Below are 72,089 nucleotides of genomic sequence, written 5' to 3' on the forward strand. Positions count from 1 at the left end.
TTCTGTTACCATAATGAATTAGAGACATCCTTTTTTCTGCTTTATGTTAGCTGTATAGCCAGCCAGCAAGATGTATAAAAAGTCTTAGACTCTATAGGTGCTACTATTCCACTGCAGGGTTTCAAAGTTAAATAGTTTCTACATGCATTCATTAGGTGGTGGCATCTAAGCAACACCACCAGCTTATTTCAGCTGTTCCAGGAAACAGACTAGAATAGCAGGAGAGATCAGAATACACACGCAGCAGAATGACTCAACACAAGGGACATGCCTCCTCCTCTTGTAACGGAGTCTGTCTGTTTATTTGTGTAGCGCCGGCTCCTGAAGAGCACGCGCTCTGTTTTTGAAATTTAATGTTACACCTGAACTGCAGTTTGGTTTGGGTATAATTATTCTAAATTCTGACCTCAGCATCAGTCTGACTGGACTACAGGGTGTTCGGCCTGGCCATAGGGGGCGCTGTCTCTTCTGGCAGGCATGGAAACACAGTCTGGTTGGGTGCTTTAAGGTTACTTTCTCTCGGAGCTAGCCCAGTGGGAGTGTCACTCTTGCTGTGCTTTCTGGGAGAGGGTACTTAAGATGCGGATGTCACGTGGTTTGGGGTTCTGGTCCAGAAGTATGCTCTGACTCCATGGTCCTGGTCCTCCTGCGGATCCACCCGACTTTACGTCTCAGGGCAGGCTAACCCGAGGCGAGGAAACTAAGGAAGGGATTCGGAAATGGTCCTGTGCCATTTCAAGTTGTGGAGAGGCCCAGCAACTTCGTAGTTATCAAGGGGAGGACTCTTCAGAAGAAGGCTACACAAGGGTTGGCTTCTTAGCAAGAGCCTGGTAGGGCTGAAGGACCTAAGTGAATCCAATGGATTTATTCAAAGTAATAAAGTTCTTTATTACTGACTTTGACACTAAAGCCGCGTACACACGGGCGGACTGTATGGCCAACTTAGTCCGTCAGACAATCCGACGGACAGTCCGTCCTACTTTCGAATGAACGGACTTGACCACACACGGATGAACAACAGTCCGTCGAAAGCTTGCACGATGACGTGTACAGCACGTACAACGGGACTAGAAATGGAAGTCCAATACACAGCAATGCAACCTTTCGCCGTGTAAATCCTTTCTGAGCATGCGCCATACTTAGTCCGTCGAACTAGCCTACTCACGAGCGGATTGTCCGCTGAAACCAAAGTTGGACAGACAATATTACGGAAATTACAAAATACTTAGTCCGCCAGACTGCACGCTGAAAAAGTCAGCTGAAGCCCACACACGAGCGGACTGTCCGCTGAAATGTGTTTCGACGGACTAAGTTGGCCAGACAGTCCGCCCGTGTGTACGCGGCTTTAGAGTACCTGGACTTTTCACCTAACCCTCTGATTCTATACTGAGAGACTGTTGTTAACTAAGTTTTTGCAAATAATAATCCCTTTAAGCGGATCTGTCATCATTCTCTAAAGTTTCTGGGCCATCTACCACAGGAAACCCCTAGACATGAGGAGCGAGCGAGAGAAGGTAACGGTAAGCCCATCAAAACCAGCCGCTCCTTCGGGAGTTAGTGCTACATTTATATGTAGCACTGACCCCCGAAGGAGCTGCTAGTATTTGATTGGGCCTGCACTTTGCTATTACACCCCTAATAACTTGGCTCATTCCCCTTGACACAGCTGTGGTGCAGTGCTGGTGAGAAGCTAATAATAGAGGATGACCCCACAATGTACAATACAACAACAGTGTACCTTTACCTGTACCTGGGTATCCGTTGATCCACCTGTAGGAAAAAGAACAACACTGCACACCAATTGTAATTAACCAGAAAGTATTTTTACTGAAATTGGTATAGAACAGTAATTACAATATGTACGTGTAGCGGCCATAACCCTTTGTAGGGCGGCCTTGACTTATTGGGCTTACCGGTTACCTCCGCTTGGATTGTTTTTCCACGTCTAGAGGTTCCCAGGGTTGATAAACAACAACTTGGATGCTGACACCAATAAAGTCCTTTTGAAAGGTTTTATTTTTCAGGGGTAACATCCAACAAGTCTCATATAGGAACAGAGGGCAAGGGTGAAGAACGCAGGCACCTTGAACTGCAGACATAACAAAGTCTCTAATACCACCCAGAGAGTAGCCACTCGCAGATGGGCACTTCAAGGCTGAACAGATCTCTAGTCAGAGATCATGGCAATCAGCACGTTGATTCAGAACTTGTAAAATCTCTGAACGTGGACAAGTTGTAACTGAAAGTGAACAGGAACCTTTTTCCTCAGTACCTGGAACGTTCTCTGTCTCCTTGATAGTACTGGAAAAAGCGTGAATTCGTCAGGGTCCTTCCCAACTCAGTAACCAGGCACTTCTCAGGATGCCACTTGTCGGCCCTCCTCCGAAGAGTCCTCCCCCGGTCACTTTCACGAGCTGTGGTGTCCCTCCAAGCCGAAAGCGCATCCGGACACCTTGAATCCTCCTACAGTTACTGCGCCTCGGACCAGCTGGTTTCCGAGACTCGGGAACAGACGGATCCCTACCCCAGACCAGGCGGGTCTATTGGGGGTAAACGACAGAAGCATGTTGTGGGATGTCGAACACCCCGTGACCGGGACCCCTCACGGGGCTACCCCGGTCCTGGAAACAAGAACAGACCACACAGGCCTCACGAACTCCTCCTGAACACGTGACCTCAACATCTTAAGTACCCCTTCCCAGACTCCTCAGCGGGGCCCGGCACACCCACTGATTGGTTCCGAGAAGGCTGATACCCAAAACGTCCAACCAGGCCTGGTTGTGGCCTGTCATGTGCATCTCACTGTCCACATGACCAGGCAGAACTTCTAACGCAGCCCAGCCAAACTGACGTCAAAGTTAACCTACATAATTAACCCTCAGAACCCCACTACTGTTCTGAGGCAAAAACTAAATTTACACATGAATGACACTTTGTCCAAAATGTCATCTGCTACATACACTGTCACACAAACGTAATGCAACAGTGCAGTAGACGTTCACCACAATTTTAACATATAAGGAATTATTGGGTAACCCTTGCACGCGTGTCTCCAAGTGGGACCAATGCTCAGAGTGACAATGCCTTAGCTCTGGGCACCTTCCCACTTCCAGCACGCTGTGATAAACACAGAAATGCAAAGCTATCAACACTATGCAATACAACTACTAGGGAGCTCCCCGTGCTCTACAATGCAGTCCTTTCCTATAGTAATTGAATGCAAGGCCTTGCAATAAAAATTTAGTCTTTTTTCTTCTGTCAACTATTGTATAGATGTAATTGTAATCCACAGGGTTTAACAAACAGGAATAGTGTAGAATGAATATTGAAACTGTTCTTGTGATGTAGCAAACTTAAAACTACCTCCGGTGTAGTTGTCTCCAAATCACACAGTATCAGTTCTCAGTGCAGTGTAGGCTTGAGGCCTGCTTTAACTATGGTTTGAAACCTCCTCTGTGGGACTACAGGTCCCAGCACCTATGGCCTAAGTCTAAGTGTGTAAAAGTGCGTTAAGGATTATAGGCGGCAGCCCTCTCACTAGGGTTGCCACCTTTTCGTCAAGCCAAACCCGAACACTTTAGCGGCGCACGGCAATTTGTTTTGCAGTACACACTATAGGATTGTAGGAGACTTGGGACACCTTTGAGTGACCCTAGAAGAGTAGTAAGAGGCGCGCATAGCGCGCTCCAGTGAACAGTGGCTGTGGCCAAATTGTGTTAACAGTGGAGAGGGGGCTGGACTTAAAGGGGTATGGTTAAATAAAACAAAAGCATTTGTGTGACCATAAAATATGATTAGATTAATAAAATAAATGTGACAGTTGAAAGATGAACCTAGCCTACCTTAAAAGTGGACACTGTCAGTCAGTAGGACAGTGGACGGTGTCAGTGGGGCAGAGTGTGGTGTCAGTGGGGCAGCGTGCGGTGTCAGTGGACAGTGTCAGTGGGGCAGAGTGCGGTGTCAGTGGGGCAGCGTGCGGTGTCAGTGGGGCAGCGTGCGGTGTCAGTGGGGCAGCGTGCGGTGTCAGTGGGGCAGCGTGCGGTGTCAGTGGGGCAGCGTGCGGTGTCAGTGGGGCAGCGTGCGGTGTCAGTGGACAGTGTCAATGGGGCAGCGTGCGGTGTCAGTGGACAGTGTCAGTGGGGCAGCGTGCGGTGTCAGTGGACAGTGTCAGTGGGGCAGCGTGCGGTGTCAGTGGGGCAGAGTGCGGTGTCAGTGGGGCAGAGTGCGGTGTCAGTGGGGCAGAGTGCGGTGTCAGTGGGGCAGCGTGCGGTGTCAGTGGGGCAGCGTGCGGTGTCAGTGGGGCAGCGTGCGGTGTCAGTGGGGCAGCGTGCGGTGTCAGTGGGGCAGCGTGCGGTGTCAGTGGGGCAGCGTGCGGTGTCAGTGGGGCAGCGTGCGGTGTCAGTGGGGCAGAGTGCGGTGTCAGTGGGGCAGAGAGCAGTGTCAGTGGGGGGGGGGGGGCAGAGTGCGGTGTCAGTGGAGCAAAGTGCGGTGTCAGTGGGGCAGAGTGCGGTGTCAGTGGGGCAGAGTGCGGTGTCAGTGGGGCAGAGTGCGGTGTCAGTGGGGCAGAGTGCGGTGTCAGTGGGGCAGAGTGCGGTGTCAGTGGGGCAGAGTGCGGTGTCAGTGGGGCAGAGTGCGGTGTCAGTGGGGCAGAGTGCGGTGTCAGTGGGGCAGAGAGCGGTGTCAGTGGGGCAGAGTGCGGTGTCAGTGGGGCAGAGTGCGGTGTCAGTGGGGCAGAGTGCGGTGTCAGTGGGGCAGAGTGAGGTGGCAGAGAGCAGTGTCAGTGGGGCAGAGTGAGGTGGCAGAGAGCGGTGTCAGTGGGGCAGAGTGAGGTGGCAGAGAGCGGTGGCAGTGGGGCAGAGTGAGGTGTCAGTGGGGCAGAGTGAGGTGGCAGAGAGCGGTGTCAGTGGGGGGGGGGGCAGAGTGCGGTGTCAGTGGAGCAGAGTGCGGTGTCAGTGGGGCAGAGTGCGGTGTCAGTGGGGCAGAGTGCGGTGTCAGTGGGGCAGAGTGCGGTGTCAGTGGGGCAGAGTGCGGTGTCAGTGGGGCAGAGTGCGGTGTCAGTGGGGCAGAGTGCGGTGTCAGTGGGGCAGAGTGCGGTGTCAGTGGGGCAGAGTGCGGTGTCAGTGGGGCAGAGAGCGGTGTCAGTGGGGCAGAGAGCGGTGTCAGTGGGGCAGAGTGCGGTGTCAGTGGGGCAGAGTGCGGTGTCAGTGGGGCAGAGAGCGGTGTCAGTGGGGCAGAGTGCGGTGTCAGTGGAGCAGAGTGCGGTGTCAGTGGAGCAGAGTGCGGTGTCAGTGGGGCAGAGTGCGGTGTCAGTGGGGCAGAGTGCGGTGTCAGTGGGGCAGAGTGCGGTGTCAGTGGGGCAGAGTGCGGTGTCAGTGGGGCAGAGTGCGGTGTCAGTGGGGCAGAGAGCGGTGTCAGTGGGGCAGAGAGCGGTGTCAGTGGGGCAGAGTGCGGTGTCAGTGGGGCAGAGTGAGGTGGCAGAGAGCAGTGTCAGTGGGGCAGAGTGAGGTGGCAGAGAGCGGTGTCAGTGGGGCAGAGTGAGGTGGCAGAGAGCGGTGGCAGTGGGGCAGAGTGAGGTGTCAGTGGGGCAGAGTGAGGTGGCAGAGAGCGGTGTCAGTGGGGCAGAGTGAGGTGGCAGAGACCGGTGTCAGTGGGGCAGAGTGAGGTGTCAGTGGGGCAGTGGACTTTTAATTACCAAAAAAAGCACTGCACAGTAATGCACATTGAAGTAATTATGCCAGACTGGTACTGCAGGGAGAACTAGACTGCAATCTTCAATCAGCAGCCATGTCCCTGGAAGACCAGCATGCCGAGTCCCACATTGGAGAGCTTGTGGACTGAACTTCAGGGAAGTAAAGGCTCTCAGCTCTGCACTCACCCAGCGGTCTGTCACTCTCCATAGCTCGCTCAGCAGGCTCTCTGTTCCTCTCGCTTTCCGGACAGGTCACATGATCGACTTGCAGAGGGGAAGAGCTGAAGCTGTGTGTCTGCATGGAGTAGGCACTGGCATGTCTCTCCCCCCTCACAGCCGCCCTGCAATGTGTCACAAATGAAGTTAGACAGTGCCAAAGACTCGGCCAGAGCGCCAGGCAGTGCAGGCAGGGAAGGAGACACCTGCACGGGGAACACGGATACAGAGAATGAGAGACTCCTCAGCACTGTGTCCGGGGCTCAGGCAGACTGATCCCCGGACACAGGAGTCAAAACCCGTACTGTCCGGGTGAATCCCGGACGGGTGGCAACCCTACCTCTCACCCAACCAGGCCTTGAAGAATAGAAAACCTCCACTCTGGTTGTCTCAGTCTATTTGCTGCAGCCACGCCGTCGTGCTCTCCGTTCACAAGGTCACCAGGAGCTCTCAATTACCTCCGACAGGGTGCCTCTGGATCCTTCCCGATCCGACCACACTGCTGCTCCAGCATGCTGTGGTGTGAAGTCCTCCTCTGGCTTCAGATGTTGCTCCGCACCGAGCAGGCCGCAGTGCTGTGGGATACACACACCCACAGTTCCTTGCAGGCAGGCCACGCGTCCAGAAGAGAAAGAAAATGGCCACGTGTCCTTTTATAACCTACCCAGCATGCATTTCAGTACTGAGTGTTCATGGGTAGGTCACTTGGCATTGTGGGTAGGTAGGTCATTGTATAATGTAAACAAACTGTCACTTCCTGTAACATTTCTCCATGTTCTTGAAAAGGAAAATAAATGAAGTCCATTTCACGTTTAGGCCACTAGATGGTGCCAAATACCAATTTATAACACTGCCTATAGATTAACATTACATAGCATTAACAGGTAAAAATACCAGCTATACATATACATAGGTTGTCAAAAAGCATGCAGGTGGTTCCTGAGTTTCTTTCTGAAAACTGTTATATAGATGTACCTGTATTAAAAGTTTATGTGTAAAATAATAATAGGTTGGGATATAAACATCTGTTCCATTTCTTATTTATAATATCCCTTAAAGCAGAACTCTGGAAATTTTTTTTATTTTTTTTTACCATGCAGTGGGCTGTTCCCACAATCCATCGGTTATCTGCTCGTTTTGGTCTTGGGCAGTGATGGCGAACCTTGGCACCCCAGATGTTTTGGAACTACATTTCCCATGATGCTCATGCACTCTGTGGTGTAGTGGAGCATCATGGGAAATGTAATTCCAAAACAAAACTTCTGGGGAACCTAGGTTCGCCATCACTCGTCTATGGGTTCGGAAAGCTTAGCTATATTCACCTAATCCTCCACCAATCTTACCAGTACAAGATCAGTCCCTTTGGCTCCTGCCCCCCCTCCCCCCACTGCATGTGTAAAGCATGGGCTTTAAAGTGGGAGTAAGGGTTACGTGCGCCGTTTTACTGTACATGCAGCTCGTGACATAACCAGGGCATGCACTCTAAAGGAACAGACACCTGAGCCGTTCCTTCAGAGTCCTGTGCCATAAATGGTGGCTCCTGCGCACAATCCAGTCACACAGCTGGAGTCCGCGAACCTGGAAAGGAATACTGGGTAAAGACGGGAGCTCCTGCAGCAGTGACAGCACGGTGCTGGAAGACTTTGTTTTCAGGTAAGTTTAACATAATGTGCTAGTATGTGATACATACTAGCACATTATGGCATTACCTTTCAGGTAAAAAAATAAAAAAGAAACACCCAGAGACTACCGCTTTAATAATTTGTATTCTGCTTGCATCACATGAAATTTCTTACAAGTGTTACATAAACTTTAGAAATCAACCACAAAACAATAATAATAACACTAATAAAGCTAACGATAATGAAAATAATATTAATAATTAGGGCTGCGGAAATTAACAATGAATTCCTCAATTAATCGTTAATTTTTTTGATCAATCAAAATTCTTTTGCTCGGTAGGCTGCCTGCCCTGGGGCCACTTTGGGTAAAGCTGTGGCTGCAGTGCAGCGCTCCGCTCCCTCCTCCTCCTCCTCCACTATATGTCATACAGAGTCTGCGGGCATCTCCCGCTGTGTGTCTCCGAGCTGAGTGTGAAAACTTTGGCCGCGCTGTGAGAAAAGTCCCGCCCTCCTCCTAGATCAGCTTGTGTGATACACTTAGTGTTCTGTCTATCACACGAGCTGATCTAGGAGGAGGGCGGGACTTTTCTCACAGCGCGGCCAAAGTTTTCACACTCAGCTCGGAGACACACAGCGGGAGATGCCCGCAGACTGTGTAATCCAGGCACAGGCACTGACTACAGTGAGGCTGCGATTATGGGCACGGTGAGACTGCATTATGGGCACGGCAAGGCTGCGATCATGGAAATGGTGAGAGAGCATTATGGGCACGATGAGACAGCATTATGGGCATGATGAGACAGCATTATGGGCACGGTGAGACTGCATTATGGGCACAGGGAGGCTGCGATTATAGGCACAGCAGGGCTGCGATTATGGGAATGGTGAGGCAGCATTATGGGCATGGTGAGGCTGCAATTATGGACACAGTGAGATCACACTATGGGAATGGTGAGGCTGTCATTATGGGCACAGTAAGTCTGAGATTATGGGCACGGTGAGACTGCATTATGGGCACGGTGAGGCTGCAATTATGGGCACGGTGAGGCTGCGATTATGGGCACGGTGAGGCTGCGATTATGGGCACGGTAAGGCTGAGATTATGGGCGCGGTGAGGCTATGAGTTTATGACGTATGACATCCTAGCCATGCCCTGCTATGTCTGGCTTCAGCCGTTGCCATAACAACGGTGCTAAATCAGCTAAAAGTAGTTGGATCTGTATGTGCGTTATAATTAATCAAAATTAGTTGATTCATTGATTTAAAAAAAAAGATTAATCGAACACGAAAATTTTAATCAGTAACAGTCCTATTAATAATATAATAGTTATAATGATAATAATAATACTGAAAGCTGAATTGCTTTGCCTGATTATCTTGATCTCTCTGGCTCCATTCACACCTGGGGGATTTGAATCACGGGCAGAATGGCAAAATGCAGGAAACGTTTGCGATGCCATTATTTCTCAATGGCACCCTATACGTGTGCGATTTTGTCGCACAACAAATCGCGGCAAAATCGCTCAAACAAAATTGTGGGGGCACATGTCGCCCAAAAGAAGTTTCTAAACTTTTTTTGGGCAACACATGTCCCGTGATTTTGTTTGCACGATTTTGTTGGGATCTGTCGTGTGACAATCGTGGCAAAATCGCACTGCGTTTGGGGTGTCATCGAGAAATAATGACATTGCAAATGCGTCCCATGTTTTGCTGTTATTCTGGAATTGTGGGCAGAATCGTGGCAATTGCGCCCGTGATTCAAATTGCCCAGGTGTGAATGAAGCCTAATAGGAGAAGCGGCACAGCAATTGGCTCACCTATCTGTCACTCTGCTTTCTCATCCAATCAGCATGCTTCTTGTTAGCACAGATACAGATTGACTTTTTGTGTTGCTTCTTCCTCTCACACTCCAGCCCTGCTGTACAGGGACTACAAGAAGCCGATACTAGGTTACGTCAAGGTACTTGTACTGTGTGTATTCAAAAATAATTACAGAGCTGCAATAATTTGTGTATTTAATATCTGCTGCTTTAACACACATTTCAGAAGTGGGTGACGTGTGAAATCACATTGACATTTGGCCGTGTCTGAGATTTCCATACTTGTGGAATCACAGATAGACATTGGCCAGAAAGACGCAGATGGAAACACATGATGGAGACAGTGTAAGCAATTAAACAGCAACAGACTGATTCTTGTGACTTCTGGTGTGACTCTGAGATCAGTTCCTTCTCAGGTCTCGGCTGTACAAGAAGAAGACCGATGAAGATGCTTTATAAAATTTTCCCTCTACTAACTACATTGTTATCCCTTTCACCACCTCTGTCCGCTGACCCTTTCCATGCACAATGCAGGCTGGAGTGGTATGTATGGCTTAAGAGTTTGATACTATTTTTTTGTTTTACATAGATATTTCTAAGAGATTTTTATTGTAACTTTTATTTATGCAAGCTTAGAGGAAATAACTTGCTGCAACCAATCAGATTTTAGTAAAGTTTGATAGCTGAAAGATTGATATGGATTATTTAATTTGTTCATTGCTCAATGCCTCACTGGGGGAGCAAATTAACCTTGTGTGAAAGTGGCCGAAGCTTCCTTCCTTCTCATTCTTACTTTTTCTTCTATTCTCTTCCTTACTTCATTCTGTGCTTCCTTCCTCCTCTTTCCTTCCATCCCACTTTGTTTTTCTCATTCTTCTTTCATCTCTTTCTTCTGCACTTCTTTCCTCTTCTTTCATTCTTTCCACCTCCTTCCTTGCATCCTACCTTTCTCCTTATTCTTCTTTTCTTCCTCATATTCTCTTCCTTACTTAGTTCCTCCTACCCTCCCTTACTTCTCATACTTTCTTCCTTCCTCTTGTTTACTTCCTTCTGTCCCTCCTTCCTTCTAACCTTTCTCATCCATCCATTCTTCTTTCCTTCCTTCCTTCCTTCCCATTCTTCTTTCCTTCCTACTATTTTCTTCCTTCCTTTCTTCCTGCTTGTTCCTTCTATCCTACCTTTCTTCTCATTCTTCCTTCCTGCTTTTTCTACTTCTAATTTTCTCACTTCCTTCATTCTGTCCCTCCTTTTCTTTTCGCTTCCTTTTCTTTCATTTTTTTTTCAACCTTTCTTCCTTACTTCCTTCTGTCCTTCCTTCTCCCCCCCCCCCCCTTACTTCTCATAGTCCCTTCATCCCTGTCTCTTCCATCTGTCCTTCCTTGCATCTTTTGCTCCTTCTGTCCTTCCTTCCTTCCATATTTCGTTCCTTCTGTCCTTCCTTCCTTCCACCTGTCCTTCCTTCCTTCCATCTGTCCTTCCTTCATTCCTTCCATCTGTCCTTCCTTCCTTCCATCTGTCCTTCCTTCCTTTCATCTGTCCTTCCTTCATTCCTTCCATCTTTCCTTCCTTCCATCTTTCCTTCCTTCCATCTGTCCTTCCTTCCATCTGTCCTTCCTTCCTTCCTTCCATCTTTCCTTCCTTCTATCTGTCCTTCCTTCTGTCTGTCCTTCCTTCCTTCCATCTGTCCTTCCTTCCATCCATCTGTCCTTCCTTCCTTCCGTCCTTCCTTCCTTCCGTCCTTCCTTCCTTTCTTCTCATTCTTCTTTCCTTTGTTATGTCCTCTTCCTAACTTTCTTTTTTCCTTCTTTCCTTCTTGCCTTCCTTCCTTTCCTACTTCTTTTCTCACTTCCTTCACTCTTTCCCCCTTTTCTTATTGGCTTCTTTTCCTTTCCTATTTTTTTTACCTTTCTTCCTTATTTCTTTCCTTCCATGTTAAGTACATTGTAAAAAATATCTAGAAGCTCAGTGCTTTCAGCACTGCCTGTCTAGGTTCATAGATGTCTGCCAAACAAGCATAATTCATGCTGTAGGGCAGCCTTTCTCAATCAGGGTTCTTTTTTTTTCAAATTTCTTTTTATTAACGTTTTGCATTGTACAAAAGAAAACGTAAACAACCTGGCCACGCAGGGGGCGGCAATCATGGAAAAGACCCAAATATCCCCCCTCAATCCAGGTGCACCATCCTGTGGACAAATCCACCCACTCGGATGCAAATCCCCTAAAACAAAAGGGGTAGGTATTCCAACATCATAACATTGGCGTTAATATAACGACTTCACATTTCTTATAATAGTAAGGCCAGCAATCATCTCCATATACATCTATCAAAGCAGCAGGCAATCCCTGAATAGCCCAATGGTAGTGCAAGAATGAGAGAGCCTTATAGGTCCATATCTATGACCATGCAGAAAACCTCCTCCTGCACAATGGAATCTATATAGCTGTTAGGCCAGGGGTCTCAAATTGGTGGCCCTCCAGCTGTTGCAGAACTACAAGTCCCATGAGGCATTGCAAGGCTGACAGTTACAAGCATGAGTGCCACAGGCAGAGGCATGATGGGACTTTTAGTTTTGCAACAGCTGGAGGGCCGTCAGTTTGAGACCCCTGCATTAGGCAATCGAAAGATCACTGTCTAACCAAATCTTCCAGACTTTGTCAAATTTCTTAGGACACCTTCTGCTCGGGCACTGTATGGTGCTTTATATAACAGAATACTCTATTAAGCCCCTTCCAGTATGATAATGAGGGTGTCAGGGGGTTTCCTCCAGTAGAGAATCAGTGCCTTGCGCGCATAAAGCAACAATAAGCTAAGCGAGGCACGCTGGGCCCTAGTAGGTGCCAAGCCCTCCACCAAGCCAAGTAAGCATGTTGCCACCGTCAAGGGTACAGGTATAGATGTAATTTCTGTTATGTAGCAACCAGAAGTCCTTGACCACCTGGCAATGCCAAAACACATGACCAAAGTTGGCTGGAGACTGTGAGCAATGCCAGCTTTCAGCTGACACACCTGGGTAGATTTTAGATAACTTTACAGGGGTGTAGTAGATCCTGTGCAGGAATTAGGCGATCTTTAGCAGATACTAAGGCTGGATTCACACCTACGCATTTTTTGTGCTTTTTGCATTTTGCAGATTTGCACTACAGTCCATTTACCATGGTTTCCTATGGAACACGTCCTGTAGTGCAAATCTGCAAAATGCAAAAAGCACTAAAAATGCTCAGGTGTGAATCCAGCCTAAGTGAGTGAAGAAAACACTCCACATATCGTCCCACCCCCTTCCACACAAATCTGAGACTTCCTCCACCCACTGCTCCCTACATTTGGCCACCGAAGGAGGCGATATAGGAAACAGCTACTTTATATAATTCAGATATTGTTTTTTTCATGCATTTATCCAATAGAATATTTTCCAGAGCTGAAGACCTAAGATCCAGCTTAGAAATGTGGAATATGGCTGCAATGGATGAGTGTCATCATCCCTAATAAATGGAGAAATGGTGTGGCACTATAGCAGCAGTGGTAGATTGAAGTCAAAGAGGTAGTAAGAATTGTAAAAATATCAAATTTTATTACAAACAGTACATATACAAAACATCACGTGCAAATTGTGTATGACAATCAGGGATGAGCCGAACACCCCCCGGTTCGGTTCGCACCAGAACTTGCGAACGACCCCCGCGTTCGGCACGAACGTTAGAACCCCATTGAAGTCTATGGGACTCGAACGTTCGAATTGGAAAGTGCTAATTTTAACGGCTAATATGCAAGATAGTGTGCTAAAAAGGGTTTGGCGATCTGCCTCCTGCCTCAGGGGACATGGGTCACTGCAAAAAAAAGTTTTAAAGACTACCGTTTTGGCGGGAGCACTGATTTTAATGACGATTAAAGTGAAAAAAAAAAAGTGAAATATTCCTTTAAATATGGTGCCTGGGGGGTGTCTATAGTATGCCTGTGAAGTGCCACGTGTTTCCCGTGTTTAGAACAGTCCCTGCACAAAATGACATTAAACGGAAATAACACCATTTAAAACTGCTTGCGGTTTTAATGTTATATCTGGTTCCTGTAATATGGTTGAAAATCATTCAGAAAAATGGCATGGGTAGCCCTCCCTGCCCATTACCAGCCTATTTGGGTCTTGTACGCATATTAAGGGGAACCCCGTACCCATATTAAAAAAAGGAAATGCGTGTGGCCCCCAGGCCCTATATACTCAGAACAGCAGTATACAGGCGGTGCAAACAAGACAGGGACTGTGTAGGTTTGTTGTGTTAAGTTGAATCTGTTTGTCATTTTCAAGCGGTACATTTTTAAAGTGTAGCTCCAGTCAAAAAAAATATCTTTAAGCTTTTTGGAAAACATAGGGAAGGGTTATCACCCCTGTATAATTTGTTTTGTCGTCCATCTTTTTTCATCTCACTTGCTGTTGTCTCCTTCCGTTTGCAAGTAGGAGATGTTTGTAAATTGGATGTTTGAAAGTAGGGGCCTGCCCTATATGCTCTGCAGAAATGGCGGAACAAGGTGTTGGTTTTGCAACAACATTGTAAGCCCTCAAAGTGACTCTTGGTGGCCGCTGGAGCGCCCTGCTGTGAACGATTATATCAAGAATTGTAATTACATGCCATTGTTGAACAGTGGTAGAAAAATTGACCTTTGGTGGTTGTGGTGCTGGTGCCACAACACTATAAGTCCTCACAGTTACTCTGGGTGGGCACAGGAAGGGGCCCTCCTGTGAAATATTATATCAAGAATTGTAATTACATGTCCCTGTTAAACAGGGGCAGAAAAATTGGGCCTTAGGCACTGGTGCCATCACACTGCAACCTCTGCCATACACTCTAGTTTTATTGCAGGAATTAGCCCTGCTGCAAAGCATTGCATCAAAAATTGTACTTAAACGCCCCTGTTAAACAGGGGCAGAAAAATTGGGCCTTAGGCACTGGTGCCATCACACTGCAACCTCTGCCATACACTCTAGTTTTATTGCAGGAATTAGCCCTGCTGCAAAGCATTGCATCAAAAATTGTACTTAAACGCCCCTGTTAAACAGGGGCAGAAAAATTGGGCCTTAGGCACTGGTGCCATCACACTGCAACCTCTGCCATACACTCTAGTTTTATTGCAGGAATTAGCCCTGCTGCAAAGCATTGCATCAAAAATTGTACTTAAACGCCCCTGTTAAACAGGGGCAGAAAAATTGGGCCTTAGGCACTGGTGCCATCACACTGCAACCTCTGCCATACACTCTAGTTTTTTTGCAGGAATTAGCCCTGCTGCAAAGCATTGCATCAAAAATTGTACTTAAACGCCCCTGTTAAACAGGGGCAGAAAAATTGGGCCTTAGGCACTGGTGCCATCACACTGCAACCTCTGCCATACACTCTAGTTTTATTGCAGGAATTAGCCCTGCTGCAAAGCATTGCATCAAAAATTGTACTTAAACGCCCCTGTTAAACAGGGGCAGAAAAATTGGGCCTTAGGCACTGGTGCCATCACACTGCAACCTCTGCCATACACTCTAGTTTTTTTGCAGGAATTAGCCCTGCTGCAAAGCATTGCATCAAAAATTGTACTTAAACGCCCCTGTTAAACAGGGGCAGAAAAATTGGGCCTTAGGCACTGGTGCCATCACACTGCAACCTCTGCCATACACTCTAGTTTTTTTGCAGGAATTAGCCCTGCTGCAAAGCATTGCATCAAAAATTGTACTTAAACACCCCTGTTAAACAGGGGCAGAAAAATTGGGCTGCTGGCATCACCCAGAACCAAAAATGTTCTTCCAACATATCAGCGGAGGAGGAAGAGGATAGACAATCAACATAACAGGACAGTCACTCAGCATCAGCATAGGCAGTCTTGAAGGGATGTGGTATTTCAAAAAAAATTATTCGGTTACATCAGCTTCAGGTGCTTGGTAGCTGTGGGTAATCCAAGACTGATTCATCTTGATGAAGGTCAGTCGATCAACTGATTCGGTGGACAGGCGCACCCTGTGATCGGTAACGAAGCCACCAGCAGCACTGAAGGTGCGTTCCGAAAGAACGCTGGATGCAGGACAGGCCAGGAGCTCAATTGCATACTGTGCAAGCTCTGGCCAGTGATCCATCCTCAAGACCCAGTAAGCCAGAGGATTTTCAGTGGGAAAGGTGTCCAAGTCTGACCTTGCCCCTAGGTATTCCTGCACCATGTAAATTAGACGCTGGCGATGGGTGCTGGAACCAATCATACCTTGGGGCTGCGGACTAAAAAATTGTCTGAACGCATCAGTCAGACGGCCACCTTCTCCACCGCTCCTTCTGACTGATGCCTCAGCAACACGTTGTCCAGGACCAGGAGTTTGTGACCTCCCAGTCTCTGGGAACGCGTTGCACAGAGCTTTCTGCAAGGCCTCCCGGAGATGTCTCATCCTCTGCTCCCTCTGCGATGGCAAGATAAGGTCGGCAACCTTACCCTTGTACCGTGGATCAAGGAGAGTGGCCAGCCAGTAATGGTCCCTCTCCTTGATCCGAAGAATACGAGGATCCTTCCGCAGGCTTTGCAGGATCAGGGAGGCCATGCAGCGTAGGTTAGCTGAGGCATTCGGTCCGGAGTCCTCTGGGTCACTAAGGACAACATGATCCGCAGCTACCTCCTCCCAGCCACGTACAAGTCCACGTGTTTCTTGGGACTGTAAATCATCCCTATAAGACTGCTGCTGCTGATGCTGAGTGCCAGCCTCCACCTCCATGCTGACACAATCATCCTCCTCCTCCTCTTCCTCCTCCTCACCCTCTTCCTGTGTGATGGGTGGCACAGCAGGAACACTGTCTGGATAAAGGGGGCCTTGAGAGGCAAGGAAGTCCTCCTCTTCCTGCCTCTGTTCTGCCTCAAGTGCCCTGTCCATTATTCCACGCAGCGTATGCTCCAAGAGGTGGACAAGAGGTATAGTGTCACTGATGCATGCACTGTCACTGCTCACCATCCTTGTGGCCTCCTCAAACGGTGACAGGACAGTGCATGCATCCCTGATCATGCCCCACTGGCGTGGTGAGAAAAAACCAAGCTCTCCTGACCCTGTCCTGGTGCCGTAGTCGCACAGGTACTCATTGATGGCCCTCTGCTGCGTGTGCAGCCGCTGCAGCATGGCCAATGTTGAGTTCCATCTGGTGGGCATGTCACATATAAGGCGGTTCTTGGGCAGGTTCAACTCCTTTTGGAGCTCAGCCAGCCGAGCACAGGCATTAAATGATCGGCGGAAATGCACACAGACTCTCCTGGCCTGTTTCAGGACATCCTGTAAGCCGGGGTACCTGCCCAAGAACCGCTGCACCACCAGGTTAAGGACGTGAGCTACACAGGGCACATGGGTCAGTTGTCCCTGTCGGAGGGCGGAGAGGAGGTTGGTGCCATTGTCGCAAACCACCATTCCTGGCTTAAGCTGGCGTGGCGTCAACCACCTCTCGGCCTGCCCCTGCAGAGCTGACAAAACATCCGCCCCAGTGTGGCTCCTGTCCCCCAAACAAACCAGCGCAAGCACGGCATGGCATCGTTTTGCCTGCGTACTTGCGTAGCCCCTGCAACGCCTACGGAGCACCGCTGGTTCTGAGGACAGAGCACTGGAAGAGGCCGTGGAGGAAGAAGAAGAGGAGGGGGTGGAGGAGAGAGGTGTGTCACAACCAATAGTAGCATTTTGGAGGCGTGGTGGCGGAACAACCTCCAATACTACTGCACCTTGTCCTGCATCCTTCCCAGCAGCCAGAAGAGTGACCCAATGGGCCGTGAAAGACAGGTAACGTCCCTGTCCATGCCTGCTGGACCATGAGTCAGCGGTAATATGCACCTTACCGCTGACCGCCCTGTCCAGCGAGGCAAGGACATTGCCTTCCACATGCCGGTAGAGAGCCGGAATTGCCTTCCGTGAGAAAAAGTGGCGTTTGGGGACCTGCCACTGAGGAACCGCACATTGTACAAACTCACGGAAGGGGGCCGAATCTACCAACTGAAAAGGCAGCAGTTGAAGTGCTAGCAATTTAGCCAAGCTAGCATTCAACCGCTGGGCATGTGGATGGCTGGGAGTAAATTTCTTCCGCCGGTCCAGCAGCTGGGGCAGGGACATTTGTCTGCTATAATCGGACGTGGATGTACCACTAGCAGAGTTCCCGGAAGCACTTGGCTGTGACACACCTAATTCTACACCTTCATTCCTCTCAGAGCAGGTTTCAGAGAGGACTGAAGGTCTAGTGGGGTTGGAGATGCCAGCTGATGAGGAGCAAGGAGAGGTCCGCTTTGTTCTTTGGTGTGGGTCTTTGAGGTATGCTTGCCAACGAGCTGCATGGCAGGTCAACATATGTCTGGTCAAGCATGTGGTGCCCAAGCGGCTGATGTTTTGGCCACGTGAGATACGCTTGAGACATATGTTGCAAAAAGCAGCGGTGCGATCTGATGCACTCGTCTCAAAAAAGGCCCACACCAAAGAACTTTTAGAATAACGCGCAGAGGAAGCGCTCTGCGCAGAGGAAGCGCTCTGCGCAGAGGAAGCGCTCTGCGCAGGCGGAGCTCTGCGGTGTGATTCAGTCGGTGTGCTGCCCCTAAGCTGGCCCCCGGAGGGCATCCTGCCTCGTTGGACATGTGCCTCCTCCTCCTCCTCCTCCTCCTCCTCCCTCCTTCCAGGCACCCACGTGGAGTCAGTGCCCTCATCATCCCCTCCCTCTTCATCGCTGTAGCAAACCTGGCAGTATGCTGCAGCTTGTGGAACATTACTGCCAGATTGCTGTCCTTCTTGAGCATCCCCTCTCTCTGTGCTCACGCTACTGCCTTCCTCTAGCTGAGTGTCATCATCAGAGCCCACCAAACACTGGGCATCCTCCTGGAGCATGTACCCAACACTGTGCTCAAAGAGTTCAGGAGACTCCTCAGGAGGACGTGGTGGGTCTAGGGAAGGAGTCACTGATGATGACATTGAGAGGAGGGACGACGATGTGTTGGCAGCTGCTTTTCTACTACCCTGAGACTGGGTGAGAGAGGATGAGGAGGATGAAGAGGGCTTGGTCATCCACTCTACCAAGTCGTTGGCATGTTGCGGTTCAACATGTCCAGCTGCAGAAAAGAAGGACAAGCATGTCCCATGGCCACGTGCTGATGACAATGCACCGCGTCCCCGACCAGCACTGTTGTCTCTAGACACAGAGCCTGCTTGCCCTCTTTTATCGGCTCGCGCCTGTCTGCCTCTCCTTGCTGGCCTTCCAGACATGGTAATGGCCTGAAGGGAGTTGGGTAAAACAGTAGTTGGGTAGTTTATATTGTGCTGGAGGCACACAACACCCACTAACTCCTGCAGATGCCTTTTTTATAGAACAGCAGAGTTAAAGGGGTATATACAGATGTATACTGTGCTGTGCTGGAAGCACACACAACTTCCAATAACTCCAGCAGATGCCAATCGGGCCCAAATACAGAACAGCTATGTAGGTGGATAATAGCGGTATGTACTGGGTACAGAGCAGGCACACAGCACGCACTATCTCCTGAGTGACACTGCTGACTGCAAGCTCTATTGTTAAAGATGGACCACTAGCTATATAGGTGAGGTGAATATCACGGTGTATACTGCGGTCAGGGCACGCAGACAATAACAAGAAAACAGCAGAGTTAAAGGGGTATATACAGCTGTATACTGTGCTGTGCTGGAGGCACACACAACTTCCAATAACTCCAGCAGATGTCAATCGGGCCCAAATAGAGAACAGCTATGTAGGTGGATAATAGCGGTATGTACTGGGTACAGAGCAGGCACACAGCACGCACTATCTCCTGAGTGACACTGCTGACTGCAAGCTCTATTGTTAAAGATGGACCACTAGCTATATAGGTGAGGTGAATATCACGGTGTATACTGCGGTCAGGGCACGCAGACAATAACAAGAAAACAGCAGAGTTAAAGGGGTATATACAGCTGTATACTGTGCTGTGCTGGAGGCACACACAACTTCCAATAACTCCAGCAGATGTCAATCGGGCCCAAATAGAGAACAGCTATGTAGGTGGATAATAGCGGTATGTACTGGGTACAGAGCAGGCACACAGCACGCACTATCTCCTGAGTGACACTGCTGACTGCAAGCTCTATTGTTAAAGATGGACCACTAGCTATATAGGTGAGGTGAATATCACGGTGTATACTGCGGTCAGGGCACGCAGACAATAACAAGAAAACAGCAGAGTTAAAGGGGTATATACAGCTGTATACTGTGCTGTGCTGGAGGCACACACAACTTCCAATAACTCCAGCAGATGTCAATCGGGCCCAAATAGAGAACAGCTATGTAGGTGGATAATAGCGGTATGTACTGGGTACAGAGCAGGCACACAGCACGCACTATCTCCTGAGTGACACTGCTGACTGCAAGCTCTATTGTTAAAGATGGACCACTAGCTATATAGGTGAGGTGAATATCACGGTGTATACTGCGGTCAGGGCACGCAGACAATAACAAGAAAACATCAGAGTTAAAGGGGCATATACAGCTGTATACTGTGCTGTGCTGGAGGCACACACAACTTCCAATAACTCCAGCAAATGACAATCGGGCTCAAATAGAGAACAGCTATGTAGGTGTATATAGTGGTATGTACTGGGTACAGAGCACGCAGACAGCACGCACTAACACTACTGACTGCAAGCTCTATTATTAAAGCTAGATCACTAGCTATATAGGTGAGGTGAATATAGTGGTGTATACTGCGGTCAGGGCACAGACAGTAACCACTACACAAGAGCAAAATAGTAAATCAGCCAAAAACGATTGGTGTGTAACTGTGTTGAAGGTACACAGAACACCCACTGCTTCAGATGCTAACAAACACTACACGAGGCCGCCTGAAAGGCAGCTTTATATAGTGTGGGGCGTGCACTACACTGTCTGAGCTATGATTGGCCACAGGCAGGATGCCTGTGACCAACCATTGCTCTTCCCGCTACTGGCGCTGCGATTGGCCAAGCATGCGGGGTCACAGTGCATGCTTGGCCAATCGTGAGACAGCAATGCATTGCGCCATCGCAGTGCATTGTGGGCCACACGAATTTTGCCGCGAACGGCCCAAACGTTCGGAATTCGGCGAACGCACGAACGACCGATGTTCGAGTCGAACATGCGTTCGACTCGAACACGAAGCTCATCCCTAATGACAATCATACATGAATATTGGAAACATTATATACACACACCTAAGATCCAGCTTAGTGGAGCCACATTGGGACACGAAAGCATGGCGAAATTGGAGGTAATGAAAAAGATAGGGATTTGGAAACTCAAATTTCTGTTTTAGATCTGAAAGCTGTAACAGCTCGCCTCCCCTGGTGACATCACCCAACGTTTTAATCCCTCTTAACATCCAGACTCAATCAGGGTTCTATGTAATCCTAGGGTTCCTCCAGAGGTTGTTAGGGGTTCCTTGAGCAGCGGGCAGTGTCAGCTTGATCTCCTGCCTAACAATCAACATAAAGAAGTGCTTTGCTGAACACTAGTGTAAGGGGGACCTTCTCCTACTAACAAGTAATGTAAGGGGCTCTTCTCCCACTGACCCCCAATGTAAGGGGACACTACACTGACAACCAATGAATGGGGCCCTTTTCTGATGACAACCAATGTAAGGGACCCTTCTCCATTTATCAGTAGTGGAAGGGAGACCACTATTGTAAGGGTTGTTTTTGTATGATTTGTTTATCAACAATTAAATTGATCTTGGACTCTTCAATCCAGTTTTGGTCTGGTGCTCTATTCTGTATTTCTGTGGTTTGAGCCACTATTGCAAGGGGCCACTTCTTCACTTCTTCAACAAACCAGCAATATAAGTGGTCACGTCTTCACTGACCACCAATGTAAAAGTTGACTACAGCTGTTAATATCTTTGTTTATTTTCTGACAATAATTAATAATTTTATTTGATGAATTTTGCTGAAAAATATATGTTGTAAAGTTATAGTTATTAAAAAAATGCTTGGGTGTCACATTCATTAACCACTTGAGATCCGCGCTATAGTCAATTGACGGCTACAGCGCGGATCTCCTTTTCCGGGACTACGTCTATTGACGTCGTCCATGAGACTCGCCTAATCACCGATCCGTGCAAGGGGTCGATCCCGACCCCTTATCACGTGATCAGCTGTCAGCCAATGACAGCTGATCATATGATATAACGGAGCCGGTAATCGGCTATTATTCCTCCTCGCGCTGACAGCGCGAGGAGAAAAAAAAAAGCCGATCACCGGCGGCCGTGATCGGGACATCAGTCCCGATCACGGCCAGCCCTGCTAGCGACCACCTGCCCCCTGACAGTGCCCACCTGCCCCCTGCAGCGCCCCGCTTAATAAAAGTAAGTGCCCCCCGTCAGTGCCACCCAGCAGTGCCCATAGTGCCACCCAGCAGTGCCCACAGTGCCACCCAGCAGTGCCCACAGTGCCACCCACAGTGCCACCCACAGTGCCACCCAGCAGTGCCCACAATCTGCCTCAAAGGTGCTGCACCCCAGTGCCGCCCATCAGTGCCCAGCAGTGCCGCCCATCAGTGCCCAGCAGTGCTGCCCATCAGTGCCCAGCAGTGCCACCTATCAGTGCCCATCAGTACTATCTATCAGTGGTACCTATCAGTGCCCATCCGTGCCACCCATCCGTGCCACCCATCCGTGCCATCTTATCTGTGCCCATCTTTGCCCATCAGTGCCGCCTTATCTGTGCCTATCGGTGCCGCCTTATCTGTGCCTATTAGTGCCGCCTTAACTATGCCTATCAGTGCCCACCAGTGCAGCCTATCAGTGCCCACCAGTGCAGCCTATCAGTGCCCACCAATGCAGCCCATCAGTGCCCACCAGTGCAGCCTATCAGTGCCGCCTAATCAGCGCACTTTAATGAAGGAGAAAAATGACCCGTTTGCAAAATTTTATAACAAACTATTAAAACATGATTTTTTTTTTTTTTGCATCTTTTTTTGTTTGTTTAGCAAAAAATAAAACTCCGAGCTGTAACTAAATACCACCAAAAGAAAGCTCTATTTGTGGGAAAAAAATGATAAAAATTTCATTTGGGTACAGTGTTGTATGCCCGCGCAATTGTCATTCAAAGTGCATCAGCGCTGAAAGCTGAAAATTGGTCTGGGACTGAGGGGGGTTTAAGTGCCCAGTAAGCAAGTGGTTAAATAAATACTACTCTATTCTTTATTATTTAACTTATTTTTATATCTACACCTTACTAGTCACTCCTATATAAATACAATAAGATATAATCAATTTTAATGGGGTTCCCTGAGACTAGAAAATGATTTTAGGGGCTACATAAAAATGCTGGACAAAGGTGCTGGTAAATGATGGTAAAATGGTGACAAAGGTGCTATAGAGGTTACACCTCACATAATGGGACTGGAGTGGTAACATTGTTACTACTGAAAAATAAAATATTGGATACTGTTATTTGAGCCTTGTGATCAATGCTGGGGCAAGGTCATCCTGTGCACGGGGCGAAGATAACAAATCGTACCCCCCTCCTGCCACTGCACTCCCCCCCCCCCAGGGATTGGCTGAAACCGCATAAATAATCAGACCAAGGGTGTGCCACTTCATTCTAAAATCCACTTGAAAGCAGGGAGAAGTAGTTGAGCCTGCAGCCAGTGAATTCCAGAACAGCCAAAACTAATCACACCGATCCAATGTTTATAGAGGAGTAAAAAACACTAAATTTACCTGAGCCTCTAAAAAGCAACCTTTGTGTGTTCCTTCTCCTCCTGTTACACTATTAGACATGTGTGGTTCTTTAAGTTACGAATCAAAATTTGGACACATTTTTAGTATTCGTAAATTCGGATGTATTCAAATTTCCAAATGACAATAGTAACGAATTTAACCAAATCCGAAATAACAAAACAACATTTCGGACGAAATTCGATTTTGAATAGTTTTTTTTTGCAGAATTTGAATAATTTTCGAATCAAATTTGTATTTTTGAAGACAATAAAATACAACAGAAAATAAAGGGATAGAATAGAAAAGAATAGAATAGAATAGAAAAGAATATAATAGAAAATAAAAGAATAGGATATAATAGAGTAAAACTGACCAGAATACAAAATAAAAGAATAGATTATAATAGAATAGAAATTAAAGGGATAGAATGGAAAAAAGGAATAAAATAGAAAATAAAAGAATATAATAGAGTAAAACAGAACAAAATAGAACAGAAAATAAAAGAACAGAATAAAAAATACTAGAAAATAAAGGAAAAGAATATAATAAAAAAGAATAGCAATGAATGAAAAAGAAAGAACATAATTATCTGCCGAAGTTCAAATTTCAAGTAGAATAAATTAGAATTTGAATAGAATAGAAAATAAAATAGGATAAAATAGAAAGACTATAACCTTCTTCTGAAATTCAAATTTCAAATATACATTTGAATTTGAATAGAATAGAAAAGAATAGAATAGTATGGTAAAGAATAGAATAGAAAATAAATAATAGAATAGAAAAGAATAGAAAAAACAATATAAAAGAATATAATATGATAGAATATAATAGAATAAATATAACCATTTCCCCAAACTTGAACAGAAAGGAATATATTAGAATAGAATAGAAAATAAAAGAATAGAAAAGAATAGAATAGAAAAAAATAGAATAAAATAACATAGAATATAACCATCTTCTGAAATTCGAGTAGAATAGAAAAAAATTGAAAAAAAACAATAGAATAGAAAGAATATAACATCTTCCGAAATTTGAATTTCGCATAGAATAGATCTGAATTTGAATAGAACATAATAGAAAATAATAAAATAGAAAAACAAGGAATATAAAAGAAAAAAATAGAATAGAAATATATCTTCCAAAATGTAAAGTACGAATAAAATAAATTCAATTACGAATGGAATTTGAATTCAAATCAATTCGATTTGAATCCGAATAAACTAAACAGATTCCGAAAACGAATAAAACAAATTAAACTTAAATTTATGTAAATAATGAATCGAAATAAAATAAATGTTTTCATTCCGCACATGCCTATACATTGTCCATAAAAGAAAATGAATTAAAATCCAACAGGGAACCCAGACATAAAAGGGATAGATGTCAGAGGCCGTGACTTTAAGATTGCCGCCTTTGCGGATGATATCCTTTTGTTCTTATCAGACCCTCTGACTTCTATCCCTAACCTGTTAAAAATTCTAGACTATTTTAAATCTATCTCTAACCTTCAAATTAATTTTTCTAAGTCGAATGCACTAAACATATCCTTGCCTGAAACACTCCGATCCCAATGTATAGATAATTTCCCTTTTCGATGGAACTCTAGGAGCCTGACGTACCTAGGAATACAGCTACCAAAATCACTGACTGACCTATACTCCCTTAACTTTTTACCTCTCATACAACATTTGACAAATGATATTACAAGATGGTCTAAGGGAATCTTCTCCTGGTTTGGGAGTGCTGCCATCATAAAAATGAACGTATTGCCCAGAATTTTATACTTACTACAGACAATCCCGATTAAACTCCTCAAGACTTTTTTCACTTCTATTCGTAGACTATTTACGAAGTTTATTTGGAACTCTTTACGTCCCAGGTTAAGCCTTGAACGCCTCACAGCCCCGAAATTACAAGGTGGTGTAGGCTTACCTGACATACACAAATATTACTTAGCCAGCCATCTCACTAGGATCATTGATTGGAATGTTCACCACTGTACAAAAGATTGGGTCCAACTAGAAACGTCTCTAGACCGGATCCCTCTAACCCAAACCCCGTGGATTTAATCTAAATCTGTTCCCACAGTCTATTTAGACCATCCGATAATTGCTCCAACAATTGCAGCTTTTCACCACGCATGCACTCACTACGATATTTCCACGCCTTGTGGTCCTTTGACACCTGTTAAATTCAATCCTGATTTCCCCCCGGGCATGAATTCCTCATTTTTAACCGGATTCTGGCCTCACCCCTCTGTCCTGTCCAAATACTTTTTTGAAAACGATCAACTCCTCTCCTATCAGGCTCTCACACATAAACTCAATACTGACCAACTCTCCATATGGTCATACACTCAAATCAGACACTTCCTCACCTCTACAGCTCTGAAAGTAGAAGGTTCCAGAAAACTGACCCCATATGAAGAAATATGTACTAGTAACGAACCACAAAGACACTTAATTTCATTTTCATATAACTTGCTTTTCCCTCATAGTTCTAAGTCCAACCATTGGACCAATAAGAAATGGCACACAGACCTAAAAACTAACTTAACTGAAGAAGAATGGGAAAAAGTTTATACCATAACCCACAAGGGCTCTTTGAACGTTAGTGCCCAAGAAAATATGTACAAGTTAATATCCAGATGGTACCAAACACCGTCTATAATTACATCGATCATTCCCTGCTACCTCGCCCTTATGTTGGAGATGTAAAACTGATTTAGGCACTCTCGAACATATCTGGTGGTCTTGTCCTTCTCTTCAACTATTTTGGAAAGAAGTGCATCGCCTTACTCAAGCGATCACCACTTATTCACTTGACTTTTCCCCTGCTCAACTATTGTTACATGTTTCAAAACGATCCAAGCGGTCCTACATGGGTTCGTTAACTATGCATCTCCTCATGGCGGCAAATTTATGTATTCCTGCCAAATGGAAATCCTCAGATCCACCGTCGTTACGAGACTGGTTCCGTAGAATAAATAAAACAGCAGAATTAGAGGAACTGATCCACCAATCGAAAGATACCCCTTCAAAATATACCAACACTTGGTCCTGTTGGTTACACTTTTGCCATACTGCTGAATACAGATCAGTGATCCCTTAAATTGATAACGTGTGGTTTCTCTTCTCCCCCTTGACATGTTTTTCCCTCCCCTTTGGCCCTTTTCTTTTTTCTTTCTTTTTTTTTTTTTTTTTTTTTTTTGATATTTGGTGAAACCTGAGGATCCTTTTTCTTTTGTAAGCTGTTTAAACAAATGATTCATGTGGTAATACTTAGGACAATAACTGGCATATGTTTACTGTTTATGTTCTTTATCTTTCACACAGCGGTTTCATCCGCGATTTATATTCTTTTTCTTCTTGCATTTATGTAATGTCATATTGTGAGTTTATGAAAATTTAATAAAGATTACTCTAAAGGGAAAGGGAGAAAAAAAAAAAGGGAAAAAAAAAAAAAAAATCCAACAGGGATAGTGGGATCTCCTGATAATGGCCACATCAGACCCGGGTATGTGGTGCCGAGATCTCACCAACAGAGCCCACAAGGGATTAAAAAAAACTGTCAGATGGTTTAATTCTCCAGTATCTATCTTCCAAAAGCTGAAATATCCCTTTTGGGTGGGCTGGCTCTCTAGGGATCAAAAATCAATTTCTGATTAAAACGTCTATTTATCTTTTAAATTGTGCAGGAATTTTGGAATCTCTTGTTTTACTGTGTATACGAGTTTGGTGACCCAAATAAAGCTTTGGACATCCGTGGACAGCTGTATAAAAGAAGGAGGAGAGCGGTGCTTGTATGAGGTAAGTGGCCCATTTCCAGAAAACACTCGCCCTTAGGCAAAGCTGGCCACACACATTACAATCTGATCATACCTACAACTACAACTATGTAATGCCAGGACCCAGATGAATAAGTATAAATTTACAGTGGAATTCAAGGATAACCCTGACTGCTCCTAACACCTATGCTAGAAAGATCTGTATACTTACCTATGTTCTGCCTAGACCTGTCTGGTCACATGATCCCCTGTGTCAGCCAGCGCCTGCTGCAGGGAAGGATTTAAAGGGTTTATTTAACCACTTGAGCCCCAGGAAATTTTACCCCCTTCCTGACCAGAGCACTTTTTGCAATTCGGCACTGCGTCGCTTTAACTGACAATTGCGTGGCCATGCAATGTTGTACCGAAAACAAAATTGAAGTCCTTTTTCCCCACAAATAGAGCTTTCTTTTGGTGGTATTTGATCACCTCTGCAGTTTTTATTTTTTGTGCTATAAACAAAAAAAGAGCGACAATTTTGAAAAAAACTCAATATTTTTAACTTTTTGCTATAATAAATATCCCCCAAAAACATATAAAAAAACTATTTTTTTCCTCAGTTTAGGCCGATATGTATTCTTCTACATATTTTTTGTAAAAACAAAATGCAATAAGCGTATAACGATTGATTTGCGCAAAAGTTATAGCGTCTACAAAATAGGGGATAGTTTTATGGCATTTTTATTTTTAATTTGTTTTTTTATTAGTAATGGCGGCGATCTGCAATTTTTATTGGGACTGCGATATTATGGCAGATTACATCAGACACTTTTGACAGTATTTTGGGACCATTGTCATTTATTCAGCGATCAGTGATATAAAAATGCACTGATTACTGTGTAAATCTCACTGGCAGTGACAGGATTAACCACTAGGGGGTGATGAAGGGGTTAAGTGTGTCCTAGGGAGTGATTCTAACTGTGGGGGGGGTGGGCTTCAAGTCACATGACAGCAGTCAGTGCTTCCGATGACAAAGAGCAGTGATCTCTGCTGTGACACTAGCCAGAACAGGGAAATGCCTTGTTTACATAGGCACTTTCCCTTTCTGAGGCTCCGTGACATGATCGTTGAGAGACCGGCGGACATAGAGTCCGCTGGTCCTGTGAGCACGGTCACGCTGTACACAGCGCTGGCATGCGCCTGCTATCCCCGGCTCTTAAAGTGGACATACAGGTACGCCCATTTACCCATCGCTGCCATTGTGCCGACGTATATCGGCGTGCAGCGGTTGGCAGGTGGTTAAACATGACTGCTGCGTTGTTTTTACTGGAGATAATCCCTGCGTATGTACAAGGTGGTATCAAAAGTCACAGGGAGCAGCAACCTTTATAAATCAGTGTGCCAAAAGACATCGTCCTGTGTACATCGGGAGCAGTGCAACTGGTGCTATTCTGACCATGTGTTACCACGTCTGCTATTTCATCATGGACAGCAAGTTAGAAGAAAGGACAAACATTAAATTTTGCGTGAAACTGGGCAAATCTGCCACAGAGACGTATGACATGATTTGGCACGTTTACAGCGATGCTGCAATGAGTCTTTCGAGGTGTTTTGAGTGGCACATGCAATTGTTCTCCGATGATCATCATGTACAAGTTCCCCGAATGGTTTGGACAATTTCGGAGGTTGAGCTTGTTGAAGGTCTTCCTGATCTCTTGTCTTCCAGTGATGTTCTTCTACTCTTGAAGCATGCGTGCCACTCAAATCACCTCGAACGACTCATTGCAGTGTTGCCATTGTCATCAATGACATCATTGCTATCCATGATGAAAAAGCAGACCTGGTAACGCACGTGGTCAGAATATCATAGCTCCCAACTGTCCCTGATTTCGAGGGACTGTCCCCGATTTGGAGAAATGTCCCTCTGTCCCTCTTTCCCCCTCATTCGTCCTTCATTTTGGTCTGATCTATATAGTTGTATATAAAAATCACTTTTTTTCTTTCAAAAAGTGTTCCCCAGTGCTAAACTTGTCATCTAAATTATAAATGGCTGCATTTATACATTTCAAAAGCAAATATAAAACAATAGTAGTGGTAAAAACAAAAGCCATGTGAATTTAATTAACCTTTTTTTTTTTCGTTAATTTCCATCTCAAAATGTTGGGAGGTATGGCATAGCACCAGTTGCACAGCTCCCAGTGTACACAGGACGATGTTTTTTGGCACCCTAAAGCCCCATACACACTATCAGATTTTCTGCTGATTTTTTCCTTCAGATTTACCAAAACCATGTAGTGAAGGGCCTGCCTGATTGCATACAAATTGAAACTCCTAAGGTTTGACCTCATACTATATGGTTTTGGTAAATTTGAAGGAAAAAATCAGCAGAAAATCTGATAGTGTGTATGGGGCTTTTAGGCTACATTCACACCTGTCTTTGATCGCTTTTCCAGTGTTTTTTTGCGCATTTGTATGCAGCGTTTTTGGGCTTTGATGTTTTTTATTGGCCAATAGAGTAAACTATTATCTGTTGCATCATTTGTTGCTAGGTATTTCAGCTTTTTTTTTAGCTTTTTCATTAGCTTTTATTTCTTCTTTTATTATTATTCATTTATTATAATTTTTTTTCATTAGGGTAAGGGGTTCGAGTCCAGTTTAGGTTAGGATTAGAAATTGAGGTTAGGGTTATTTATTATTATTTCATTTATTTTTTATTTTATGTATTATTATTATTATTATTATTATTATACGAATACTAATAAATGGATAAATAAATGTCAAATAAGTACACAAATAAAAATCATAAATAAATAATAAATAAAATAAATAGACCCCCTCCATGCGCACCACACTTCGTGCATGGGCGGTGGGACTTCAACTTGAAAAATACCCTAAAACTGCATTCTCCCCGGCTGCCCCCTTGTGGTTAAACCCTACCCTAGGACATTTTTACAAACTACCTGAACCCCACGCTTGGACTAAACTTGGCATAAAAACGGTGGTCCAGGTGATCTCCACTCAGTCGCTGGTTCCATTTTCTAAATTGATCTCTGACTTCAATGCCCCGCCAAGCTATTTTTTTAGGTACCTCCAACTCTCCCACGCCTTTAGTCACCAATTCCCAAACCCCCCCATCCAGATCATTCAATCCGCCCTGGAGGACCTCCTCAGGTCCGGATGCACACATAAGCCCACCTCACGACTCTATTCCCACTTAGTATTGACCTCCCTTCCCACTTTGGAAAAACTTAGGAATAAATGGTTGCACGACATCCCGGACTTCGACAATGACGATTGGGATGACGTGTGGGACTTTCCTTTTAGATCCCTGGTCTCCCTGAGAGATCGACTAGTACAATTCAAGATGGTCCACCGTGCATATTTTACCCCACATAGGCTACACAAAATGAACCCCACCTCCCCCCCCAGCTGCTGGCGGTGTGGGGAGATACCGGGGGACTTCACCCACATTTTCTGGACCTGCCCACCCATTACCGAATACTGGAAGGAGATACTAAAGGTCATTACGCAGGTCACCACCATATCGATCCAACCCTCCATAGCAATTTGCATACTGGGCCTGATAGAGGAACTGATTCCCACTGTGGCTAACCGTACTCTGGTCGGGTTGCTTCTCTTTTACGCCCGCAAAGCCATAGCCCTTAGCTGGCGTAAGCCCACTCCTCCTCCCCTCTCTCTGTGGAAACGGCTAGTCAACGACAGCCTGCCCCTATACAAAGACTGTTATGCCAATAGGGGTTGCCCCCAAAAATATAGTAAGGTCTGGTCCAAATGGCTGGCGGATCCCTCCACGGCTTCTGACTTCCCCCCTTCATAAATCTTAAACCTGACGCCCTCACCCTATGAATAGGAATTTGTGATAGTAAATGTGCTCTCTGTTTGGTGATCGACGTTCTAGCCCCATGGCGCCATATTACCCTTGCATGTCACAGGCTGGGACCATCGTGAGATCTCGAGCTCACTGATATATTACTAGTAATTGATTGCCTCATCCTAAGTCTTTGCGGGCTCCAAAGCCCATTATTGTCATGACCAATGTGTGCTGCCTCTTTTTTTTTTTTTTTTTTTTTCTCTCTTTTTTTTCTTTTTTATTAGTTTTGGTTTTGTTAGTTGTCTTTGTGTTTTACTGTTAAATGTTACGAAACTCAATAAACAGATTTACAAAAAAAAAAAATAATAAATAAAATAAATAAATTAAATAAATGAATACTAAGTAACAATAAATAAATAATTAACCCTGAACTTTAACCCTTACCCCATAAAAAATGAAATAATAAAAAATTGCTAAACACCCTAACACAAAAATAATAATAATAATAATAATAATAATTATTATTATTATTATTAATAATGTATTTTTTTTTTGTTCGAGTTTGGTTGTTATTTTATTATTATTATTATCAAAATTAATAATAATGTATTTTATATTTTTTAAGGTTAGAGGTTAATTATTATTTATTACTGTATTATTACATATTATTATCTTATTTTACTTATATTTTATTATTATTAACTTATTTTACTTATATTTTACTTATATATGACAATTTTTTGTATTTTGTGTATTTATTTTCCATTTGTTTTGTTCATATAATATTACTATTTTATTTATAAAATTTTTAATTAGAGCAGAAATTTGTGTAAAAATGTGCAACAAAACGTGCAAATACGCACAAAAGCATGAGAACTGTGCGTTTCCATTCATTTCTGTGGGAATACAAATGCGCCAAAAATGCCCACATCTGCCCGATTCGAGCGACAAAAAAAGCTCCAGAACTTGTTTGAGCTTCTAGAGTTTTGGAGTGGAGATGTGAACCGTCTCCATAGAGAATAATTGATTTTTTCGCCTCCAGCGTTTCGGAGCTTCAGGCTTCAAGCTACAAAGGGCTGAGGTGTGAATGGGGCCTGACGTATGAAGGTTGGTGCTCCCTGTGACTGCATGCAGCCTTGTGCTGCCATCTGTTGGTGTGTTACAAAACTAGTCTTGAAACTTTTTGATACATCCTCATAGTTCTTTGTATGCACATGTAGAATTGCCTAGATTATGATAGGCATACCTCCCAACTTTTTGAGATGGGAATGAGGGACACACCCCTTGCCACACCCTCTTAAAGGAGAATTATACAAAAAAAAATATGAATGAAACCCGCAAGTGTTTTTTTTACCACTACTATTCCTTTATATTGGCTTTTAAAATTCATAAATGCAACAATTTAGAAATTGGATGAAAGGTTTAGCACTGGGAAAAACTTTTTGAAAGATTAAAAGTGCATCTTATATACAACTATATAGATCAGACCAAAATAAGGGACAAATGAGGAGGAACAGAACGACTTTGTTCCAGATATGGGACAATCCCTCGAAACCAGGGTCAGTTGGGAGCTATGGATAGTGTCTTCTAAAGTTGTACTGGAATTTCTTACTCTGATTTCACTGCACACTGTGAGCTTCTCACAATGTGCATTAGAACCAGCAGCAAGTTACACAGAGCCTGCCTCATTTCCTGGCTAGAGGACATCCAGTATCATCTAGTCTTTCCTCCACAGTGTTACTGTTTCTGGGACGCTCTTTTGACTTGTTGGATTTCAGTCCTTTCAATCACAAAGGCTGAGCATCACATAAGAGCCTTACTTAGGGCGGTCTGCATGCAAATACAGCCTGTCCAGGAAAGCCCGCTTCTCCACACTGACATCCACCCATCAAGACATTTTGATGTTTGTATAACTCCTCCCAATGTATGAGTTTGATATTTGCATAACTCCTCCCAAGAGCCAGCCCACTGCTTGCATCAGAACTGAGGGCTCTTGAGTAGAGTACTGCAAAAAGATGATGTCACATTTCTCAGACGCTAACTATCACATAGCTCTCAACTGTCACTGATTTTGAGGGACTGTCCTTGATTTGGAGCAATGTCCCTCTGTCCCTCTTTCCCCCTCATTTGTCCCTCATTTTGGTCTGATCTATATAGATGTATATAAGATTCACTTTCTATCTTTCAAAAAGTGTTTTCCAGCCCTAAACCTTCCATCTGATTTCAAAATTGCTGTATTTGTAAATTCCTAAAGCCAATATAAAGGAATAGTAGTGGTAAAAAAGCACTTGTGGGTTTAACCAATCTTTTTTTTTTTGTACAATTCTCCTTTAAGGGGGCGTGACAAGGGGTGTGTCCTATGTCTACATACTTTTGCTGGTAGGTGTCCCTCATTCCCATCTCAAAAAGTTGGGAGGTGTGCTATCAGCACCTATCCAACCGCTTGCATTGTCATTGTCTGCTTCACTGTGTAAAGAAGCACAGATACCCAGTAATGATGTCTCTGGGTCTAAAATTGACTATATAATGAAAACAGGTTTTGTTAAAAATACAAATTAGCATGTTGATGGAGTGGGGAAGTGTGTGTGAGGGGGGGGGGGGGGCAGAGAAGGCAAAATATAAGCATAATAAACTTCGGCTTTAACCTCTTAACACCAGCCGTACGCATATATGCGACCTCTTGGTGGGTGGGCCTTAACGCCAAGAGGCCGCATACATGCATCTCAGAATGTAAACAATGCTGTGCCCAGAGTGTGAATCCTGCGCGCAGTTACCAGCAGGGTAACGGAATGCACCCAATCGCTACTTGCTTTCTGATCATGTGACCACTGTGACAGCCATTCATAGTGGTGTCACATGATCAAAATGCCCATCTCTGCTTACCTCTTAAAGGGTCGGGAGGCGCCAGCACTCAGGGAGTTAAGCTAATTTGATACCCAAGATCCAGTATACAACATATTTAATATTATTTTCTCATGAAGGTCATTTTTGTTTTATTAGCTCCAGTCAGCCAATGTACATTATATTGTGGCAAAGCACAGGAACTTGATACACAATTATGTGGATGACCTGACGTTCAAGTTGAAGCCCATTGCTGCAATCCAATCCTGCAAGGTGTCGGTATGTGTCTTAAAGTCCATGGTTTGTTACAGACAACAGAAAATTTTGAAAAAAAGCTGGCTGTGAACGTAGACATTGTTGTTGTTTTTTTTTTCAGTTACAAAGATTTTAGTGTATTTGGAAAGGGTGTTATTATCTGCCCCCCCATGTAATATCAGAACTGCACAAAAGGCCCTATTTATTAAAATGTTGCTATGCCTCATACATTCTCACAGCTTTCATGAATAATTGTCATAATGTGTGTTATATATGTTTATTTCCTATGATCGTCAGCTCCATCTAGTGGCCATAATGCAACATTTTCCTTATTGAGGTATTTCAGGAAAATACTGTGCTTTTGCCAGTAGATGGAGCTCACAACTATAGGTAATAAACATATTTCACATGTAGAGCTACCCTCTTAGGGGATGCTGGATTTTGGGTCCCCCTTTGCATACACATTCAGGCACAAGGTATTTTCAGCATGCACTCCTCTGTAGACAAAAACTGGTCCAAGGGCTTTCTTTTTTTTAGTTCATTAGGAGACTCAACTTGGATGGGGAAAGTTTTGCATGGGATGCCCAGAATTGTAGTGGAATAGAACTTGAGGATATACAACAAACTATGTCCGGCTTCCATAAAGATCACAAGGCTGTGCTCCCATGAGACAAACTGTACAGACCCCTCCTCAGAGTAATGCCAAAGCACCTGTCTCCTCACTAGAGTCCCCAAGCAGAGGTATAGGATAGATGTGATGGCTTGAATGGCTCTAAGCTATCCTTTGTAGATAACTAGCTGAGTATTGCACCTGGCTGCTTCTCCTCTATAGGTTCTGGGGTATAGAATTGAAGATACTTACTCAGTCCCTTGTAAAGCTCCTGTAGCTCATGTGCTGAACAGGCCTCCTGCTGGACAGGTCTCAATGGCTCCCATGGTGACTCAGCTAAGCCTTGCTAAGGCTGAAAGGGTGCAAGGCTTCCTAAGCTTCTTTCTTTCTCTCTTCCATCTCTGGCTCCTTCTGCCCGGAGGCAGAGCCCCCCAGCACAGGGGTCCCCTCTCAGGCCACAGGACCCTGGACTCTGCTGCCACATGGCCAGGCTCCAGAATATTTAAGGGCTATCCCTCCACCTTCTGGGCCTTCCTCCCCCAGGGATTGGAAGAGACCCTATAAATATTCAGGCCTTATCTCTGCTCCTCTGCCCTCTAAGTTCCAGAACTAAGCCCTAGAAGCCAGGGGGAGGCAGCAGAGACTAAGCCCTTGGAGCTCTGCCAACAACAAATTAAAGTGGTTGTAAAGTCCGAAGGTTTTTTATCTTAATGTATTCTATGCATTAGGATAAAAAAAACGTTTGTGTTCAGCAGCCCCCTTCAGCCTCCTAATACTTGAGCCCCATCTTGATCCCGTGATGTTGCACAAGAGACTTGGCTGTCTCCCTCTAATTGGCTGAGGCAGCTGCAGAGCACCATTGGCTCCCGCTGTTGTCAATTTAAGTTAGTGAGCCAATGGGGAGAGAGAGAGGCCAGCAGCTCGGTTTGGGTGCCCCCATAGCAAGCTGCTTACTGTGGGTGCACTCGGCAGTAGAGAGGAGATAGGAGAGCCGGAGAGGGACCCGAGAAGAGGAGGATTGGGGCTGCTCTGTACAAAATGACTGCGTAGAGAAGGAAAGTATGACATGTTTGATATTTTTAATAAAAAATAAAATAAAATATAAAAGTCAAGACTTTAATATCACTTTAACCTGGTCTCCTTTGGCTACAATAGGAGTCCAACTAAATTTACCTACAGTACACAGGAGGGCGCCACACACACACAATATAGCAACTATTTGTGATGGCTGTGCAAATTCTGAGCCTTTCACATAGCAAGCTTTTTATAAATGGACTTTAGTGTACTGTATATATTATGTATTTGGAGGAGCAATGAATTATTTCTCTATAAATGATTCAGGTTTTTGATTGAGTTCTTTGCATGATTTTCATGTTAAAAAAAATGCAGTTCCTCAATATTAATACAGGATTATTATATTCACACAAGGGACTGTGTGAGAATGTACGTTTTTATTGTGCGTTTTCAAATACTTTAATGCATTGATTTAGTGTCAATCTGTGAATGTAATTTAGAATATTACATGCAATAATTGTAGAATCATCCTATGCCCTTGGAGGAAATATACTCTAAGGTAACGCTAAAAGAATGCTAAACTGCCATTGTATCAGGAAACTGTATGAGAGCATGTGGGGCTTGTCTCCTCTTTCTAAAAACGCTAGTTACTTGGCTGTCATGCTAACCCTTTGACTTCAAAGCTTTGAGTAAGTGACCCTGAAATACCTACACAGATAAGGACTTCTGCCTTATTGTAAATCTGACCCTACCTACAACACTGCTTAAGGAACTATGGCACCACAGACACAAAGGGCTCCACTGGGTGCACATTGATTGAGCCGATTCAGCACAGGGATTGAACTGTAACAGCTCCGGGTCTCATACTAACAATCAGGAGCTTTTGGACCAGCTTGCACTCACATGATCAGTGTGATTGGCTATCACAGTGACCAGCAGGGGCGGCCCTTCCATTAAGTGCTCAGGGTAGGGGGGTAAGCTGCCGATCTACCAATGGGTGGGGGGGGTTGTTTGCTAAATCCAAAAAGTAATGAAGGAACACTATCATCATTTAAATATTACAAGGAATATAACTGAATATGTAAAAAGGAAATCAAGGAACCTGATAAGAGGCATGGAGGAGCTCAGCTGGATTGGCGTAAGATTAGCTAAATTGAATTTATTCTCTCTTGAGAAGAAGAGATTAAGGGGGATATGATCAACACGTATAAATACAAAATTGGTCCATATAGTGAACTCGGTGTAAAATTATTTAATTTTTTAATTTTCCAAAATTTTCTGACAAAAAAATTACCTTCATAAAACTCACTAAGCCTCTTACTAAATACCTTGGACTGTCTACTTTTCAAAAAGTGGTCATTTGGGGGGTATTTGTACTGTCCTGGCATTTTAGGGCCTGAAGAAATCTAATAGGCAGTTAGTACATCAGGATTGATACATTTTAAAATACTGTCTATAGTTTGTAGACTCTATAACTTTCATACAAATAATGTAAATAATACTAAATAATACACCATATTGCCAAAAGTTTTGGGACACCTGCCTTTAAACACACATTCCCTTTAATGACATCCCAGTCTTAGTCTGTAGGGTTCAATATTGAATTGGCCCACCTTTTGCAGCTATAACAGCTTCAACTCTTCTGGGAAGGCTGTCCACAAGGTTTAGGAGTGTGTCTATGGGAATGTTTGACCATTCATCCAGAAGTGCATTTGTGAGGTCAGGCACTGATGTTGGACAAGAAGGCCTGACTTGCAGTCTCTGCTCTAATTCATCTCAAAGGTGTTCTATCGGGTTGAGGTCAGGACAGTCAAGTTCCTCCACCCTAAACTCGCTCATCCATGTCTTTATAGACCTTGTTTGTGCACTGGTGCGCAGTCATGTTGGAACAGGAAGGGGCTATCCCCAAATTGTTTCCACAAAGTTGGGAGCATTAAATTCTCCAAAATGTCTTGGTATACTGACACCTTAAGAGTTCCCTTCACTGGAACTAAGGGACCAAGCCCAACCCCTAAAAAACAACCCCACACCACCCCCAGAAATGTAGCAAAATACATTTTGGTCTACATTTATGAAGAAAGATTATTTATTTGCAAATTTTTATACCATAAACAAAGAAAACATTTATTTTTTAAAAATATTTGGTCATTTTCATATATAAAACAATATTTAGAAACACCTAGTGGTGAATAAATACCACCAAAAGAAAGCTCTATCTGTCTCAAAAAGTAATAAAAAATGTATTTGCGTACAGTGTTGCATGAATGAGTAATTAGCATTCTAAGGCCCCTTTCACATGATCGGTCCACCTGTTAGTTTTTCAGGCAGATCCGAGCGGACCAACCATTGACTTCTATGGCAGGCAGATATCAGCGGAGATGTGTCCACTGACACCCGCCTGCAATCCGATCCGTCAAGATCCGCTCAAATCAGATGGATGGCGAACGCATCGCCCATCCGTCTGATTTGAGAGGATCTTGAAGGTCCAGCAGATCAGATGGGATCCATTGAAATGGACAGGCTGTCCATTGTCATCCGATCTCACCATAGAGGAGAGCAGTGCTCTGACAGGTCTGACCCTGCACAGTGAGCGGAGACGGACCTGTCATCCGCTGGCTCAGCGGGGATCAATGGAACGATCCTAGCTGAGCTAGCAGAGTCCATCAAACGGATCCGCTCCATGTGAAAGGGACCTTAGTGTGACAGCTCTGAAAATTGGCCTAGGCAGGGTGAAAGTGTCTGGTATTGAAGTGGTTGAAGTCATATCTGGATCTTTTAGCAGTGGCATGCCACTTTAATTTATATTTTTGTTACAGGGGTTAGGGTCAGGATCAAAGGTTCAGGTGAATGTGTTTTAGGTAAGGTCAAAAAAAGTGGGGCAGCACAGTGGTGTAGCGGATAGCACCTTAACCAACCAGTAAGAAGGGTTTGCTGGTTTGAATCCCAACCAGGACACTACCTGCCTGGAGTTTGAATGTTCTCCCTGTGTCTGTGTGGGTTTCCTCCAGGTACTCCAGTTTCCTCCCACACTCCAAAGACATGCTGGTAGGTTAATTGGATCCTAAATTGTCCTTAGTATGTATGAATGTGAGTTAGGAACCTTAGAGTGTAAGCTCCTTGGGGGTAGGGACTGATGTGAATGTACAATGTATATGTAAAGCACTGCATAAATTAACGGTGCTATATAAGTACCTGAAATCAATAAATAATTTTGTGTCAGTGTGTTTTAGGTAAGATAAAAGAAAGCAAAATATGTACTATTGTTTCTGGGCTGTACTACAGGTACAAACAACAACTAACATACACATATGTGGTATTGCTGCGATCGTCAGGAGCAGGAAATTGGGTTGTTCTTTGGTGGTCAGTTATGGTAATGGCAAGAAATACAGACCTACATTTCAAAAAATTATGATTTAAAAAAATATTTTTTGCTAATTTCATTTTTAAAAAAATCAGGAGTTATCCATTGCCATTTACAACCAAATGAAAGCTCAATTTGTCCTCAAGAAACAAGATATAATCCACCTGGATACACAAAGTAGTTGCAATGATATGTACAGTTTTAGCAACACGTGTCAAAGCTGCAAAACTGGTTTCAGGCATTAAGATTTGTTTTACCTTTGCCATGAAGTTAACATATATAATGCAATGATCAAAAGGGTAGCTCACAGATGGTTTGCTTTTGAAGAAAAAGGGTCTGCAGAAATAGATTATGGTGATACAGAATACAGATTACATACAGTGCATTGAAAAAGTATTTATACCCCTTGACATTTTCCATATTTTCTCATTTTACAACCAAAAAACGTAAATGTATTTTATTGGGATTTTATATGATAGGCCAACACAAACTGGCACATAATTGTGAAGTGGAATGAAAATGATAAATGGTTTTCAAATTATTTTACAAATAAATATCTGAAAAGTGTGGTGTGCATTTGTATTCAGCCCCCTTTATACCTCTAACTGAAATCTAGTGGAACCAATTGCCTTCAGAAGTCACCTACTTATTAAATAGACTCCATCTGTATGTAATGAATTCTCAGTATAAATACAGCTGTTCTGTGAATCCCTCATAGATTTGTTAGAGAACCTTAGTGAACAAACAGCATCATGATGGCCAAGGAACACACCAGACAGGTCAGGGATAAAGTTATGGAGAAGTTTAAAGAAGGGTTAGGTTATGAAAAAATATCCCAAGCTTTGAACATCTCATGGAGCACTGTTCAATCCATCATCCGAAAATATTGTATGGCACAACTGAAAAACTACCAAGACATGGCCGTTCACCTAAACTGACAGTCCAGCCAAGGCCAAGGAGAGCATTAATCGGAGAAGCAGCCATGAGGCCCATGGTAACTCTGGAGGAGCTGCAGAGATCCACAGCTCAGGTGGGAGAATCTGTCCACAGGACAACTATTAGTCGTGCTCTCCACAAATCTGAGCTTTATGGGAGAGTGGCAAGAAGAAAGCCATTGTTGAAAGAAATCCATAAGAAGTCCCGTTTTCAGTTTGCGAGAAGCCATGTGGGGGACACAGCAAACATGTGGAAGAAGGTACTCTGGTCAGATGAGACCAAAATGGAACTTTTTGGGCTAAAAGCAAAACGCTGTGTGCGGTGGAAAACTAACACTGTATATCATCCTGAACTCACCATCCCCACTGTAAAACATGGTGGTGGCAGCATCATGTTGTGGGGATGGTTTTCCTCAGCAGGGACAGGGAAGCTGGTTAGAGTTGATGGGAAGATGGATGGAGCCAAATACAGGGCGATCTTAGAAGGTTCACCTTCCAGCAGGACAACGACCCTAAACATACAGCCAGAGCTACACTGGAATGGTTTTGATCAAAGCATATTCATGTGTTAGAATGGCCCATTCCAGACCTAAATCCAGTTGAGAATCTGTGGCAAGACTTGAAAGTTGCTGTTCACAGGCACTCTCCATCCAATCTGACAGAACTTGAGCTATTTTACAAAGAAGAATGGGCAATAATGTCACTCTCCTGATATGCAAATCTGGTAGAGACAAAAAGACTTGCAGTTGTAATTGCAGCAAAAAGTGGTTCTACAAAGTATTGACATTTTGAAAACCATTTATCATATTCCTTCCACTTCACAATTATGTCCCACTTTGTGTTGGTCTATCCCAATAAAATACATTTACACTTTTGGTTGTAAAAATGACATGACATGACAAAATGTGGAAAGCTTCAAGGTGTACTTTTTCAAGGCACTGTAGACGCCTATTATTCCTTGTATGAGGTTACTAATGCGATAACATTATTTATTTAAAGAATTTAGGTAAAGAATTAAAAAATACATAACAATGTTTAATGTCTAACTTTTCAGGCATTCTCTGTATCAGAACCATGGTATATTGTGCTGGACAATGGCATCAACTACTGCAACCTCCGCAACCTTGCTGAAGGTAAGATCCTTCATACCTTGAGAAGTATGAGACCATATTTATCAGGCTAGTTAGACGTTATAAACTTTTGCTCCATCTGACCTTCCTGAAGTTTTGTGTAATTTTATTCATGGGTTTTGGGTTATTTTATTATTAAACATTAAAGTTTAAAATGGATTTTCAGTCAAGTCAGGTAAAGCAAAATCTAAAAAGTTTCTATTCACTGGCTTTTTGAAGAGGACCTTTACCCAATAAAAAGCAAGCAGGTGGCAAAAGACTATTCACTGGTATTACCTATATAGGATCTCTGCAGTTGTTCTTTTCCTTATTACTGACTTAAACTAAAAGAAACATCCCAATCTTCTCTTTTAATTCATTTTCATTATAACAAAAATATTATAAACGTTATAACACATTCAGTAAAGTTGATGTACTCCTCCAAGGAGCCAACAATGATATTAGCAACAGTGATTAACATATGGTTAGATACATTTTGTCAATCTAATGTGTTCACAGCACCATGCCATCTAAGAATACTGGGAGTATCATCCTAAAAAAACAAAACAAAGATAGAACAAAGAGGAACAGAAAGAAAGCAAGGGTTTGTAAATAGTTTGATAACAGGTTATGGTCTGGACAAATAAATGATTATAAAGTTTGCTTGGTATTTAGCAGTTTACTTCAGGGATTTTTTTTTTTTTTAAATCATACCTAACTAGGTGGATGCTGCATCTGTCCCCTGCCAGCTCGAAGGCAGACAACTGAGCGATCAAACACCACTGATCGCACAGCTCTCCCTGCTGCTCTGAGCAAAGAGCCATGACTGTCAGCCACCGCTGTCTGCTCTGTCCCTCTGGCATTCACTGGAGAGCCGTGCTAGAGAGGGGAAGGAGCCATAGCTGAAGGAGCCAATGAGCAGCTATGGCCATGGCTGCCTACAATGTATGATTATTATGCGTTTTTACCATATGTGTGTATATACATTGGTATACATGTACCCTATGCCCACCTGATCTTAATTTAATATAATTTATTAAGGGGTGTGTGTGCATTTTGATGAGGGTTGCCTATTTTGGTGATTTGATCCCAGAGGGGCTCAGATTCCGACGGAATGTTTCCTATCGGACCGTTTTGTCGGATATTCCGACTGTGTGTGGTCTGCATCGGACTGTTTCCATCGGAATATCCGACGGACCAAGTTTTCCAACTTGCCAGTATAATTTTCTGACAAAATGCTTCTATTGGACATACTCCGATCATGTGTAGCCTACTCCGACGGACAAAGTGCCACGCATGCTCAGATCAAATTCCTAGACCAAAGCTATTGGCTACTAGCCTGAATGTAGTCCCGTCGTAACTAAATAACGTCATCACGTTATGTACAATCGGATTTTCCGTCAACTTAGTCCGACCGTGTGTATGCAGCATCACTTCCGGACCTCTTTCAGAATTAATTCGTCTGAATTACTCTGACGGATTTGGTTGTCGGAATCTCCGACCGTGTGTACAAGGGCTTAGAACTCCCACTTTGTGAAGGCACATAATGCCCTGTTATTCAGGTTCAGTTACAGCATTGGGATGCAATTGTCCAAAACACTGAACTAAAGGTGCTACTGGGATTGGAATCTCCGACCGTGTGTACAAGGGCTAAGAGTGGTATGTGCTCATTGCGAGGAACCTTTTTCCCTCTCTTGGTTGGCTCGCGCTAGCATTGGCCTGTATAGAGAGTGGCAGACATGTCTGCCTTCCCCTCTATCAGATAGTCTACAGCAAAATGGCGGCGGCTGACTATTATGTCTGACGTCAGTCCTGTGCGACGGTGGTTGTGCGGGAAGTGATGTCCGGTCCGCACTTCTGGTTTTCTGGATCGCAAACAATGCAACGTGCATTCCAGACATGGGTCCGGCCGTGAAGGGAGGCTAATAACGCCACTGATGTGGTAGTTACCACATCTATTGGTGGTATATAGCTCTGATAACTAGCAATCTGATGGGACAAGCTCCCGATCTCCCTAAGTAATGGTGCATGGTGCTGATAAGTAACACTTTGATTGGGTAATCCAAGATGGCTGTGAAATGATTACCCAATGACTCTGCATAATTACTTATGGGCTAAGATTCAGATCACCATGTTTGCCCATTTTTTTGACCGTTGTTGTTTGATTACTTTTGCTGCATATGTCTGGCCTGTGTTTTGACAACTCACTGCGGGTACAGATGTTTGTAAACACCATCCGCATTGTTCTATGGGTACTTATTTAATCGATTGTATAGGTGTATGTGTGTACGTTTACTTGTATAGATGTATGCATGGATGTATTTCTTAGTTGTCAATTGGGCGTTGCCCTCTTGCTGAGAACAACCCACATTTGTGGGAGGGACCCCTGAACCCCTCTGGGAGGAGCTCTATGAATGCACACTTGTGTATATATATATATAAGAAGCTGAAGGAGACAACACTGCTGGGCTCAGAGGAAGAAGGTATCTCTTTGAAATGTGTCAGCCGGCAGTGGCCCTCAAAATCTTCTCCATTACCATCTGGAGTCTGCCATCATCTGAAGGCTATTTATATTGCGGTTTTCTTTCACGTTTTTGAGTAGTTTTCAATGTACTCTTTTAATAAAATTTATAAGGATAATGCAGAAGGTTGGTGCGCCCTCTTTTTTTCCATTTCCCCATTAAAGAGACAGCCTCAGACTAATAAAGAGACAGCCCCAGACCAGCAAAGAGATGGCCCCAGACCAGCAAAGAGATAGCCCTAGACCAGTAAATAGACAGCCCCAATCCACCCCCTTTCCCTGCCACTACAGAGCGGGACTTTGGATGTAACACACACTGGAACAGTTTTCCTTGTGCTCACCTTCCTCCCTGTGCAGCTGTCGCACTATCCCAGCTGGTGTTAGGAGAGAGGCCGCCGTTGTCCTGTAGTGCAGCTATACCTCCAGCTCGGTCGGCCCGCGAGGTGTCTGTCCCCTGCAGGCACTTCCTGCATGCGCATGTTACAGGAGCTCTCCCGGCCTTCTTCTACACCTTGTAAGTTTGCTGGTGCTGGCCCTGCTTTAGGAATGCCCATATAGCGAGAGGTGAGCAGCGGCCGCGGTCTGTGTTAGCCCAGTCCAGACCACGGTCGCCACTTACCTTCCGATGTGCGGCCCAGTCATCAAGAGGCCGCTCTTCCTAGAACATGCAGCCCAGGGGCCGCGGCCCACTGGGCAAATACCCGGTGTGCCCTATGGCCAGTCTGGGATTGAGGAGGACACTTCACTTCGCTAAGTTTCCCTGAACTGTGTCTATGCAGGAGCAAGCACTGTTGGCAGAACTACCACTGGCTCTTCCACTCAAAGGAAAACAGCACACAGTCATTAGGACCCTGAGCTCAGGTCAGTACTCCCAATGTCACAGGATCTCCTAATGCCTCCTTTTAGTATCTACAAGGCACTCCACAGTGAGGGAGAGGTTAATGTTCACAATGCCACTGTACAGTCAGACGGGCACGCTTCTGCGAGCTCTCCAGACCAGGTCCTTGGATGAGGGTTCCCTTGATCAGCTTCAGAAAAATAATCTTTAAAAGTAAGCCCCCCCAGCTATGCCAAAACTGGGACCTCAATGAACAACAGCTTAAGTTGGTAGAATTAATGCGGGGGAGGGGGGGGTTTATCAACCCCCTCCAAGAAGAGTGTAATCCCTTCCACAGGAAGATAAACCTGCTGTTCTGAAGCTCAGGCTCTTTATATGCCTCCCTTGTCACCTACTGGGCACACCTCCCAGGGATTGGCAGAAGCACAAAAAAAAACTTTCAGGTCACCCATTATCTTTGCCCACCTCCTATATTTCAGAAACCTCAAGAAAGCAGGGGAGAGCAATCAGATCTGAAGCCTGTGAGATTCAAACCAGCCCAAAACAATCAATAACGGCTTCACTGATTACAGAGGAGCCAAAAAAAATAAATTTACCTAACACACCTAACTTGGAGGATGCTACATTAACATTATATCAAAATTATTATTTTGTGAACATTAAAAAAATAGCATGAAGCCATCAATATCAAAATTCTGATGAAAACAGATACGAAATTTGACTTTTATATGCTCTGATATATGGAGTGTTTCTGGTTCGTTGATGACTTTCCTAACAATCTGTTCTTGTCTTAGGTTCTGGTTTGGTCTCAGCTCCAGGATTTACAGAATTCACCAACGACTTCAAATGTACCCAGTATTCTACTGCCAACTGTACTATATACTGAAGCAATAATGTAATCTTTGTCATTGTACTGCCATCCCCTCTTTTAGCCTTGTACATATATATTATATCATATACAGTCACTAGTCTGTAAACTGCTTAAACTGCCACACATTTTAACCTTCACTCGACAAAGTCTAAGTGACATAGGTGTGCACAGCTTTTTGTATTAGGGTGTGCACCACAAATGTATCAAAACATGGACGGCGTTAGTAGGGCAGTGGGCGGTGTCAGTAGAGCAGTGGACTTAACAGTAGGGCAAAAGTTGGTGTCTGTAGGGCAGTGGATGGTGTCAGTAAGTTTTTATTTGTATTATTAACATTAAAAAAAAAAAAAACCCTGTTGGGGGGCTTTGTTGAAATATCAGCAGGGGAAATCTGCACCGCACGGGGTGATTAGGCACACCCGGCACACGCCCTGCACACACCTATGCTAAGTGAGCACCTGAACATGTCCGGAAAACCCTCCTTTATGTGCCTCACTGAATCTAGTTTCACTATGTCACTAGGGGTCAAACCATAGGGCCAAGCCCATCAACTGCCCTTCCTTTATCCTCAGTGGCCCAAACGGATACTCTCAATGGAGAGGGGATGGCAGTTGAGGGGGGTTAGCCAATAGAAACCAAGGGAAACTAGTTTAAGAAAGGCACACAGGGGTGGGGGCCTTCTCGCTTTAATCTCTGCTTTAAGTATAGGGGTCCGGGTTCAATTCTTTATCATAGCTTTATTACTATCCAGCAGCTCTCCCACTACCAAAATGAACTGCAGCAATGACAGTGGTACCTTCATTAAAAAAATACATTCAGCTGTCCCAGCATTCTAAAGCTGGTCATACACATTAGAAGGTGTTTATTATTAAAGGTGAAAAAAAAATCCAAACCATCATGGCCCTGTGTGAAAAAGTGATTGCCCCCCTTGTTAAAACATACTATAACTGTGGTTGTCCACACCTGAGTTCAATTTCTCTAGCCACACCCAGGCCTGATTATTGCCACACCTGTTCACAATCAAGGCATTACTTAAATAGGAGCTGCTTGACACAGTAAGGTCCACCAGAAGATCCTTAAAAGCTACACATCATGCCGAGACCCAAAGAAATTCAGGAACAATTGAGAAAGAAAGTAATTGAGATCTATCAGTCTGGAAAGGGTTATAAAGCCATTTCCAAAGCTTTGGGAATCCAGCGAACCACAGTGAGAGCCATTATCCACAAATGGCGAAGACATGGAACAGTGGTGAACCTTCCCAGGAGTGGCCAGCCGCCCAAAATTACCCCAAGAGCGCAGCGACGACTCATCCAAGAGGTCACAAAAGACCCCACAACAACGTCCAAGGAACTGCAGGCCTCACTTGCCTCAGTTAAGGTCAGCGATCATGCCTCCACCATCAGGAAAAGACTGGGCAAAAATGGCCTGCATGGCAGAGTTCCAAGGAGAAAACCACTGCTGAGCAAAAAGAACATCAAAGCTCGTCTCAATTTCTCCACAACACATCTTGATGATCCCCAAGACTTTTGGGACAACATTCTGTGGACCGAATGAGTGAGACAAAAGTGGAACTCTTTGGAAGGTGTGTGTCCAAGTATATCTGGCGTAGAAGGAACACTGCATTTCATAAAAAGAACATTATAACCAACAGTAAAATATGGTGGTGGTAGTGTGATGGTCTGGGGCTGTTTTGCTGCTTCAGGACCTGGAAGACTTGCCGTGATAAAAGGAACTATGAATTCTGCTGTCTACCAAGAGATCCTGAAGGAGAATGTCCGACCATCTGTTCATGTACTCAAGCTGAAATGAACTTGGGTTCTGCAGCAGGACAATGATCCTAAACACACCAGCAAGTCCACCACCGAATGGCTGAAGAAAAACAAAATGAAGACTTTGGAGTGGCCTAGCCAAAGTCCTGACCTGAATCCTATTGAGATGTTGTGGTATGACCTTAAAAAGGCCGTTCATGCTCGAAAACCCTCTAATGTAACTGAATTAGGACAATTCTGCAAAGATGAGTGGGCCAAAATTCCTCCAGGACGCTGTAAAAGCCTCATTGCACGTTATCACAAACGCTTGGTTGCAGTTGTTGCTGCTAAGGGTGGCCCAACCAGTTATTAGGTTTAGGGGGCAATCACTTTTTCACACAGGGCCATGATGGTTTGGATTTTTTTTCACCTTTAATAATAAACACCTTCATTTACAAATTGCATTTTGTGTTTACTTGTGTTGTCCTTGACTATTGTTTAAATTGGTTTGATGTTCCGAAACACTTAAGTGTGACAAACATGCAAAGGAACAGGAAATGAGGAAGGGGGCAAACACTTTTTCACACCACTGTATGTACACCCTTCTTTTACAGGTTAAGCTTTTCTAGGGAATTCTAGTTTAACAAAAGGGTCATTTGAAACTAGAAATCTCCCTATGGTTAATTTTTGTGTGACAAAAACAATCCTATAGATATATGAAGATTTTAGGTTTCTGTCCACCCAAAAAATAAATATTTCAGTTATAGGAGGTTCTGTCACTCTCTGACTTGTATAATTTATGGATAACGGGCAAGTTTCAGGAACTCTTCCATTGAGAGCCAATTTCCTCTCATTTCCTGTTATATCTTGGGGACAGTAAAGAAAGGAGAATCTCTACCCAAGGGGACACAAACATTAATATAAACCATTCCTCACTGTATCCCACACTTAAAAATGTAAAGGTTTGGCTTTAGATTTACTTTATTAATAATAATAATAATAATAATAGTAAAAACGTATAATAGATACTGTGCATATGTATAAATTGTGATTATTGGATTAAGATGCATTAATTACCGAGATGCAAAATTGGAAAATAAAGGTTGCGGCAGGGATTCATCATTTTAAACACTGAGCAGTGAATGTGTCTGTGAATACAGCAGGGGGCGCTCTATTACTGTGTCATACACCTACACTTACACAAGCTCATTTTCCTTTGCAGGATCTTAATAGAAAACTCCAGTTTCTGCCAACTGTCACTTTGTAGCCTGGCCCTGCTGCCAGCGATAGCTAACACAGAGTAATAGGCTCCACAGCAATGTGTGAAAATATTCCAGTTTCTGCATAACTGTGGCTATTTCTATGGAAAGGCATGGCAGACTCAGGCTGGGTTCACATTTTGCCCATGCAGTGCATAGGGGTAATGCATGTGTGTTAATGACTTTACTTGCATGTTGATGTGCATTGCATTAAGACAGCTATTCCTTGCTGGCAATGCATCAAAATGTCCAAAAAAATGGATATGCACCATTTCTTGCAACACAGCAAATGCATGGTTGTGTTACCAAGTATTGTTGTGCACTACAACACATGTGCATTGGAGCTGTGTTACAGTTTTCTTTTTTTACTTTACTAAAAAGATTACATTTTTTTCAACTTTATGTGCCTTAGCGCGTTTTGATACGGTGTAACCTGTCCTATTTTTGCAGCACAAGCCAATGCAGTGCATTGGTGTAAACTGAAACAATAGGACAAGAGGCCAATTGCTCTGTGTATGTGTTGGGACTGCAATGGGCACTGCTGACCAGCACAGCCAAACAGGAATGGTGTTAACAAGCCCTTAAAGCGGACCTTCGCCCTTTTTTTTAAATGTTTCTCTCCACGTTTTCCTCAACCAAAAAAAAAAAAAAAATACATTTAACTACTCCCCCCCCCCCTCACTGTATAGTAAAATGATGGTGGGTGGGATCCCCTCACGTTCTGTTCTGGGGCGACGTTATTATTATTATTATTCAGGATTTATATAGCGCCAGCAATTTACGCAGCGCTTTACGATATAAAAAGGAGACAATAAAGTTACAATACAATAAAATACAAGAGGATTAAGAGGGCCCTGCTCAGAAGAGCTTACAACCTAATAGGGTGGGGCAGGTGGTACAAAATGTTATAACTGTCGGGAATGAGCTGATGGAAGTGGTAGGAGATTAGTTTGAGATGTGATAGGCTTCCCTGAATAGATGAGTTTTCAGGGATCGCCTGAAGGTAGCAAGAGTAGGGGATAGCTGGACCAGTGGAGGTAGCGAGTTCCAGAGGATGGGAGAGGCTCTGGAGAAATCCTGGAGAAGAGCATGGGAGGAGGAGACGAGAGAGCTTGAGAGTAGGAAGTCTTGAGAAGAACGGAGGGGACGATTTGGGTGATATTTGGAGACAAGATTGGTGATGTAGCTCGGGGGCAGAGTTGTGAATGGCTTTGTATGTTGTGGTTATTATTTTGAATTTAATTCGCTGGGTGATTGGGAGCCAGTGTAGGGATTGGAGAAGAGGGTTGGCAGACACTGAGTGGTTGGTAAGGTGGATAAGTCTGGCAGCAGCATTCATGATAGACTGAAGGGGGATAGCCTATGGAGAGGCAGGCCAATGAGAAGGGAGTTGCAATAGTCAAGGCGAGAGATAACGAGTGAGTGAATGAGGAGTTTGGTGGTTTCATTTGTTAAAAAGGGGCGAATTTTAGAGATGTTACGGAGGGGAAATCTACAAACTTTTGACAACGATTGGACTTGGGGCTGAAATGACAAGTCAGAGTCTAGGATTACACCGAGTACCCTGGCGTGAGGGGAGGGCCTGATGGTTGCATTGTTGATTTTGATGGAAAAGTCATGGAGGGGGGCATGTGCAGGGGGAATATTAATAGCTCAGTTTTAGAGAGGTTTAGTTTAAGGAAGTGGTATGACATCCATGCTGATATGTCAGTTAGCAGGTTAGTAATGCGAGAGGAGACTGGAGGTGTGAGGTGAGGAGTAGACAGATAGATTTAGGTGTCATCGGCATATAAGTGGTATTGGAAGCTGTGGGCGGTTATCAAGTGACCAAGGGAGGAGGTGTAAATAGAGAAGAGAAGGGGTCCAAGAACAGAGCCTTGGGGGACCCCCACAGAAAGAGGCAATGGAGAGGAGGAGACAGAGTTGTACGTGACACTGAAGGAGCGCTGTGATAGATAGGCAGAGAACCAGGAAAGAGCAGAATCTCAGAGGCCAAAGGAATGTAGTTTATTGAGGAGGAGTGGGTGGTCAACAGTATCAAAGGCCACAGAGAGGTCAAGTAGTAGGAGTATGGAGTACTGGCTGTTGGTTTTAGCAGTTAGTAGATCGTTAGTGGGTTTTAGTAAGGCAGTTTCCGTGGAGTGCTGAGAGCGAAAGCCAAAATTAATGGGTCAAGAAGGTTATTTTCACTGAGGTAGGAGCTAAGGCGGTTGCAGACTAAGCGTTCTAGAAGTTTAGAGGTGAGTGGGAGCAATGAGATAGGTCTTAAGTTGTTCAGGTTGGTGGGGTGTAGTGAGGGTTTTTTAAGTATGGGGGTGATCTGCGCATGTTTTAGAGGGGTGGGGAAGGTGCCACTTGAGAGGGAGAGATTGAAGATGCGAGTGAGGGAGCATAGGATAGAATTAGAGGGTGACCTTAATAGTTGTGAGGGAACAGGGTCCAAGGGACAATTGGTTAGGTGAGCATCTGAGAAAAGTTTTGCAACCTCTTCAGTAGTAGCCAATTCAAAAGAGGAGAGTGTTGAATGTGCTATTAGGCCAGGTATGTTGGGTGGGGAAGATGTACGCACAGCGGAGGTGTCCTCGCAAATTGCATCAATCTTGTCTTTGAAGTGGTTGGCAATCTCTTGGGCAGTGAGTGAGTTAGTGGGTAGAGGGGGTGGGGGACGAAGCAGAGAGTTAAAAGTTGAGAAGAGCCAACGGGGATTGGATGACAAAGTATTAATAAGAGATACAAAGTAGGCTTGTTTGGCAGCATGGAGGCAGGAATTGTATTTTAGAAGGGCAGATTTATATATGGTGAAGTCTTGGAGGCATTTGGTTTTACGCCACAGCCGTTAAAGAGCACGGCAATGTCTCTTGAGATTTCTAGTGTTGTCAGTTTGCCAGGGTTGTAATGGTCGGGGCCTGATTCTGCGTGCGGTTAGAGGAGCAAGTGCATCTAGTGATGAAGAGAGTGAACTGTTGTAGACAGAGATGGCAAGGTCAGGACAGGGGAGAGATTATTTCATATAGGTGGTCAGTAGCAGAATAGAGAAGAGAAGGCTTAAGGTGGCGAAGGCTTTTACAAGTGATTGTTTGCCCCACTGTCACCAATCTCACACAGCGATCACAGTCTCGCCTTGTTCCTAGGACATGGGGTTGTTACCCTGATCTCGGTAGAGAGTAGGGTTGCCACCTGTCCAGGATTCATCAGACAGTTCGGGTTTGGAATCATGCGTCCGGGTTTCAGACTGCCTGAAACCCGGACACATCATTCAGACTGGACTATGGCTTCCCAGGAGGTTTGTTGGCTGCAGTTGTCTAAGTTGAGAGTGTCTGTTACACTCTCTTTCACACTGCCCAAAGCCAGCACTAACAATATTAACAATCCCCCCCCCCCAAAAAAAAAAAACCCACACACAGGAGAGGAGAGAGGGCTCGATCTTCTCCTCTTCCTAACGCCCTTACCCCCCTCTGCCCACACTCCGAATCCTGGCGCTGTGCCTCAGAAAAGGATAGTGGGGGCCAGAAATTGGAAGTCCAGCAGCCTCAGATACATTTAAATGAGAGGTGCTGACTGCTAAGTGGTGAGTGAGCTCACCAACCATCCCTGCCTGTGAATGAAGTCTCCCCCCTCCTCTCTCTTGTCTTTGAGTGGGTACAGTAAGGTATATCTGGGTTCTCAGAGTTCCCTTTTACACCAAAGGCCGCAGTGTTCCCCCTTACAGAGTCCTCTCCCTACATCAGAGTGTTCAGTGTTCCCTCCCTTAAATCGGGGTTCCCAGAGCATCCCTTATGTAAGAGTCCCCAGAGTTCTCCCTCACATCAGAGTCAGCAGAGTCCCCCTTTACAGTGAAAGGGAACTCTGTGAGTTCAGATGAAAAAGGGGGACTCTGTGGACTCTGATGTAAAGGGGGACTCTTGTTATTAAAGTCATATTATTAGAAATGTTATTTAACAGCAAATATGTATAGTTTATACTATAAAAAAAAAAAATTGCTGTACGGTGCCATAGTATTCGGGTTTGATTTGAAGAAAAGATGGCAACCCTAGCAAAGAGCCAATGACCATTTAACCATGTGATCGGCTGTGCCCAATTACAATCTGTCACATGTAAACATGGAAGTGCTGTTTATTGGCTCTCCTCGCCTCACACTGACAGTGTGAAGAGAAGAGAATCGATCAGCAGCATCTCCTTGCAGGGAACACCTGTACAGATAATCAGTGCCCTGATTATCAGTGCAGCTCCAGCAGTGCCCATCAATGACACCATCTGTGCCCATCAATGCCATCAATCAATGCTGCCTTTCAGTGCCACCTTTCAGTACTGCCCATCAGTGCTGCCTATCATTGCACTTAAGTGCTGCCTATCAGTGCTAATCAGTGCTGCTGATCAGTGCCACCTATCAGTGCCTCCTCATTAGTGCCACCTAATCAGTGCCCATAAGTGCCGCCTCATCAGTGCCCATCAGTGAAGGAGAAAAATTACTTATTTACAAAATTTACTGTCAGAATTTGTGATCTTTTTTTAGTTTCTTTAACAAAAAAACCCAGCGGTGATTAAATACCACCAAAAGAAAGCACTATTTGTGATAATAAAGTGATATAAATTTCACATGGTTACAGTGTTGCATGAACGCACAATTGTCATTCAAAGTGTGACAATGCTGAAAATTGTCCTGGGCAGGAAGGGGGTGAAAGTCCTCGGTATTGAAGCGGTTAAAGTAAATATTTCTTCTTTTTCCTAAAGTTTAGGTCAGTCATTCTTGCCTCGTTGTAAATTACGCACCCGGACCCCGCACATGCACAGAAATGCCACAGGCCACTCTGGCATCCATTGCAGCATTTCTGTGCATGCGCACGGTTCTTTGATCTGCTTCCTGAGATTTCTACTTTACTCATCCTATGAGGCAGATCAGGGGACCTCACACACACAAACAAACAGCACAGTGTCTGCTGGTTTGCTGGCAGGGGACCGTGGAGTGTCTGCACATGCGCAAGGAGTCCAGCACTTCTGATGGGGGCCCCAGAGAGGCGCATTGAAGTATATTATATTATTATTGTATACTTCAATTACTGTTATGCTTTTTGGCCAAATGGTGCCCACCTCATTTAAAGTCTCATCAGGGCTAATCTTTTGTTGCATATTTCAGGGATGGAGGTGGGTTACCGGTGACACCAGACCACTCCTTTTTAGTTTTTCAATATCCATGTAAGCTGATACATTCTGATGGAGAGCATGTGCTTTTAAAAAAACAACAGACTTTCTAGATGGCTCACCAGATGAAAATAGAAGAAAGAAAGCCTCATAAAAGGAAACTAGTGCAGCCATCACCTCTAAAGCCTTGTACACATGATCGGAGAATCCGTTGGAGTGTGTCCTATTGGACCGTGTTGTCGGATAATCCGACTGTGTGTGGTATGCATCGGAATGTTTCTGTCGGAATACCCGTCGGACCCAAATTTCCAACTTGTTGGAAATATTTCCCGACCAACTGGTTCGAGTGGACATACTCTGATCATGTGTAGAGAATTTTGATTGGACCAAGTGGCACGCATGCTCAGATTAAATTCCTACATCAGACTTTGTGGAGAAAGTCCGCGATAGCCGGATGGAGTGCTGTCCGTGAGTGAGGGGAGGGACCCGATGACGGCGCCAGCGTGAGCAGATGGGGGCGGTCCTAACGATCAGCTGGAGCGGCGCGAGGGGAAAGGTCGCCGAGCTCCATGCATGAAGCCGCCCGGGCCGTTCCACCTCATCCCTACCGCATCCCGAAGCACACGGCGGGCATGAGCAGAGGATCTCAGCCACGGACCGACAGGAAACCGCCGATTTCCCCCTCCTCTTCCCCGTAAAGCGTGCGCTGCACACACATAAAGAGGAAAAGAGATTTGCCATGCCCCAGGACCAGATGGTAAGGTAAATTAAACCAAAGCCTCAAGTTTACCCTGAAGCGTCGGAAGACAGCGGAGCCCCGAGTGGACACATGCGGCGTGTCTCCTTTTGGACAAGATCCCCCTGTCTCCCCAGGTATTTACTTTTCGGATTTCTACCCAGTATGATTTTTAGTTGCTGAATACTTGCTGAACTTTACCTGATCCTGCTCCTGATAGTTTTAAATCTGCTGAATGCCCGCGGTACTTGGGCTGGTGAGACTCTGGGGAATGAGGAGAGGATCAGCAGGGGTGCAGTGAACTGAGGCCAGAGGAGCACATATTAAAGAGCAAAATGTAAAACAGGATCAAATGGAATGTAATTACAAATGATGTGCAAGAGGTAATTTACCTAAAAATTGACGTGACTGTTTTGAGCACATAGTACAGTGGCTAATTGCCGGAAGGCTAAGCGGGATATTGCGTGGCACTTGCCGTGGAATTGCACCGCAATTTTTATCTTGAGAGCGGGTGAAATCGCAGCAAAAGCTATATAGGAGAGCTCTCCCCGCCTAAATTCACTGAGCAGGTGAAAGCGGAATCGAGGTCGGAGCCTTTTGCGCAGGATAGGCGCTACAACTAAGGAGAGACTATACAAAGAATTGTGGTTTACCTGTTTTTGTGAGTTGGTCTCTCTGCCCTTATAAACCTGGGGAGGCAAAGGACAAAGGGGGTAAACATGAGGGGAAGGAATCAAAAGGCGAACGATCCAAAAGAGAATCTGAACACAAGCACGATTCAGAAATACCTGAAGGAAACCAGTTCAAAAAGCCCCGGTATAGAAAAAAAACAGCAGGGGGTAAAGGAGAAAAAGAGAGAAGGATCCAAGACAGCAGGGGCCCCGGGAGTTAATTCAGGGGAAGACTCGGATCTGGAAACAGATGGTAATTTGCGGGGACAGGGGGATATCGCCCAAATCCCCACTAAAAGTGAAATGTTGGAAATGTTCGCTAAACTTGAAAATTCCATCAAAGTTGAAATCTCAAATGTCAGGATGGACATGGGCCATTTGCTGAGGAGAGTGGAAGAGGCAGAGGAATTAACAGGAAAACAGGCCCACGAAATATTAGAATTGCAAACGCAAGTAAAGAAATTGCAAACAGATCAGCGGGATACCCTATACAAATTGGATGAACAAGAAAATCAGAACAGACGGCAAAACCTGAGGGTCAGAGCATTGCCTGAACAACAAGGGGAGGATCTAGAGGCTAAGATGGGAAAAATTTTTAACCCCATTTTGGGAAAAGCAATAGAGAGGTCTTAAAGATCGATCGGGTTCATAGGGTGAGGAAACCCCCAGGACTGAGGGAAGAGGTCCCGAGAGACGTAATCATCAAATTCAGTCACTATGATGACAAAGTTAAGATATGGAGCAGGCTCAAGGGGTTGCCCCCGTTAATATACGAAGGGGTCCCTATACAGATTTTCTCTGACCTGTCGGCAGGTACACTGGCCCGGAGGAGACTTTTAAAACCGTTATTAGAACTATTGAGAGCGGCAAATATTAGATACAGCTGGGGATTTCCTACGGCCCTATTGGTTCAAAGAGATGGACGAACATTTAGATTAAAATTTCTTGATGAGTTGGAGGTTTTCTGTAATAACCTAGGGATCCCTGTCCCAACGAATATCAAAGTTCCCTAGAGGACTTACATGGGGGTCTTTGACGGGGGAGTATGACTTTTGGATGGTTATTCTTTTGTGGGGTGGAACGGGGAGGGGGGTGAGAGGGGTGGGAGGTGAGGGTGGTGGAAGGATCATGTGGGACCCCGGGATATCATAACCCACCTGCGGGGGGACCCCCTGCCCCCTTAGGGGAAGGAGGCAGGGGGGACCCAGACACGGGGGGCCTTAGTCGGAGTCACACCCTAGCGGGAGAAGTCTGCAGAATGGAGGAGATCCACAGCTGCAGAAAAGAAGCCAGAAATTGGCCAGGGGATGGGAGGGGAGGAGGTTGGGAGGGAGGGATGAGGGAAGGTAGGGATGGGGGGAGGCTAGGGGGGGGGGGGGGAGGTGTCTTGCAAGGGTCAACCAAGGTGCTATAGATCATGCCTCTCTCTTTTCTCATCTTATCTGGAAAACTTTAAATGGCGGATGTAAATTTTTTGTCGTATAACGTAAAGGGTCTGAATTCTGCGGGTAAGAGGCACAAACTGTTAAAGGAACTACAGCTGTACAGAGCAGAGGTGGTATTTTTACAGGAGACTCACCTGTCGCAAGATACAAACATTAAACTATACTCGGCTAACTATCCAAATTGGTTATATGGGGACTCACCGATAAAAAGGGCTAAGGGAGTGGCAATCGGGTTCGAGAAAGGCATAAAGTTTGCAGTGATTGACAGGAAGACAGACCCCGATGGCCGTTATATGTTTGTAAAGGGAAAATTAGGGGACAAGATTCTTACCCTAGCAAATGTATATTGCCCCAACAAAAACCCTATAAGATATCTGAAGATAGTGCTGGGGAAGTTAGAGGAATTTAAGATGGGGGATGTGGTCCTTGCAGGAGATTTCAACTTTTGTATGGATCCATCTTGGGACAGTACGTCCTGTGCTAGGGGGTTAAACATGAAGGCTCGGAAGATGATTAAACTCTGCCTGAAACAACACCAAATGATGGATGTATGGAGGTTGCAACACGAAAAAAAAAAAGATTACACCTTTTTTTCCCACGTACACGGGACGTACTCCCGGTTGGACCACATACTAGTTGACCACAGATTGATGGATCTTGTAATAGAATCCAAGATTGGAATAGTTACACTGTCAGATCATGCTCCGGTGTCAGTGAGGATGAGGATACTCGATATGCAGAGGCTTCCGTTCACGTGGCGCTTGAACGAGAGCCTTTTGCAGGACGAGAAAATTGCGGAGGCAGTACTAAGGGAAATTGAATTTTATTTCTCTGTTAATGATACAGAAGAAATATCGGGTGCCTCTCTATGGGAGGCACACAAAGTATATATTAGGGGTATCCTCATCTCCATGGGCACAAGGAAAAAAAAAGAAAGACTAGAAAAAATCGAAAGTCTAAAAGAAGAGGTCTACAATCTAGAACAGGCCCATAAAAAAACAGGGGGGCAACAGCAGAAATATTTCCATCCTCTGGTGACTAAACGAGAGGAACTTAAAGATATGATGGAACAGGACTCAAAAAGGACATTGGATAGGAGAATCAGAGAGAGGTACTATCAGGGAAATAAAATAAGTAGATATCTAGCTAGGCAGTTGAATAGGAAGAGTGGGAATAATTTCATAGACAAAATTAAAGATAAGGACGGTAAGATGACCCACACATCCAGGGAGATATCGGAAGTGTTTAAGCAATACTACGATGCTCTGTACAATATAAGCCAGAAAGGGGCAAAAGATGTAGGGAAAAAAGATAAAACCAAGGAATTTTTGAACAAAGTGAAATTACCGACTTTAGACGAGAATGATAGAAGCGACCTAGACAGACCCATTACAGAAGAAGAGATTTACAAGGCGTTGAAAGATACTGCCACTGGGAAAAGCCCGGGACCAGATGGTTTCACGATTTCTTATCTGAAAAAATACAAAGAGACGCTGGTCCCTAAGCTTTGTAATTACATGAATGGTATAGGTAAAGATTTTGCGTTGGGAGGTGAGGCCCTGCGGGCTTCAATCACGGTACTGTTAAAGGAGGGTAAGGACAGTACATTGTGTTCTAGTTATAGGCCAATAGCCTTACTAAACGCTGACACCAAATTATTCGCCAAAGTCTTAGCATCGAGGCTGAAGGATAGGATGCCCGACCTGGTGCACCCGGACCAGGTCGGATTTATCCCTGAGAGGGAAGGTCGGGACAACGGAATACGCTCGCTGCTCCTGCTACAGGCCTTAAAAACGAATGGGTCCCCAGGACTACTCCTGTCGATAGATGCTGAAAAAGCATTCGACAGGGTAGACTGGGGATTCATGTTTGAAACTCTGAGAGTGATGGGCCTGGGCCCAAGGCTGATCCAATGGATCAAGGCGCTATATAATCACCCTCAGGCTTCAGTGAAAGTGAATGGGCTGTCTTCCTCCCTTTTTCAAATGGAGAATGGCACCAGACAGGGGTGTCCGTTGTCCCCCCTTTTATTTGTCCTGTCTATGGAACCATTACTGGCCTCTATCCGAGAGAACCCAGACATAAAAGGGGTCACGGTTGGGGAGGAAGAGCACAAACTCGCAGCTTATGCGGACGATGTGCTGTTCTATATCTCCAACCCAAGGATCACGATTCCGAACCTGTTGAGGCTACTGGAAAAATATGGGGAAGTCTCGAATTTAAAAATAAACCTCAACAAGTCCGAAGTCCTAAGTATCAACATTGAAGGACAGGAAAAGATTAGACTCCAGGAGGAATTTAGATTTCCATGGCGAAAGGAGATTAAATATCTAGGAGTCTACCTCTCCAATACTATTAAGAAAATATATGTTAATAACTATATATCCCTATTAGAGGAAATGAAGAGAGAATTAAAAAAAAATCACAATTAGCCACCTCTCCTGGTTAGGGCGGATCAATGCGGTCAAAATGGTCTTGACCCCAAAGATTCTATATAAATTTCAAATGCTGCCTATATCGCTCCCCCCAGCTTTCTTCAGGACCTTAAAGGGACTGATTTCAAGGTATATTTGGCAACATAAAAAACCAAGGATAGCCTTCGCGGTATTGAGTAGAGAAAAAAAAAAGGGGGGCCTGGCCGTCCCGGATTTCAAAAAATACTATAACGCGGTAGTACTTACTCGAGTGGTAGAATGGGGAAAAGAGGTAAACAATAAAAGGTGGGTAAAAGTAGAAAAGGCAATGAGTCAAGCACAGTTAGGACGAATTATTTGGAACCCCCCTCAATATAGGTCAATAGGGCCAAATACACACGTAATAACACGGATTGCTCTTAGATTATGGGACAGGACACATGCACAAAATAAATGGAGTTATAATTCACCTTTGATTTATTTAAAAAACAATGATTTTTTTATGCCGGGGAAACAGGAGGTGGGGGGAAACTGGATAATAAACAACAATGCACAAGTAAAAGATATTATTTATAGAGGTAAAATAAACACGTTTCCAGCACTAAGAATGAACACGGAACTTATGAGTATAGACACTTGGAGGTATCTTCAATTAAGACACTTTATATTAAAATTGCCCCATCCAATTAGAAGCGAGGAAGACTATAGACCTCTCGAGCGGCTTTGCCGTAGAGAGAAATCAAAAAATAACATAGGTCAAATATACAAAATCTTATCTGCGGGGGTAGAACGGGAGGGCCCGCCTTACATTAAAAAATGGGAAAGAGAACTGGGGACTCGATGTTGCACTCAGACATTGGAGAAAATAATGAAACTAACACATAGTGCGACGGTTAACCACAAGCTGATCGAATTAAACTATAAGTGCCTCGCAAGGTGGTATGCGACCCCAGACAAACTAGGTAAATTTGTAACCGCGCAATCCTCAGAGTGTTGGCGAGGGTGTAAGACAATAGGGACCATGGCTCACATCTGGTGGGACTGCCCGAAAATTAAAAAGTATTGGAAGGAGGTGTTAGAGCTAATAAAAGTTGTGACAAATAAAGAACTAGTAGAAGACCCCTGGACGGTACTGTTTCACGGGACCGAAAGCTCTGTGAGACAGTATACGTCTTCTTTAATTCCCATACTGCTCAGTTCCGCAAAAAGTCTAATCCCTAAAAAATGGGGGGAGACGGACAGTCCCAAAATACGGGACTGGATACTTAAGGTAAATGAAATACAGAACATAGAATGTACAGAGGGAGAGGAGGAAGATTGGGTAGTTGGGGAGGGGCGTAAGGATAAATGGGTAGCATGGTTAAAGTTTAAAAAATCCTGGAGGTATGTGGAAGAAATGGTAAAATAAGTCTGGGTAAGATAAATATAGGGTTGACGAGGCAGGATATTTCTCCAAACCCTCTGCAAGACAGGGAGGGGGGGGGGGGGGGGGGGGAGGTGGGAGTGGGTAAGGAATTGTTTATTTTTGTATGTATAAGATTTTAAGAAAAGAATGAGATATAGATTGAATGTATTTTCACTGTACCCTATGTCTTATTCTATGTGTAAAGGGAAACAAAAAAAAGAAAACTAAATAAAGAATTTAAAAAAAAAAAAAAAAAAAAAAAAATTCCTACATCAAAGCTATTGGCTACTAGCCTGAATGTAGTCCCATCGTAACGAAATTACGTCATCACGTTCTGAAAGATCGGATTTTTCCACAACTTAGTCCGACCGTGTGTATGCAACAGTTTCGGACAAGATCCAACGGACAAAATCCGACGGGCAAAATCCGACGGATTTGGTTGTCGAAATCTCCGACCGTGTGTACAGAGGCTTAGAATTAACCGCCGGAAAAGATTAACCCCCTCTTCATGACCATTTTTTGCGATATGGCACTGCTTTACTTTAACTGACAACTGCTTAGTCATGCAACTCTGTACAAATTTATATCCTTTTTTGTCCCCCCACAAACAGAACTTCTTTTTGGTGGTATTTGATCACCTCTGGGATTTAATTTTTTTTTTACGCTATAAACGCAAAAAACAATATTTTTTACTTATTTGCTTTAAATTATATCCAATAAAAAAAAAATAATAAAAAAAAATTTCTACAAATATTTAGGCCAATATGTATTCTGCTACGTTTTTGGTAAAAAAATATCCCAATAATCGTATATTGATTTTTTTGTGCATAAGTTATAGCATCTAACTATGGTATGCAGTATATACTGGAATTTTTTTTTTTTATACTAGTAATGGCGGCGATCAGTGATTTAGAAAATATGGTGGAAAATCGGACACTGACACTTTGTGGGAACCAGTGATACTAATATAGTGATCAGTGCTAAATATATGCACTGTCCCTGTACTAATGACACTGGCTACGAAGGGGTTAAACATCTAGGGTGATCAAAGGTAGGGATGGGCCAAACGGACCTCTGTTTGGTTCACACCAGAACTTCTGAAAACACGAAAGTTCGGACCCGAGTAATGAACCCCATTAAAGTCAATGGGACTAAAACGTCAAAAATCAAAAGTGCCCATTTTGAAGGCTTATATGCAAATAATTGGGCATGCAAAGGTTATAGGGGTTCGAGCCCTGCCCTGGGGGACATGTATCAATAAAAAAAAAGTTTGTCAAAAATGTCATTTTTAAATGAGCAGCTATTTTTTTTCATTTTTAAAGTGAAACTCCAAAAATGAAAAATTCCTTCCAATATAGTGCCTGGGGGGTCCCCTTGGTCTACCTGTAAAGTGGCAGATCTGTACCATATCTAGAATCTGCTGCAGCAATAATTGCATTTATAAAACCATAAAAAAAAAAAAATTCCCTGCAAGCTGCCTTTATTTTGCTCAGCAACAGCTGGGGAGCCAGTGTGTATGATGAGGCCACAATGTAGTGCACTGGAAACAAGATTAGAGATTTTTTGGATACAGTCTGGTATCACTTTGACTTTATATAGATGCAGAAAAATTACTCTTTGGGTGTCAGGGGCGCCTTCCCACCGTAACCCTATAGAGGTGCTCTGGATTAAGGCAAAAAAATTGCAATGATATGCACCTGTCAAACAGGTGCTGAAAAATTGGTCTTTGGGTGTTAATTGTGCCCATGAAACCTATACCGAAAGCCTCGAAGTCCTGCAGAGATTCCACATCCCAAAAGTGTTAATCAGTGACATTGGTTTCAGGGGCTTCAAAGCTGGTAATCCAGGACTGATTCATTTTTAGAAAAGCAAACGGTTCACGGAGTCCGTGAGTCTGTGAACCCATTATTTTGTTCAAATCTTTTTGCAAGGTTTCCACATCCTGCGGAGAAGTTATTGCCCTGCTTAGCTTAGTATCATCCACAAATACAGAGATTGAACTGTTTACCCCATCCTCCAGGTCGTTTATGAACAAAATAAATAGGATTGGTCCCAGCACAGAGCCCTGGGGTACCCCACTACCCACCTCTCACCATTCTGAGCACTTGACCATTTGTCACCTCCCTCTGAACTCGCCCTTGTAGCCAGTATATAGTCCATGCCAACTACCTTATTTTGTATAGTAAAAGTTTATGGGGAACTGTGTCAAATGGTTTTGCAAAATCCAGACGCACCACGTCTACTTCCTTTATCTAGATGGCAGCTCACCTCCTCATAGAAGGTTAATAGATTGGTTTGGCAAGAATGATTCTTCATGCTGATTACTGCTAATGATACCGTTCTCGTTACTAAAATCTTGGATATAGTCCCTTATCACCCCCTCCAAGAGCTTGCACACTATTGATGTTAGGCTAACTGCTCTGTAATTCCCAGGGATGTATTTTGGGCCCTTTTTAAATATTGGTGCTACATTGGCTTTTCTCTAATCACCTGGTACCATTCCAGTCAGTAGGCTGTCAGTAAAAATTAGGAACAATGGTCTGGCAGTTACTTGACTGAGTTCCCTAAGTACCCTCGGATGCATGCCATCTGGTCCCGGTGATTTATTAATGTTAAGTTTCCCAAGTCTAATTTTAATTCTGTCCTCTGTTAACCATGGAGGTGCTTCCTGTGACATGTCATAAGGATAAATACTGCAGTTTTGGTTACTTAAGCCCCCCGATTACCCTGTGAAGACTTAGAAGAATAAATTCAATACTTTCGCCACCCCCCCCCCCATCCTTTATAACCAGATGTCCTTCCTTATTCTATATGGGGCCAATATGGTCTATCCTCCCTTTTTTACTGTTTTCATACTTAAAGAATTTCTTGGGATATTTTTGCTCTCCTCCGATATGTGTCTTTCGTGTTCTATCTTAGCCGCCCTAATTACACCCTTACATGTCTTGTTGCTGAGCTTTGGGGAGTGGGCCGGGAGATAACAGCTGCAGAATGTGATGGAATAGGGTGGCTGCTCTCTACTCCTGCTTGATGTCAGCCTCCTTGGGGTTGTGTCGCCTCACTTTCACTTTTCTCCTCTGCCCTATCTGGCACCCAAGTCCTATCAGTGACCTCATCATCATCATCATCACCCTCTTCATCATTACCACTGGAGACAGCTTGGCAATACGCTGCGGCTTGGGGAACATGCATGCCAATTTGTCTATCAGTGTTTCTCCCTCTCTCTAGGCTCATGTTCCTGTCATCTTCAACCTCAGAAACAACATCTGAATCCAGTAATGGCTGAACATCATTAAGTCGCAAGTGGCTGACGCTGTGGTCAAATAACTCAGCTGACTCCTCAATGTCTGATGGTGGGGCTATGGCAGGAATAGATGTGAACAAGGGGGCAGGTATATCCACTCAAAGTCCCTCTGCTCATGTTTCTTCTTTTCTTTTGCTCCGGGACTCCCTATGCAAATACAATGTAATATTGGATGTCCGTCCTGGGTACAATGTGTATTATTGCACCACAAATTCCTTCTACTATAAGGCTGACAGGAGTAGTGACAGTGGCATTACTGTCAGCTCAGCGCTGGAAATGACAAGGAGAGGAGGAGAGAGACAAGAGAAGGCGCAGGCTGGGCTCTCTCTCCCCCTCCTCCTCATAAGCTTGCACATAATTGGGGGGGGGGGCGCAATTTGACATCTTTGCCCTGGGCACTGGTTGATCTTCTCCTGGCACTGGTACCAGGCTTAAGAGACAGTGTGTCTAACTGGGCAGGAGCCTGTGTACTGCAAGGCGAGCAGAATACTGACAGCAAGCAGGCTGAAAAAATGTATATTCTCTGGTGGTGGTGCTGCAAAACCCCTGCAAAGGTAACATTGTGAGTCTTTTGGAATTTTACTTTTAATTAAAAGTGTGTCAAAAGCCCTGATAATGTACTTTCCCGGCTGAACTGGAGTTGATGAAAACCACAACATTTGAGCGAATCCCTTACAATAGCCACAGAGTCTCTTTAACTGATGCGTTGAGGATTATGAACGTCGAATGCATCTTTCCTTTATGCACGCTCTGCCGTTGTGTGATCAACACCAACCATTTAACATGTATATTCCGCATTATCTAAAAAAAAATAATTTAAACCTCAGTTTATCACCAGCCCGCACATTGAGCCTCGGTGAGAAGAGTAAAAACGATTAACATGAGATTTGCAGATGCCGCTTAACAGGCTTGCAAATGATTTGCGAGAAGCATGATGCATATGGTAGCTTATGTTTGCTTGCATAACGCACTTATGTCAGGCAGGGTTGGATACGGCTGTATTCTTCACCTACTTCAGAACACATATGGGATGAGAGTTAATTGCTACATACACTGATATCTGCACTACATTCATCAACATTCGTTGTGTTTCTTCCACGGTTTTATGGAGTGCCGCCACACATTCGTGTTGTTGTACACTGACATATTTTTTATTTTAAGCACTTTGGTGGAGCTGAAATATTTATACAGCTTTCTATGAAATGTGTTCAGCAAATTCAGACCTGCACTAGTAAATGACAGACAGAGAATGAAACTCTGAGTCTGATTGGCTGCCACAAGGCAATACAGACAGTTCTTATTTCAGACACATAAGGCGGGGTACCCAGACACATGGGTACTTAGCACTCTTAGCTTGCAGTATAGGAGTCTGTATTTAATTCTTTGCAAGGACCCTGTCTGCATAGAGTTTACATTATCTTCCTGTTTTTAGATTTTTTTTACTTTGGATTCCCCCTCATATTAAAAAAAAATCCTAATTTCTACTTACCCTCTCCCTACTCCAGCATTCCAAGGCTTCCTCCTCAGTCCAGCACCGATGGGCCGGTGGTCCTTTTCGGACATTCTACTAATTTCCTATAAGCTCAGCCTGTTCACAGTACTCCAGGACTGAGGGGCTCATATGTGTCCTGGAAGAAAGCCTACTCTTGCTGCTGTGATGTTATCAGACCAGCTAGAAGGCAGGAAAAGGGTAGGTATCATTGTTTCCCTGGCACCAACGACTCTTTTTACTTTCCCTGCCTATCATATGTATGTTGCTATGGACTGGCAACAGGAAACTAAGTATTTGATGCAAGTTTTAATTTTCCTGGTGCCAACTTGCCATTATACATGTGGTAGGCAGGGATACTACTGCATGTATGGTGCCATAGATTGGCACCAGAAAAGGAAAATAACAGTAAATATTTTATACACCTTTCCATTTTTAAATAAAAATAATTGGGGAGAAACTTTGTGGTAGGTAGATGGCATGGATGGGGCTGTAAGTTCTTAAGTTTCACCTGCAGTTTTTTTTTTTCAGTCATGGCTTAGATTCAGAAGGTTAAAGTGTATATGACACTAAATAATTTGATTTTTTTGAATATCAGACCTTTTGTTTGTGGTTTGTATGAGATTTTACTTTATTACTTATCTCACAAACACAACAGGATGTTAGTGGAAATTTCTCCAAAATGAGGGGATATCTCTCACTTGCCGCTCGAACAAGTGTCCCCATTGGAAGATTCACGCCCTTCTACCCGTGACAAATGCAAAATGTAGCACTTCCCATTAGTCCTCCTGAGATATAGAGATGGCTAATCTCACCAGTAGGGATAGACTGAACGGACCCCTGTTCGATTCACACCAGAACATTCGAACACCGCAAACGTTCAGACCCAAATAACGAACCCCATTAAAGTCAATGGGACCCAAACGTCAAAAATCGTCCGGGTCCTGCCCTGGGGGACATGTATCAATAAAAAAAAAAGGTTCTGAAAAACGTTATTTTTAAATGAGCAGTGATTTTTTTGATTTTTAAAGTGAAAGCATAAAAATTAAAAAATCCTTCCAATATAGTGCCTGGGGGGGTCCCTTAGTCTACCTGCAAAGTGGCAGATCTGTACCATGTCTAGAATCTGCTGCAGCAATAATTGCATTTATAAAGCCAAAAAATATGAAATTGTCCCTGCAATCTGCCTTTATTTTGCTCAGCAACAGCTGGGGAGCCAGTGTGTATGATGAGGCCACAATATAGTGCACTGGGAACAAGATTAGAGATTTTTTTGGATACATTCTGGTGTCACTTTGACTTGACTGGATAGAAGTAACAGGCGTGTAAAAATTGTTCTTTGTGTGTCGGTGGCGCCTTCCCACCATAACCCTATAGAGGAACTCTTGATGAAAGCAAGAATTGGCCTTGCTGTAAAAAATTGTAATGATATGCACCTGTCAAACAGGTGCAGAAAAATTACTCTTTGGGTGTCGGGGGCACCTTCCCACCACACCATAACCCTATAGAGGTGCTCTTGATAAAGGCAAAAAAAAAATTGCAATGATATGCACCTGTCAAACAGGTGCTGAAAAATTGGTCTTTGGGTGTTAATTGTGCTCATGAAACCTATACCAAAAACATTCCTCCAGATGAAATGATTGAACACCCTCAAAGTTAGGCAGCCTCGAAGTCCTGCAGAGATTCCACATCCCAAAAAGACTTAATCAGTAATTGCCATCAGGGGATTCATAGCTGGTAATCAAGGACTGATTCATTTTTATAAAAGTCAAATGGTCCACGGAGTCTGTGGACAGAAACGTTCTATGATCAGTAATGCGGACCTGAATGCCCATTCTGAAGCACACTGGATACAGGGCAGCCCAACAGCTCAATAGCATACTGGGCAAGTTCTGGCTAGTGGTCTATTCTAATGACACAGTAAGTCAGTGGATCAGCAGCTGGAAAGCTCTCCATCTCTGTTTTGGCTCCGAGGTAATCATCCACCATGTGATGCAGATGCTGCTGATGGGATGTGGAAGCTGACAGCTCTGGGCAGCGAGGACTAAAAAAATTCCGAAATGCCTCACTTAGGCGGACGCCTTCTCCAATACTCCTCTCTTAACCAACAGAACACTCAAAACTGTTTTCCACAACACTGTAACCTACTGGAGTCAGGAAAAACGTTCAATAAAATCCTCTTTAACATGTCCTCAAGAGATTTTATCTCCTGCACTCTCTGTGGGGACAGGATGAGTTTTGAGACCTTCCCCTTATAACGGTGGTCAAGGAGGGTTGCCAACCAAGAATCATCCTTCTCCTTTATGACATGTATTCTTATGTCCTTTCGCAGGCTTTGAAGCATGAGGTTGCCCATGCACCTCAAATTTGCCAAGGCTTGAGAAGCAGACTTCCTTGGGGTCACTCAGGATGACAGCATCTGGAAGTTCCTCTTCCCAGCCACATACTACTCCCAAGGGTCCTGGGGTTGGAAAGCCATTGCTTACAGATTCACGCATGTCTTCCTCTTCAAAGCCTATGAAAGTGCCAGAATCCTTCTCCTCCTCCTCCTTTCCTCTCTCCTCTCTCCTCCTGTGTGTTCTGTAACATAGGAATGATTGTGTCTGGATAAAGTGGGCCTTGAGAGGAAAGGAAGTCCTCCTATACCTCCTGTTGCTTGCCTCCAGTGCCCTGTCCATAATACCATGTAGAGTCTGCTGCAGCAGGAACACAACAGGGATTGTGTCACTGATGAATGCACTGTCATGGTTCACCATGCTTGTGGTCTCCTCAAATGGTGACAATACAGTGCATACATCCTTAATGATCAGCCATTGCCTTGGGGATAAAAAGCTGAGATGGCCTGAGCCTGCCGTTTTGCCGTATTTGCACAGGTAATCGTTGAAGGCCCTCTGCTGCATGTATAGCTGCTGGAGCATTGACAAAGTCAAGTTCCACCTGGTGCGCATGTCACAAATCAGGGTTTATGGGCAGGTGGATTTCCCACTGAATTTCAGCCAACTGAGCACTGGCTGTGTATGACCGCCTGAAATAGCTACAGATTCTTCTGGCCAGCTTTAGCACATCTTGCAACCTTGGGTACATATTTAGGAAGCGCTGCACCACCAAATTGAGGACATGTGCCAGGCATGGCACATGTGTCAACTTTCCCTGTCTAAGTGCGGACAGGAGGTTTGAGCCATTATCACACACCACCTTTCCAGTCTCCAGCTGGCATGGTGTGAACCACCTCTGGACCGGTCCCTGCAGAGCTGCAAGAAGCTCTGCTCCAGTGTGGTTCCTGTCCCCTAAACACACTAGCTCAAGCACTGCATGGCACCTTTTAGCCTGACTCTGGGAATAGCCCTTTGAATACTTAGGGGGTACCTGATGTTTATAGGACAATTCTGCAGAGGAGAGCATGAAGATGGTGGAGGAGGAGGGGATAGAGCTTACAGATCTGGCATCATCACCACCAGCTGTATGGAGACACGTGGGCACAATAAGCTGCAGCACTGAGCCCTGTCCTGCATCCTTTCCAGTTGCAAGCAGCGTTACCCAGTGTGCTGTGAACTAAATATATTGTCCCTGTTCATGCTTGCTGGACCACGTGTCAGGTGGATTTTTCAGCTGACTGTGTTGCCCAACGATGCCAGAACATTCCCTTCCACATGATGGTAGAGAGATGGAACGGCCTTACGTGAAAAGTAATAGAGACTGGGAATCTGCCATTGTGTTACAGCACATTGTGCGCATTCAGGAAAGGGGGCAGAATTCACCAGGCTAAAAGGCAGAAGTTGGAGAGCCACAGCTTTGACAAGCTTGCTTTTAGATGCTGGGCATGTGGGTGGCAGCGTCTGCAGCAGATGGGGCACAGAAATTTGCCGGCTACAGTCTACAGCTAGTGGTGTGCTGCTGGCAGATGTGCTGCTAGGACCTGGAACACCCTGTGCTATACCATCATCCATGTCAGTGGAGGCTGCTGAGAGGTAATTACTTGGTATAGCAGGGGCAGGAGGAGGAGGAGGGACAGATTTCTGCCCCTTTTGTGTGGCTTTTAGGTGCTTTTGCCAATGGACTGAGTGGTTTGAAGTTAAATGCTTTTTTAAGCATGTGGCACCCTAATGGCTGGTGTTTTTGCCACGTTTGATGTGCCTGACACACAGTTTGCAGATAGCAACAGTGCAATCTGCTGCAGATGTACTGAAAAAGGCCCAGACAGCTGAGCTTTGGGGAGTGGGCCGGGAGATAACAGCTGCAGAATGTGATGGAATAGGATGGCTGCTCACTACTCTTTCTTGATGTGGGCCTCCTTGGGTTGTGCCACCTCACCTTCAGTTTCCTCCTTTGCTCTATCTGGCACCCAAGTTGCATCAGTGACCTCATCATCATCTTCATCATCATCATCTCCATCTCCACCATCTTAATCCTCATCATCACCACTGGAGGCAATATGCTGCGGCTGGGGGAACATGAATGTCAATTTGTCTACCAGTGTTCTCCCCTCTCTCTAGGCTCATGTTCCTGTCACCTTCAACCTCAGATCCAACATCTTAATCCAGTAATGGCTGGGCATCATCAAGGAGCAAGTGGCTGAGTCTGTGGCCAAATATTTCAGCTGACTCCTCATTGGCTGGAGTTGGGGCTATGGCAGGAATAGATGTGGACGAGGAGGCAGGTTTATCCACTCTGGCAACTGCAGCGGACTGCACACTTGTCTCTGCTTGCATGACTTAGAATGAGGAGGATGAGGAAGGTTTAGTAAGCCAGTTCACCACCTTCTCTGCATGCTGTAGCTGGATAGCACAGGCAAATTCACTAAACAGAGGAAAAGAGAGCCCGGAGCTGACAGCCAAAAAGCGATAAGTGCAGGGCGGACATGACGGGGTTAACAGTAGAGCAGATGAAAGAATTAGGGGAAGGACTAGGGTGCCGAGGGCGGGGTTGGGAAAAAGTCAATATAGTCTCCTGGGGCATGCTGGGAGTTAACAGAAGACGGAGGAAAAAGTTCCCACCCTCCCTCCCAACTGTTAGAGGTTGTTGGTTTTGTTTTGATTGTACGGGGGTTTGTTGGCATCTTTTCTTCTGACAGGTTTCTGGACGGTGGATGTCGTGGCAGGCTGGCGGGTTTTTGGTCTGTGTAGGCGAAGGAGATATGGCAAAATGGTTCAGGAACTATCGCTGAATGGGATCCTGATGGTGGTTTCCGGATAACTGAGGTTAGAAGGAAAGTGTTATGGGGGCACTGCGGACAGCGTTTGTCTTTGAGCCTGCTTGTTGGCTTGAGGCCCATTATTACGCTTGGAGAGGGACCGCAGTGTCAAGTTGGTCATGGGTTCAAATGTTTTTGGTGATAATTGCCTGCACAGACCAATGCCATGCAGTGGTTGCTATTCAGAAGTTATATTGGGATATTGTTTGTTATTGTTATAATTTTATATTATTGAGAGTACATATTTTCATACAGAGTTGTTCATATTGGAATTTATTCGTTTATTTTGTTTAAAAATAATAAAGTAGGCTGCTACGGCCTTTTCTTACTCCAACCAGTGTGGTCTCAAGTTAATGGGGTATAGGTAAGGTTGGGGTTATGGAAGCAGCCTATCTGGTATACCACAGTCATGATGCCCTGTCTGAGGACTGAAAACCACGTCCACTATTGCCTCTGGACACATTTGTTGCTGGCCCCATTACAGTGCCAAGGGAAAAGGTACCGCTCCTTGTTGTCCGCCCAGACATTATTGGGAGGGAGGAGGCGGTGCTTATAAGCAAATGTAAAGAAGAAGTGGAAATCTGTACGTAAATGGATTTTAATCAATGTAAAGTGGTGTTTGATGCACTTTAATTTGAGTACTCACACTACACAGACACGCTACCTATATACTCCTACCTCCCTAAGTCTGAACACTGGTGTTATCACAACCTTCAGACCATCACCATAGTGAATAAAATGATTAGAAAAATATTAAGTGAATACTTTCCCAAATAATTCATCAACATATATAAAGAATAATAAATAAATAAATATTGCACAAATTCATAAAAAGTGCTAATAAATAATAATAAATAATAAAATGAGAAAATAAATAAATATTCTAATAAGATTATGAGCAATTAAGCATAAATAAAATGGAAAAGTGACCCAAAACCCAAAGTGAAAGAGTCCAAATGAAAGTCCTTTCAGTGAAAATGATATCTCCTTCAATAATGTTATTCAAACGTGCAATCTTCCGTCACCAACAAAATGTGCTGAACACCATTAAAAATACACGCTTCCTTCTGGTAAGCGTGCAAACTCTCACTCAGTATACACAATGTGGGCTGCCGGATGGATCGCAAATCCCCACCAATTCAGACTGAAACCTCACGCGGGATGCTCACATATATGCAGATGGTAGCTCAAAAAACATAAATAGAGAGGCTTCCCATAGAGAAAAACACTCAAACAGCTTTATTCCAAATAAAAACAGAGTATACTCACAAACAAAAATGAAATCACAGCGTATATGCCGGCCGGCAAGTGAGCGCCCCGGTCGCTCAGAGATCACGTGACTGCATCAGCACGTCAGCACGCAGTCACGTGATCTCTGAGCAGTAACGCAATCAAATCGACGGTATTCAAATGACACTACACTGACACTATCTGAACTGTCCCTACTCTATACACTAATGTAAAGATTACTGACACGGTCTCACTACACTACACTGAAACTATCTGAACTGTCCCTACTCTAGCTGCACACTATGCAAAGCTGAATGATGGTTCTCCTCACTACACTCACACTATCCCTAGACTGACACTAAACTAATATTCTACACTGACAATTGAAGCAAAATAGCACAGTATAGCACACTAACTAATAGCACTGAACAGAGCCCTGTTATATCTCTCTCCATGCCGAAATCACACTGAAAATGGCTGCTATTGAAAGAATACTTTTATACTGTGGGGTGGGAATGAGCCATGATTGGATAAAATCATGATGACAGTGTCCAATCATGACTCTGACAGTGCTCTGTGCCCTGATTGACTGAAGCTTTCACTGCTTCAGCCAATCAGGGCTTGCAATGCACTGTTCAGCGCCGCAATGCATTGTGGTCGGTTCGGGGGGGAGGGGATGTGTGAACAAACGGTCAAACGTGGTCGGGATAACATGGTGCCTGGACTGAAATCAGTGACACCAGCAGAGAGCGGAATTTAATCCGCTGTCTGCTGAAAATGGGTCACAGGAGTGCAAAACAAATTGCACTCCTGTGATCCATAGAAGACCAGCCAAAGGTTAAATACGGATCTGCCCTCAAGTTAAAGTTTTCTGGATATAGTCCTTAGTATAAGTCTTCTGCCACCTTTTCTTCAAGTCAAACCTGAACATATAGTTTGCAGTTAAATTAAATTTCTTATCTAATAAAGTTAATCACAAGTGTCCCCCTTTAAATAAGAGTCCACAGAGTTCCCCTTTTATATCGGAATCTGCAGAGTTCCCCCTTTATATCT

General features: G+C 44.3%; 1 protein-coding gene across 1 annotated transcript; it reads left to right on the plus strand.

Annotated features, from left to right (window-relative positions):
• Positions 1–9,719: 9,719 nt before the first annotated feature.
• On the plus strand, positions 9,720–45,691 carry LOC143996069 (uncharacterized). Its single transcript, XM_077490888.1, has 5 exons — positions 9,720–9,890; positions 26,753–26,864; positions 33,654–33,773; positions 40,724–40,802; positions 44,932–45,691. The coding sequence occupies exons 1-5, from the start codon at positions 9,790–9,792 to the stop codon at positions 45,021–45,023; spliced, it is 504 nt and encodes a 167-aa protein (XP_077347014.1). The 5' UTR covers positions 9,720–9,789; the 3' UTR covers positions 45,024–45,691.
• Positions 45,692–72,089: the final 26,398 nt, after the last annotated feature.

Source organism: Lithobates pipiens, unplaced genomic scaffold, assembly GCF_037356315.1.
Source record: "Lithobates pipiens isolate NorthernLeopardFrog02 unplaced genomic scaffold, aLitPip1_a1.2 Scaffold_19, whole genome shotgun sequence".
Lineage (NCBI taxonomy): Eukaryota > Metazoa > Chordata > Amphibia > Anura > Ranidae > Lithobates > Lithobates pipiens.

What these genes read in the sequence shown, in the direction of transcription:
- LOC143996069 (XM_077490888.1), top strand. Translation starts at nt 9,790, where the DNA reads ATGAAGATGCTTTATAAAATTTTCCCTCTACTAACTACATTGTTATCC. An exon ending in GCACAATGCAGGCTGGAGTG is followed by an intron (nt 9,891 to 26,752) that starts GTATGTATGGCT and finishes TAAATTGTGCAG; the next exon opens with GAATTTTGGAATCTCTTGTT. An exon ending in TCCAATCCTGCAAGGTGTCG is followed by an intron (nt 33,774 to 40,723) that starts GTATGTGTCTTA and finishes CTAACTTTTCAG; the next exon opens with GCATTCTCTGTATCAGAACC.